General features: G+C 38.7%; 2 protein-coding genes and 1 pseudogene across 5 annotated transcripts in view; 1 reads left to right on the top strand and 2 right to left on the bottom strand.

Annotated features, from left to right (window-relative positions):
- Positions 1-784: 784 nt before the first annotated feature.
- On the bottom strand, positions 785-13,837 carry LOC127437699 (protein unc-45 homolog A-like; annotated as a pseudogene).
- Positions 13,838-15,176: 1,339 nt separating this feature from the next.
- LOC127437632 (alpha-mannosidase 2x-like) lies at positions 15,177-52,063 on the top strand. Of its 3 annotated transcripts, XM_051692668.1 has the most exons (25): positions 15,177-15,230; positions 16,166-16,982; positions 21,015-21,191; positions 23,324-23,581; positions 24,334-24,478; positions 26,055-26,226; positions 26,492-26,619; positions 26,966-27,139; positions 28,694-28,880; positions 29,294-29,471; positions 31,413-31,615; positions 34,789-34,971; positions 35,192-35,306; positions 35,666-35,733; positions 38,328-38,493; positions 38,566-38,802; positions 40,167-40,289; positions 40,419-40,533; positions 41,663-41,796; positions 41,938-42,079; positions 42,572-42,705; positions 44,521-44,598; positions 45,241-45,435; positions 45,652-45,765; positions 48,345-52,063. In XM_051692668.1, the coding sequence occupies exons 3-25, from the start codon at positions 21,060-21,062 to the stop codon at positions 48,495-48,497; spliced, it is 3,534 nt and encodes a 1,177-aa protein (XP_051548628.1). In that variant the 5' UTR covers positions 15,177-15,230; positions 16,166-16,982; positions 21,015-21,059; the 3' UTR covers positions 48,498-52,063. The 3 variants fall into 3 exon arrangements, with proteins under 3 accessions (XP_051548628.1, XP_051548630.1, XP_051548629.1); XM_051692670.1 differs by lacking the exon at positions 44,521-44,598 and having other exon boundaries at positions 45,655-45,765; XM_051692669.1 differs by lacking the exon at positions 44,521-44,598.
- Positions 52,064-59,570: 7,507 nt separating this feature from the next.
- LOC127437293 (furin-1-like) overlaps positions 59,571-60,948 on the bottom strand; it is a 116,366-nt gene continuing 114,988 nt past the window's right edge. For both annotated transcript variants that reach the window (XM_051692138.1, XM_051692139.1), the window contains exon 16: positions 59,571-60,948. This exon is cut by the window's right edge and continues 379 nt beyond it. In XM_051692138.1, coding sequence (XP_051548098.1) covers positions 60,657-60,948 — 292 coding nt within the window. In that variant the 3' untranslated portion in view covers positions 59,571-60,656.

The following is a 60,948-nucleotide window of genomic DNA, read 5'->3' as shown; positions in this document are numbered from 1 at the left end:
CAGACATGAGTCACTTACGTCAGCAACACTGTGTATAATTTCAGCTTTTCATAGACAACATGTTGGATAAATTAAGTAATTGAGTCTGATCAGATCATGAGTAACAAAACAAAGCGGGCTGTGGTACATGACACACACACCGACCCATAACGTTCATTCATGGCTTAGTGGTGTATGTTTCCTCATTACAAAAGGAACCTGAAACAGATGCTAGTTTGGTGGTAAATAAAGGACATGATTCCTCCCTTGCGGCTTATTATAGTTATTCGACGTCAAGGAATTTCACCTCAAAAGACTGCTATGGGAAAAGGGAGATGTAAAGGTTTTTGTATAGTGATAAACACACTGGAACAAAAGTCACTCACATTGTTGTTGGTTTTTTTACACTGATGTTACATAGGCCTATGCTACACTACCTCTGTGGCTTGACGATGAAGCGGGAAGTTCAGCACTTTTTGTGCAAACTAGGGATGTGCAAAACTAACAATTTTCATAATCGACTAGTCGATTAGTTGTTTGAACGACTAGTCGGTGTTAGGATAATAATGTTTAATTAGGCTCTGTTTTGTTCGCGTAACCCCGATCAGAATTGTACCCTCATGTCATCCCAGATGTGTATGACTTTCTTTCTTCAGCAGAACACAAACGAAGATTTTTAGAAGAATATATCAGCTCTGTAGGTCCATACAATGCAAGTGAATGGTGACCAGAACTCAGAAGGTCCAAAAAGGACATAAAGGCAGCATAAAAGTAATCTATAAGACTCCAGTTGTTAAATCCATTTTTTTTTTATTTTTTAAATATTATCAATTGTTTTTTGTTTCACTTTTAATTAACCTGGCAAGTCAAATAAGAACAAAATTATTATTTACAATAAGAACCTGGCAGGAGGAAAAACAACCACCTGAACACCGAAAGCATACATACAATACATAAAAACATACTATGACACAAAATGAGATAATAAAAAAAAAATACTTATAAGCAAAACTATCTCAAACATTTACAGGAATGATCTAAAACGCTTGAACAGCTGAAACAGATATAGGTATCGACTTTCAGTCATTTCTGCAACTTATTCCAATCATTGGGAGCAGCAAAATTAAAAGCAAAATGACCATAAACAGTTTTTCTTCTCTAGACAATCAGAAGGATTCAATTAGGTTTAGATTTAGGTTTAGAACTTTATTAATCCCCACAGGGCAATTAAAAATAGGGCTACAGCTGTGCTTCAGAGAAAACAGAATATTAATAGTACATAAAAAATTCAATGAAGAATAAGAGTAATAAATAAGTGATATTTACATTGTAAAAGTTATATATATATATATATATATGGTTTGTAGAGCACTTAATTCTATGTAGACGCCACCCTAGGGGTAAGAGCTCAAACTGAGAATGTAGGGGAGGTGTATCATCTCCCATTTTTATCACCTGCTGCTCATAGGACAGTTGGAAGATCTGGTTGAAAATATTGCAACGTGAGCTGTAATGTAACTTGAAGATAATCTGGTGTCAAACCTAACAAGGTTCTGTAATAAATATATACCAGTGGAGTTCTCGGCTAGTGTGTAGTGAAGGGCTAGTTAAAATAGAATATAAATCACGAGTTCTATAAGGGACATTGATAATAAATCTAATAGCAGCAGAACATAAAACGTCTAGATGTTGTGTGCACATCTATACGTCTCCAAATCCAATAAGGGGGGAATAGTTGTCTGAACAAGATGTTTTTTTTTTAGCAGACATAGTAAAAGTAGATCTATTACGTATATAAAACCAAGCCTTCAACTTCGCCTGTAAATTTGTAAGATTAGTAGAAAAAGACAGTGAGCTGTCAAGCCAGATCCCAAGATAGGAGGTAACAGTCTCAGGTTTTATATCAGTAGTAATACTGGACATGAACTATTCCTTCCAAACCACATTGCTTTTGTTTTTGAGCTATTCAAAACAAGATTCAAATCAAAGAAAGCAGGCTGAATGCTTTGAAAACTATCTTAGAGAGAACATAAATCTATATCGTATGAGGATCTCGCTACGCTCTGCAGGATTGTTCGGCTGCCACCTGAACATTTTCACACTCAAATTTAAATGCTCCCTGTTCACACATACAGTGGACTCTTTTAATAAAAATGGTCTCATTTTACAGAGAACCCCTTAAATTTTAAGAAACTATTGCAATAATGTATAACTAACATTGTATAAGTTCACAATTTTATGATAAATATAATTAAACAATATATATATTTCTTAAGTTTAAAAGCATGCCATTTCAGGTCTGTGTCCTCTATTTTCGAGCAAAAAGTCAATTTTTTTTTCCACTGGATGGCAGCAAGTACTAGAAAATATCATTTTTCCTCTATCATCTTCTGTTACATAATACTGATCTGAAATGTAGGTGGTGCTCTAACACATTTTAGCACTCACCCATAGACAAGTCTTTTTTATGTTTTTTTGTTGATGATTTGTTTCTCATACTTTTTCTACCAACCTTCATATTTTGTTCAAAATGGTTTTTGACAAAAAATTTGATTATTCACCCTGGCAAGCTCACAAACAAGTAAACAAGTAATTTCTTTAACTCATTTTAAAATGAACAACCCAAGGTAAGATTTGATATAAAGTTTGAGGCTATTTGGGGCTTACAGATCAGTGGTCAGCACAGAAAAGAGACATTTGCATTTTATGCCTTACTGAAATACAATTTAATTTTGTGATATTTCTTAAAATAATTCAAACTGTGGTATAATGGCAACAAAATAAACTGTACAGTCAACTTCCTGAGAGCTTTCATTTGATATATGACTTTCTATTTAAGTGCTATGCGAAGGACTTTTATATTCATTTTAACATTTCTACAACGTAACCTCTAGGTTGGGCTAATTTGTGACACAAATGTTTTCAGGCCTTATTTTGTGTAACTAAATGCAAAAGTAATGGGGTTCTCTAAAAATGTCAGATTCTAAGCTTTCAAATAATACCACATATGCCCACCTAATGCATCCAGGGACTTCAGTGTTTTAAGTGATAAAATGGCTTGCCATATAGCGCCTCCCCACATGCCCGCTGTTTTAAGAGTTTAAGAGGTTAAGATAGTATCGTCCGTCTAAAGGTGCATATAAGTATTCTCATTATCAACAGCATGAGAACATTATTAATATAGATTGTAAAAAGAGTAGAAGCTAAATCAGAGCCTTGTTAATAGGCAAGGGTTCGGAAAGCCTATGTTATACGTTCATACATTGTACCCTATTAGAGGGATAATTTGTAAACCAGGGCAGAGAGATTGTAGATCAATAAGGTAATAATTGCTAGAACACGCAGTTAAAAGATTTTTCTATTGGCTAAATCATTTAATAAAATATTTGATGCATGTAAATGAACAATTACCAATTATTTAATTCAATCTAAAATTAGGGATTTTTACTGATTATTAAACAGGAAATTATGTTTGGTAAACATTCAAAATATTACTGAAAATGGCCTTTGAAACATGCTAAAGGTAATATAAAATAAAAAAATTACATGTTTTATTAATCCCAATTATGTTCTTCTAAAGTTTAAATTTGCAAAATATAGCGGAAAGTCAAATCTGGTAAATTCTACCATAATCAGTTATGCCTGTAGTACCTGCCCTTAATCTATGAGGATGAAGAGGAGTCACATGAATGATGCATCATTAAAACAAGGCCACCACACTTCATACAAGAGTAGTGTTTATATAAAACCAGAATATATCATTTCACAATCAGTAATTAAAGATTTTGAATGTTGAGGTGATATCAAACAATGTGTGTCAATGCATAAATAACATAAAATCAATACTTTTCATGTGTGCCCTTCACAAACACATGGGGCACTACATTTATTAAGAGGAATAATTGTATAATATATTGGAATGCATGCATAAAATAAATTGGTTGAGTGCATGTAACGGAATGGAACTGTATAAATGCAATATTTGGTCTCTTTGGACAGTGTGAAATGTATGCTGTTTAAATCCATAGTGTATTTGGAGGGGGGGGGGGATCCTTAGATTGCATCACATTGATATATTGCTATAAATCCACAGCTGAGCCCTGCAAGAGAAACTGACTTCCAAATCCAATTATTCTTCAGAATTCCCGTTAGTTCCTCCCTCGTTGCTCCGGATTAAGTCGTACTCAATAGCCAGATCAAATAGCGCTGGGCAGCTGCGCAGACAGAGGCCTGTTTGGGGTCATCTCCTTTAGCCAATATTGCCTCGCTCTCCATCAACTTCTCTGCAAGACTCTTGTCAGCCTGCATTAGGTTCATTACAATCACCACGCATCGATGCCGCAGGTCCTGACTCTCACTGAGCAACAGAGCCTGGAGGATCTGCAGCCAGTGACTCGTCGGCAGAGGAGAAAGAGTAAACGGACACACTAAAAGAGGTGTGGATAAAGAAAATCTAAGGATTTTCTAACTCATTTTGACCAAATAATGTCCATGACTTTTCAAGCAGTTTGGCAGTACTCACTGTTCTGGGAATACACATACAGAGCTCGGGCATCTCTCCAGTCAACACAGCCAGTGTGCCCGATGCTGCCTTCCTCAATCGCTCATCATCTTCTCTGCTGTAGAGCACCAGCAACTTGAGCCGGTCACTGTCTGTAGCTTGATATAGCTTCTGCACCTGATAAATGAAAGAAAGACAAAATTACTTAACTCATGTAATACCACAGAATATGTTTTTGGTTCAACACTTAAAAAAACCTTCACAATGAAGTGTGCTGTAACATACCTCAGTGCTACACATACATTCTGTGGCTGCAGCACGAACCATATCGTGCTCCTAAAACATGTAGCCCTCTATTTTAGACACTGCTTTCTCCTTGATGATCTTCTGCCTGTAAGATTGAAAGGGAGGTTGAATAAGTGGCTTTCCAGTTCTTCTTGTTCATAGTATCAGAGTTGTAATGTTACAATACGGCTAAACCAGTTCCAACATAGACCTAAATACATACAGTATAACAGAACCCTGGTATTGTTTGACAGCGTTGTTTATAAGCAGCACCACAAACAACATTCCAGGTTATGTGCCAGACCAATAATAACTAGATTTTTCTACTGACTCCCAGTTACATTAAAACAGTGTGAAAATTCAGAGTACGATAGTAAACAGAGGAATTAGTAGCTGACCTGAGTCTCTCACTGATGCCAGCCAGGTTGGTAAATGCCACCAGAGCCTCAAAGTTCTGCAGCATTGTACAGTCAAGTGCCAACAGACTAACCAGCAGTCTTACCACCTCATACACCTACACACGCAGATAATAATTTCATAAATAGCAAAAACTTTCCATTTTCCATTTAGAAATCTAGGTATACAAATGCATTAGGAAATAAAAAAAGTAATTTATTAATATTAATAAAAATTACCAATAACAATAATAATAAAACTAAAACAACAACAATCTAATTAATATAAATGTATATAAGTAATATAAAAATATATAATAAAAATAAAATATACAATATTTTAAATGTAATAAATATAACCAATAATAATAATAATTACAATAACAACCAAATTAATATTTGATAAAAAAATGATTATCTAATTAATATTAAAACCAATATATATAACCAATAATAACATTAATAACAACAGCAATATTAGTAATATTTGTTATTATCCAATAAAAAAATAAATGATAAAATATAAATCTATAATATTATAAATATAATAAAAATAACCATTATTATTACAATAACAACAGCAATATTAATAATATTTTTTATTATTTAATATAAAATATATATAAGTAATTAAATATATATATATATATATAAAAGTAAGTAATACTTATATTAACAATAACAACAATTAAAATTACTAATTCATATAAAAAAAAGTAATAACAACAACAATAATTATTATTATCTAATTAATATAATACAATTGTTTTTTGTTTGTTTTTTCAATTGAACTCTATAAAGTGTGAGAGAGGCTGAACACGGTGTTGTCTCATCCTCTCACCTGGGAAGGCGATCTCAGGATTGGAGGTGATGGTGATCTTGGCCAGAACTTGTGCTGCTTTTATTTTGCCCATATCTGTGCTTTCAGAAACTAGTGGTAACAAGACCTGCGTTGGACAGAAAAATTATCATTCATTCATCAAAAGAATAATGCTAAACATCCTCATTGTGGGGCCATATTACATAAACGTCCTATCTTAAACCGAGTGCACGCTGTACGATTTTTACGATCCTTTACGATTGTTGCTTTTCAGACTATACAATATGATCCCAGTTAGATTTCGGGTGAAAGCCATGGCACACTGTGTGACATAATGTCAGACGGAACCATGCACATTGTAGCCAAGACTTTGGTCCCCAACATCCAGATTGACAGCACTGACTGGGTGTTACATTATCTGGCCATTGTAGGAGCAGTCACACTATGGCAACAACAACGCAAAATTCCTGAAACTTCCAGAACTTCGGAGGGTAAGATTCATTGCAAATCTTCCGTCAGTGAACATGTCACACTAAGCCATCAACGACTGCTAATTTTTCCTTCAAACGAAAAATAATTTACAATTCCCCCAAAAAATGTCAGAAGGTAAAATCATGGCCAAAATCGTACAGTGTAAAAACTATGCAATAAAGTTTGTGATGGGGTGCAAGCAGGAAGCGGGAGATGGTGACATTCAACTCAAAAGGTCATTTATTTTTCAACTCAACAAAACTTGCTTTTCAGCAGAGTGTCAGTGGGTTGCTCTCTCCCCTCACTGCCTTCTGGCTTGCTCTTAAAACCCATCTCCACTATCACTGCAATGACAAACAGACGTTAAAGATAATTAATGCCGGGGCCTGGGTAGCTCAGTGGTAAAATACGCTGGCTACCACCCCTGGAGTTCGCTAGTTCGAATCCCAGGGCGTGCTGAGTGACTCCAGCCAGGTCTCGTAAGCAACCAAATTGGCCCGGTTGCTAGGGAGGGTAGAGTCACATGGGGTAACCTCCTCGTGGTCTCTATAATGTGGTTTGTTCTCGGTGGGGTGCGTGGTGAATTGAGTGTGAAGCCTCCACACGCGCTATGTCTCCGTGGCAACGCGCTCAACAAGCCACGTGATAAGATGCGTGGGTTGACTGTCTCAGACGCGGAGGCAACTGGGATTCGTCCTCCGCCACCCGGACTGAGGCGAATCACTATGCGATCACTAGAGCGCAGTGGGAATTGGGCATTCCAAATTGGGAGAAAAAGGGGAAAACCCCCCCACAAAAAAAGACAATTAATGCCAGGTGATGATCCTTACCTTTCTCATCTCCTGATCTCGCTCTCCCTCTGATCATGCCCCCACCACCACAAACGACTTTAAGTTTTAAGTTAAGATCTTACAAGTTCAATGTTCTATATGAGATCTTTACTGAAGTCGCAAAGTTCACTAATAAACAGGATTGGATTTAAAAAAAGAAACCATTCAGGCTGAACGTGTTCTTGTTCTAAACAAAGCAAGATGCAGCACAACGAATGAAACGGAACGCTGGTGTCTCGAGACACTTTTATAAAAGTTGACGTTCTTTTTAACTTGACATGTCGTCTAAAAAAGTGATGCTCCTTTTCAAGATGCTGAAAAAAAACGAGACACGCCGCAACGGCCAAAAACTTCCGTCAAACACGTTTACATAGAAAAAAAAACTGAAAAACAGTGCACATGCAAGCAAAAACACATTTGGTGTAAACTTCCCCATCTGATGTTTCTGTAATACAGCCCCTGGTCCTCGAAGGTTCTACACTGGAGATATATGACTTACCTTTCCTCCTCCATGTGCTTCAACTAAACCCCTGTCCTCCTGTCTCACCACCTGCACTAACATCACCCTGTCAGTAAGAGTAAGAAAGATGTAACTTTTTTTATCTGAAAAAGTAGCACCACTCTCTTGGACAAAGAATGATCCATTTCGTACACTAAAATCAAAGGAGCTCCCTTAACAAAGAAAATTAATTCAATGCTTCAGCCATGCCAGCAGTGTGAAACAACTAAAACTGGAGCACAAATTCATTACTTTCACAGTAGCAGCCTTTGAAATTGCCAAAACTTTCCAAATCTGACCCTCTGAAATCTTCATATGGTGTACAGTTTTAGTGATTGAGGTCCACTGAGAACTGAATTTCCCTAGTATTGATCAAACATGACTGAACCAATAAGACCACACAGTCTGGTAGAGGTAATTTAAGCAGACCTGGCAATGCACTCTCTGCAGGCTTCCGTGAGGGCAGGACTCTCCTGTTTGACCAGTGTTGATCTGATGGCAAATAACACGGATTTATCCTCAGACTGCAAAGATTCAGTAAGAACAATAACGTTCATTTGTATCTCAAAGCATTGCTCAATAGTTTGGAAAAGTACACCAATTAAAAGTTGTAAATGGTACCTTTGCCAACTCAAACATGGCCTGAAGGGCTTTTCTGTCCTCCACCAGGTCCTCATTCATATCTGCATCTAGCGTGAGGTAGGCCAGACCCTCTATGGCCCAGCGGCGTGATGTTGGTGGCAGAGCTTCATTGCAAAGCCACCTGGGAGAAAAAGACACAGTATACCGGAGCTGATGGCCACCTGCAAATGCACCTTGGCATTTAAATATCATTCTATGCCTCTAATGAGGTCTGGTTTAGATATGCACACATGCAAAAATTGCTTTTGCTGCAGCTGCAACATGAAATGGGTCACCATAAGAGTAGATATTGTTACCGATACTGCATGTGAATAGCATTCGGTGTGGAAAGGACTAGAATGTTTGGAGTGGATTTTAATGCATTTCTAGCTACTATGCTTCTGCATTGTCCAAATGTGTGTGTCTATTTGATAGTACATCTGTTACACCTGTTTGAAATTTATGTGCAAAACTCAAAACATACTTCCTGCACTGCTTGGCGAGTTTGAGCGTTGAACCTTCGGCAAACTGCTTCATGCTGTAATCGGTGCCTCCAGCAGAGCCAAGTTTGCACAACCCCTACAAAACACAAATGAGATTTGAATAATACTACACTTGATGAACAAAATACAGAAATCGGCACACAAAAACTGCACAGTTCCTGGCGTTTTAAAGGGATAGCGCTATCACCCAAAAAAATGTATTCATTATTTACTCACCCTGATTTCCTCATTGTTCCAAACCTGTATGACTTTGTTTCCTCCGTGGAACACAAAATGAGATTACAGGCAGAATATTAACCTTAGTCCCCATTCACATTCACTGCATCTTTTTTTCATAAATGAAAGTGAACGGTCACTGAGACTGTAAGTCCCTAACATCTCCTTTTGTGTTCCACCGAAGAAAGTAATATGGTTTTGGAACAGCATGAGGGTGATTAAATGATGACAGAATTTTCATTGTTGGGTGAACTGTTTCTTTAAAATGTAGCAGTTTAAAATACTCACCACCAGTGCTCGCACACGTATTCGGTCGTTTTCGCTTTTCTTTTATAGGTCTTTGAGCAAAGCCACACCACTGGCTGTGATGAACGAAGCTCTCTTTGCTTTACCGGCAGCGTGAATGAGTGCTTCTACTGCCACCTGCTGGTGAGTGATGTTTTCAGAGGCGCAAAGTGAGATGACCGCTTCCATGATACCGCTCAGCTCCAGGGTTCGATTCCGCACATAACTGGGACCCTGCAGAAGGACTGACACGGTCTGTATGGCACGCAGTTTACTCTCCATGCCAGAGCTGCCAAAGTGATGCCTGCATACAGAGTGTAAATGGAGGGTGAAAAGAAGCACAAAACAAGAACATTTTAACTTTTTGCCACCATGCAAAAAAAAAAAAAAGATTTATGGGGTGAATCTCACAAATAAATGTCCAGGTCATAATACACCCCAAAATCTAAATGAAGAAAAATAGGAAATGTTATTTAGCATTAAGAAAATAATAACTATTTAGATTTTTTTGGATCGTGACATTATTTTCATGACAATTAAATATAATTTCCCTCTCTCATTCTCTCTCATTACGGTAATGTGAAAAAATAATACAGTGATGAAAATAATTATCCTTGGACACTATTGTTTTCATTTATTTCTTCTACTTTTTAATTCGATTCATTTGGAATGCCCAATTCCCACTACTTAGTATGTCCTCATGGTGGTGCGGTTATTCACCTCAATCCAGGTGGCGGAGGACAAGTCTCAGTTGCCTCCGCTTCTGAGACAGTCAAATCCGCAGTCAATCACTGTGCATGACACCACAGAGACTCACAGCATTTGGAGGCTCATGCTACTCTCCACGATCCACACACAACTTACCACGCGCCCCATTGAGAGCGAGAACCACTAATCGTGACCACGAGGAGGTTACCCCATGTAACTCTACCCTCCCTAGCAACCGGGCCAATTTGGTTGCTTAGGAGACCTGGCTGGAGTCACTCAGCACACCCTGGATTCGAACTCGCGACTCCAGGGGTGGTAGTCAGCGTCAATACTCGCTGAGCTACCCAGGCCCCCAATTAGGTTTTTTCTTGATTTCTTGAATATAATATTACAAATAAATCTTAATGTTCCTAAACTTTTGGGGTGAAATATGACTCAAATATTTCATGACAGTTTTAGTGATTCACCCTCATAATGCCTACATACATGCCTATGTGAGACATCACTTACTGGACATATTCCTCACAGAGCTTGCTGAAGTTCTCTCTCTCTTTTTCACTCTTCAGGTCTCCGTAAAGTTTATTGAGAAGAATGGAGCAGCTCATAGGAGGGTTGTCTGTGAGCGGCGGCCCATCTCTGAACTCAGGAACAGTTCCTGCCACTTCTAGAATCTTTTTCAGCCCTACAAAGAAAGAAAAACGTAAATTGTCACTCAAGATGTGGCGTTATCAGAAATACACCTAGTAGTGCCGAAGCACAACTGACGTAATAAAAAACACACCAATGTTCCTCTGCAAGTAACTTGCAATTAGGGATGCACAATATATCGGCGGCCATATCGGTATTGCCCTAAATGTGAATTTTAAAGTTATCGGTCCGATAGATGTTTCTTGCAGGTTCCTTGTTTTCTGCAACTGAAGTTGCTTTAAATTAAAAGTAATAATCCACTTTACATGATTTCATTAGAAGTGCTCTGGATGTGGCTTTATAAGGTGAGCCTTTTGTTTTTGTAATCAGACACACAAAATGTAGATTTATATGCAAATATATTGGTTATCAGCCTCCAAATACACTGAATTATCGGTTATCGTATTGGCCAGAATTTCCATATTGGTGCATCCCTACTTGCAATTTTATGTTTCAACCACAGATGTCAATAGAGAGCCCAGAATTCCGTGGTGTTCCTCTATGTGAATTAACTACTGGTCAGTCAGAACAGGTCAAAATTACCTTGGTCAATAACCCACAGGGTGAGCGAGTTGTCAGGGTTTTTCAAAGATTTTCGTGGCACCTGTTTGACCAGCAGTAATAGCACTGTCACGTCCGGATCCAGACACACTTGTTGCAGGTAGCATGTCAATGAGATGTCGTAGCATGGAACACAGCTCACGGGAGGGTTCTGCAACCCATAAAAACAAACAAATGTTTCTCAAAATTGCAAGCATGTCTTTTGTTTTATATGTATGACTCCTTGAGACAGTCAAAGGAGAAATTCTAACAATATTAATATAATATCTGCTGGTCTTTTGCATATATTATTACAGTTTTTTAAAGACTCTTTATGAAGGTTTGGAGATTGGAAAAAATATTAGGCTAGCTAGAACATAGTAAAAAATATTTCACAGATCACCGGAATACTCAGTTCTGATTGGCCTGCATGTGACAAAGAAAACCTAAACTCCTATATAGTTGTGCTACTACTCCGCAGTCTCTTTCTTCTCATACAATAAAATCATTTAAACATTTATTTATTATTTGGTAAGTTCTCATGTGATAAGCGGGATAATCTTAATTTAATGACTTTTGGCTAGATTACAAAATGCTCACTGAAAATATGTTTAATATGCATAAGCCGACCCACGTGGAATCAGAAACTCAGCAGAAAGCTCTGCAGAATTTCAATCTCCCATGCATTATATGTTCATTTAGCTACCAATAAGAGTTCAGTAACCTCAGCTCCATTTAACACACTTTATTTATCCTATTTAACACATTAGATTCCATAATCATAGGTGATCAAAATAATAAGTGCTCTAAACTACTCAGCTAAACTTGTCAATGTATGAGAGGTCTTGAGCTAGAATCTGAAGATTCATTGACAGCTTGATGTTGATGAGAAGTTCATCACCCTTGATTGGTGTCCGGTACACAGGCCAACCAGAGTTCTGAGAGCCGAGAGAACCAGTTCCTCCTCCTGAGACTCCAGGAGCTTCTGAAGGAGTTTGATTCCATCATTCCTAAAGATCTGCTCGGCACCAGCATCCTCCCGTGAGAGCACCACCAGATTCTGAGCAGTCTGAGTGAAGCACAACAAAGAAAGAGTCTCAAAGACTTCATCTAAAAACACACCGTTCTAGAAAGTTTAAAGGGATAGTTCACCCAAAAGTGAAAATTCTCTCACCATTTCCTCACACTCATGCCATCTGAGATGTGTATGACTTTCTTTATTCTGCAGAAAACAAATGAAGATTTGAGAAGAATATCTCAGCTATGTTGGTCCATACAATGCATGTAAACAGTGACCAAAACTAAAACGCTATAAAGCACATAAAGACAACATAAAAGTAATCCATAAAACTCCAGTTTAATCCATGTCCTCTGATGCTATCCAATCGAATTTGGGTGAGAACAGACCTAAATACAACTCGATTACTCTTCCTAGTGCATGATGCAAGCGCAAAGCGCTAGATAGCTCTAGGAAGAGTAACCGAGCTTGAAATCATAATCGCCAAAGAGACTGATGATGTCAAGATTTATAGTGAAAAAGGAGTTATATTTTGGTCTGTTTCCACTCAAAACTGATTGGATCATTTAAAAAGATATGGATTAAAAAACTGGGTTTTATGGATTACTTTTTTGCTGCCTTTATGTGCTTTTCAGAGCATTCAAGTTTTGGTCACCATTCACTTGCATTAAATGAACCTACAGAGCTGAGAAATTCTTCTAAAAAATCTTCATTTGTGTTCTGCTGAAGAAAGAAAGTCAAACGCATCTGGGATGGCATGAGGATGTGTAAATGATGAGAGAATTTTCATTTTTAGCCGAACTATTCCTTTAAAGTCTTTAAGGGCTGTCTTACCCACCTTCTGTCTGTCTGAAGTCTGCGCTATCAAATTTGTTGAATTTTTTAAAGCTTTTTGCACATCACCAGCTTTAAAATTACTGTTCCCTTGCTCTCTTAACGCAGAGGAGTCCTGGGTCATCTAAACGTCCGTATAAACACAGTTAGCTATTGCTCATTAGGGTCCATGCATACAATGCACAACAAACTGTACTTCTGACAGCCTGAGTGACTTAACTTGAAAATATAATAGAATATTGACACTTGACTGGGACTGGTGGAAATTGTGGGTACTGTTATGCAACATAAAAGTTTCTAAATACAATAAGAGACAGCGCATCATATAGAAAATAGTGTTGGAACTGATTGATATAAAAAATATGTGAAATGCATTTGCTAAAGAAACACATTGTATTGTTTACAATGTTTGCAATATAATATACAGGCACTGTAACAGCAGATGTTTCCATTGCTATAACAGAATGCTGATCAGACCTCACCTTTCTCTGCGTCTTTGTTGTCGCTTTTCAGATCAACTCTTCAGCAAAGCGACCCAGTTTTTCGATAAAGACTGAACTCTGGTTTTACTTCTCTATAAAACGCTTTAAATGTATCCAGGGCTTCGTATGTGTGTTCTGCCCTTTGCGCTTCCTGTTGTGGTGAGCGATGATGACGCAGAGGAATCTTACTGGGCGAACGTAGCGTAATTAATATTCATGAACAAAGCCTTCGCCACTTTTGGATTCGAAGCTCCGCCTCTTTTGTTCACGGGCGTCTTTGACAACTCAAGTCCAGCAAGAGCCAGCTTTTCGCTTCTCTTGGCAGGGACCAGTTATTTAGGATTCAGCTGAAAAGATATGGGAAATTAACATGAACATATGAATATTTCTATTCTTACTTATCTAAGAGAATATTTAAAAAAAAAATGTTTTACATTTTTTTATTGTGGTCTTGGCTTTTGTAGGGACTATTTACTATTTGGAAATGTAGTATTTTAAAAAGTATCTTAAGTATCTTATTATATATATAACTCTTAAATTACACAGTTCAAGATAAAAAAGATATATATATATATATATATATATATATATATATATATATATATATATATATATATATATATATATATATTATATGAAATTTATATATTATTTATAAATTGATATGAAATTTTTAAATTATATATTATTTATATATTTTTTATATCATATATATATATATATTAAGTTGCTTTGGATAAAAGCGTCTGCATCTGCTAAATGAATAAATGTAAATACCAATGCCAATTTCTCTTCAAAAACAAAAATTTAAAGTGTTTATGTATAAATAAATTATTAAATTAACAAGCAAGCAAACAAATAATCAAACAAACAAATAAATACATACATAAATAAATAACAGCTTTTAAAATTATCATTCATACCCAAATTTACCATTTGCTGACATAACATTTTTTGCAATAGGTTACCATTTGGCCCAAAGGCCTTCTTCAGGACAATTGATATCTTATATTTACAGCTTGATGAGGGATTACCGTGCCTCTTATTTTACTTCTGTTGCCCAAGAATAAATAATTTACTCCGTTTCAACAGTTTTAGTTTTCTGTAACACTTTACAAGAAGATTCTATAACATGAACAAACAATGAGCAATATTTGTTTTTACAGCATTTATTAACCTTTGTTAATTAATTAATGCTGTATAAATATTATCTATTGTTAGTTCATGTTAACTAATGTTGTTAACTACTGTTAACAAATGGAACCTTCTCGTAAAGCGTTACGAAGTTTTCATTTGACTAAAATTGGGCTAAATTGAGAAAATTGACTCTAAGTTATTTGCTAATTGTCTAGAGTGATTTTATTGAGTAAATCTCACACGTCTGTCATGTTTATTTATTTGTCTCCTTGTTACGTTTTTTTACAACGTAAAATCGAAACCAATCAGAGGCCAGTGCGCCTCAGCCCTCAAAAAACTCAATTCCCCACAATGCTGTGCTCCATTCTCAAGCAAGCTCGCGCACAAGATAACAGACGTTTCTCGGGAGGGAATAACAGGTACATTTTTGACTGTTTTCGCCTTTAAAACCCCGTGTCACAAGCAGGTCACACGTTGCAAAATGATAGAAAGTGCAGTATAATGTTTTTAAACCCAAGAAATGTGTTTCTCGGAGCTTGATCGCGTCGGAGGGGTCGGGGTTGGGGTTGTACTGAAGAACAGACCAGACCCGACCCAATGTATTTAGATGCTGCACGCATACACTATGCTATTTTACATGCAGATCTAGCAGATAAACTCTTATTTATGTCTGTTTTTGACTGGGAATCTCAGTAACACTTGAATATAGCAGATCTAAACTGGTAACCTGAATGCATGTGCGGAAATTGGCTATGCCTTGCAATGGACATCAATGCACTTGCCTATTGCAATAAGCTGGTTGGAGATCGCACGCTGGTTTTAATGATTAGCTATGTGCAGAAAGGATCATCTGGTCTGATCAGTGTTGATAACCTTCCTGCAGAAAAACAAAGGCAATTATTTTCATCCATATTGCTGGAAAGCATACGAAGAGTGCTGCAGTAATGTTGAGATGTTGGACTGAAGGACTTTGGGACTTTTTGCAAAGATCAGACTGCTGTAGTTTTTACATATTGATCATTTCCCTTGAGATCCAAGTACTAATTTTGCATATCTATGCTGTTTAAAGATGTTTTCTCAAAAGTGATTGTTGTGATCCAATCAATAGCTGCATCTAAGAGGTGCCGTGAAATAAAATCTGTGAACTGCATATATGTCCATCTTAATTGTTTTAATTACATTTTATTAGCCACTTTTTGCTGTGTAAATGTAATGTGTGTTGTCTTAATTCATTGTTGTTGATTGCTGCCATTGTTTTGATTGTACACTTAAACTGCATGTGATTGGTGCATTCTACCTTTGTTTGGGAAAAGAGTCAAAGTCCTCTGAACATGAAGTGCATTTGTTTTCACAGGTGCTCGACTCTTCGTTTCTGATGTTTGATGTGGAAGGCGGAGCTTGAGACTATGAAACACAGAAGAACGACCTTCAAACCAAGCCTATTCATGTAAAATCCTCTAAGATGAGGTTCATTCGAGAGCTGTTTTAGATGTATCTCTTTCTTTGTAGCCTTCTCAGTTTATGTAGCCTTGCTGATCGTGTAACCTTTCCATTTTGGGTGTGAGATCAGTTGAGCTATTTACCACTGCTAGAGTAAAGGCCTAATCCCAAATCATTCTGGAGTACGCTAAGACACTGCCTGACTCGGATCTGACGGGATTAACATCATATTAGATTTGTGAGACAAGAGAGGACGAACACCTGCTCGATTTTGCACGCAAATCCAGGCCACTCTGCTCTGGGGTTTGCTTTTTGGATTTCGTGTGCGAGACTTTCCACTGTCGAATTTGGCACAATTTGTGCACTTCCCAGAATTGCCTCTTGTTTATAAACCAAACTCATTTAGAATCGAGATTCGTTGTCCTTGAGTGCAAAAAGGGACAGTGCTCCTGTTTGGCCCCCAAATATTAACACTTAAGACTTCATTTTTGATGTTTGATACATTATTACATAAAAAGTATAGTGGAGGAGCAAGTGAAAAAGCTAATCTTTATCGCCAGTGTCCAAGAGCTGGATAAAAAATAAAAACATTTAAGAAAGAGGACACATACTGTGCCAAGTTGTTTTTTCCCCCACTCTGGTTCTTTTTTTGCTCGGTGAAAACTGCGATGGCTCCTTGGCTAACTCAGACTGGAGCAACCACTGCTGTGTGAAGGACTATGCTCAACCCTGTGAGTAAGAAACAGCCATACACACACACACACACACACACACACATAGACAGACTATGCCAGGGGGACAGTGGATTCCCTGTCAGGGCTCCCTCTGTTTAGAACCTGTGTTCTTCTTTTTTTCTTGTCTCGGCATCCCCTCACGTTTGAATAGTTGAGGACAAGGGCCACTTTGTAGGAGGCTGGAATTGGTTGCGGTTTGGTTGCAGTTGACAGACTGCTGGTCAGTTCCTGTTGATCGGCGTCCCCTGTGTATACACCCTTCTATCCCAAAAGCCTCTGCTCTAAAATTTGAAGCTCTATGGGAGAGCAGGGGTGGACTTTTAGTTTCAGACATGGCTGAAAAACCTTTGCATTTTTTTCTTTTGTAGGGCTCGACAATAGGGATGACCCACTGGCCTCAGGCCAGTTCTACGTTGTCACTAAACCTTACGTTTGTTATACTTGTACATGAGTATTTATGCTTTGCAAACTTAAACATTTGGTTTTCTGTGATGTATTAAACATTATTGCGAATTCTGAATTAAAGTTGTCAACTTGTCAGCAAGGTAATGTTAGCTGGATAACATATGGTTTTGTCAAAATTGTGAGAAGAGTTGATTTGTTCTAGACTTGGAAGCATCAGTAAGGATTAGCCCAATGTGTCAGCCATACATCGGTATCGGCCAATGAACGCAATTATCGGACATTATCTGGGATGATTATTTCCTGTCAAAATGGGGCGGAAATACATGTCGGACAATTAACCTACAACTCGGGCTGTGTGTGAGAAAATATCTCTTATGTGGAATTACTGTACTTTAAATTGGGTGAGAATGACAGCAGAGCTGCAATTTTTAAGCTTTGCACTAAATTTTACAAGGTGGAACTCCTGTTAAAACTTTTAACATGACTAATTTCATTATACTTAAAGTCTGACATGGCAAGGAATATGATGAGTTTCTTAAAGCTAAAGTGGAGGCTGTTTCAGGGATAACGGGATAAGCTTCATCATTCAGAATTCAGTTAATGTATGAATGTTAAATGGGATCAACTTTTCTATTACATGCAATGATGTCTGTCTATGTACTGCATTAAATAAATATTCTGGGTTCAAGTTAAGCTCAATCGACAGCATTTGTGGAATAATTTTGATTACCACTAAAAATAACTTCGACTTGTCCCTACTTTTCTTTAAAAATGCAAAAATTGAGGTTACAGTGAGGCACTTGCAATGGAAGTGAATGGGGCCAATCTGTAAACGTAACGCTGTAAATGCTAAAATGACTGTAAAAACAATGATTTATACTTTATAGCTCAAATAATACACTGGTTTTAACTAAATAATTAATGTGCAGTTGAAGTCAGAAGTTTACATACACTTAGGTTGAAGTCATTTAAACTCATTTTTGAACAACACCATAGATTTAATTTTAGCAAACTATAGTTTTGGCAAGTTGTTTAGGACACATGCTTTGTGCATGACACTTGTCATTTTTCCAACAATTGTTTACAGAAAGATTGTTTCACTTTTAATTGACTATATCACATTCCAGTGGGTCAGAAGTTTACATACACTAAGTTAACTGTGCCTTTAAGCAGCTTGGAAAATTCCAGAAAATGATGTCAAGCCTTTAGGCAATTAGCTAATTAGCTTCTGATAAATTAGCTAATGTTTGGTGCGAAAAGTGCAAATCAATCCCAGAACAACAGCAAAGGACCTTGTGAAGATGCTGGAGGGAATAGGTAGACAAGTATCTATATCCACAGTAAAACATGTCCTATATCAACATAACCTGAAAGGTTGCTCAGCAAGGAAAAAACACTGCTCCAAAACTGCCATAAAAAAGCCAGACTACAGTTTACAAGTGCACATTGGGGCAAAGATCTTACTTTTAGGAGAAATGTCCTCTGGTCTAATGAAACAAAAATTGAACTGTTTGGCCACATTGACCATTGTTATGTTTGGAAGAAAAAGTGTGAGGCTTGCAAGCCGAAGAACACCATCCCAACTGTGAAGCATGGGGGTGGCAGCATCATGTTGTGGGGGTGCTTTACTGCAGGAGGGACTGGTGCATTTCACAAAATAGATGGCATCATGAGGATGGGATATTATGTGGATATATTGAAGCAACATCTCAAGACATCAACCAGGAAGTTAAAGCTCGGTCACAAATGGGTTTTCCAAATGGACAATGACCCCAAGCATACCTCCAAAGTTGTGGCTAAATGGCTTAAGGACAACAAAGTCAAGGTATTGGAGTGGCCATCACAAAGCCCTGACCTCAATCCGATTTGTGAAAAATGTGAAAAATTTGTTTAGAAAATTTGTGGGCAGAACTGAAAAAGCGTGTGCAAGCAAGGAGGCTTACAAACCTGACTCAGTTATACCAGTTCTGTCTGGAGGAATGGGCCGAGAAGCTTGTGGAAGGCTACCCAAAATGTTTGACCCAAGTTAAACAATTTAAAGGCAATGCCCCCAAATACTAACCAAGTGTATGTAAACTTCTGACCCACTGGGAATGTGATGAAAGAAATAAAAGCTGAAATAAATAATTTTCTCTACTATTATTCTGACATTTCACATTCTTAAAATAAAGTAGTGATTCTAACTGACCTAAGACAGGGAATATTTTCTATGATTAAATGTCAGGAATTGTGAAAAACTGAGTTTAAATGTATTTGGCTAAGGTGTATGTAAACTTCTGACTTCAACAGTAAGTGCTTTTATAAAATTATAAGCTTCACATTTCTGCCTTTGAAACCCTCCAAAAATTGCCCCCCTTCCATTGTAAGTGCCTCACTGTAACCTCGATTTTTACTTTTGTTTAAAGAAAAGGAGGGATGAGTCAATAATTTTTTGTGGTAATCAAAATTATGCCACAAATGCTGTTGATTGAACTAAATTTGTATTGAACCCGGTATGTTTTTTTAATGTGAGTTAATAATAATGTGGTTTTCAAGTTTTGTTTATAACTGATACCAGTTGCTCTGAAACTTTGAAGACATGTAGAAAGTAGAGACATAGACAAAGTTGTGCAATTAATTATCAGTGGTTTGAAACAAAATCATAACCAGATGTTGTTGTTGGCACTCAAATTTTGTATCAGTGCCTCCCTATTAAAAACCTAGTCTTTCTTGTAAGCAAACTTGACATTATATTGAAAATATCAACTGGAAAATATAATATATAATTTTTTTGTGGTGGGGCTAGTGGAAATGTTGGCAGGGCAAGTAAAAATCTGAGAAGAAAAGATCCTTATTGTTGAGTGCTGCTTTTGGTTCGCAGATTGTTCAGGATTCTCCTTTTTCTTGTTGATGAAGAACAGACTGCAAGTGGTTCACCCTAAAATAAAAGCTCTCTCATCATCTACTCACCCTCATGCCATCCCAGATATTTATGACTTTCTTTCTTCTGCAGAACACACATGAAGATTTTTATAAGAATATCTCAGCTCTTTTGGTCCTCACAATGCAAGTGAATTGTGGCCAGATCTTTGAAGCTCCAAAAAGCACATGAAGGCAGCATAAAAGTAATCTATAAGACTCCAGTGGTTTAATCCATGTCCTCTGAAGCGATATGATGGGTGTGGTTGAGAAACAGATTTATATTTAAGTTATTTTTATAAATTCTCCTCCCTGCCCAGTAGGTGGTGATATGCACAAAGAATGCAAATCAGCAACAAAAAAAAAAAAAGAGAGAGAGAATGAAATTGGAGATTTATAGTAAAAAAAAAAGAAAAAAAAAAGAAAAGGTGTGTCACCTAGCTTCTGAAGATATGGATTAAGCCTCTGGAGTCTTATGGATTACTTTAATGCTGACTTTGTGCTTTTTTTAGACCTTCAATTTCTGGTCACCATTCACTTCCATTGTAAGGACCAACAGAGCAGAGATATTCTTCTAAAAAATAAGAATATAAAGATATTCTTCTGTTCTGCAGAGGAAAGAAAGTCATACACATCTGGGATATCATGAGGGTGAGTACATGATGAGAGAATTTTCATTTCTGGGTGGACTATCCCTTTAAAGGTTCCTTTCTTTTTTGCCTCCAGCCTCCCTGCCCTCAACATTAGCATCTGTCAGATAAGTACAGAAGGATGAAACTGAAGAAGCAGGTGACCGTTTGCGGTGGGGCCATCTTCTGTGTGGCCGTCTTCTCCCTGTACCTGATGTTGGATCGAGTCCAGCACGATCCCGCCAGAAGACAGAGTGTTGGGAACTTTCCGAGGGTAAGCCGACGAGAGTGTTTCTCCAGTACTTTTTCTTGTTATGAATTCCCTTTTTTCTGGATTCCATTTTATGCTGTGGTGGTGTTGCTGTGTGGGGTCTGTTTGAATGCCTTCATTTATCAAAGCCTTTGGTTGTGTTTTTTTTTCTGCTTGGACTGCAAGTGCAAAGATAGTGATGTCACCAATTCATTTCTGACTGACTCTAGCTATTTAACTACTAAATTCGCTAGTGAATAAGTCGCTGTGAGAGCTGGCCCTTTTTCTACCATGAACCAAAGGCTTTTTTAAGTTTAAAAAAGTAATTCTGAGGATTTTGTGGTGTAGTTCTAGAAACGGCATACATGATGGCATACAGCTGACAGTGTTTGATGTAGCACAGTTTTATGTGCTTAATGTAAGCCTGGGGAAAAATAACGCACATTATGCAGATGCAGATACTCTTTGTATTCAAAGCATGAACTAAATCATTCATCACTTTGATTGTCAGTCAGCTCTGCACCAATGTTCCCAGAATTCAACACTTACAGCCCTACAATAAACAAAGTGGAAATTGAAATGAATGTTGAATATTCCGAGTTCAATACAAGTTAAGCTTAATCGACAGCATTTGTGGCAATATGGTGATATTGACCACAAAAATGTATTTCCACTCATCCCACCTTTAAAAAAATAAAAAATAAAAATCAAGGTGACAGCGAGACACTTACAATGGAAGTGAATGGGGCCAATCCGTAAATGTTAAAAAAAAATCACTGTTTCAAAAGTATAGCCACAAAACGTAAACAATATGCATGTTAACTTGATGTAAGTGGGATAAAATCACTTACTAGCTTTATTTGTTCTGTGTGAAGTTACATTTAATTACAACTTTGTTGCTATGTCGATGTAATAGCGTGAACCCTAAAAATCCCCAAAACGACCTTAAAAAGCACTTTACAATTTTTATTTTTTTGGGGTAATAAACATTGTGCCACAAATGTTGTCAATTGAGCTTAATTTTTACAGTGCTGAATTTGGTAAATTCCTTTAAGGTTTATGAACAGCATCTGTAGCATAAAAAATTATCTTGTCCTTTAGTTTGTAAAACCAAAAATCTAATTTACAGCACTTACACTGCAACTTACGATGGAAGTCTGTGGGGCAAGGCATTCCGGAGGACTTAAAAGCACAAATGTGCAGCTTGCATTTTTGTTATTGCACTTACATTCATTCTTTCCATACCAAAATTTGTACTTCGAGCTGTAAGTCTTAATTGTGTTTATATATTGAGTTTAATGTAAATGGTCCTCTTCTGATATCCTTGCATATCATGACAAAATTACAGGGCTTACTGGCCTTACATGGTCATGACATGAGGTGAAAGATTGCATATAACTTTGCATAGGCAAGGTTGTCTTACTAGCTTTTTGGCTACACTTTTGAAACAGTGTGCATTTTAACAAATCTTATTGTTCCGTGCCTTGCCCCATAGATTTCCATTGTGTGCATTACTGTGTACACTGAATTTGTGCTTGTTTTTACAAACTTATGGACAGGTTGCTTTTGTTTTATTTGTTTTTATTTTTTTTATTTTGGCATGCCCAATTCCCAATGTGCTCTAAGTCCTCGTGGTGGCTCGCCTCAATCCGGGTGGCGGAGGACGAATCTCAGTTGCCTCCGCGTCTGAGACAGTCAATCCACGCATCTTATCACGTGGCTTGTTGAGCACATTACCGCAGAGACCTAGTGCGTGTGGAGGTCACGCTGTTCTCCGCGGCATCCATGCACAACTCGCCACGCGCCCTACCGAGAGCGAGAGCCACATTATAGCGACCACGAGGAGGTTAACCCAACGCGACTACCCACCCTAGAAACCGGGCTAATTGATTGCTTAGGAAGCCTGACTGGAGTCACTCAGCACGCCCTGGATTCGAACTTGCGACTCCAGGTATGGTAGTCAGCGTCTTTACTTGCTGAGCTACCCATGCCCCCTTTTATCTTGTTTATAATACTGTACATGTGTTACAGATCAGACACGCCAGTACTGTACACCTTGGTGTGCTGTCCCCTCTAGAATGCTCAGGTCAGTCATGTGATTTTGTAGATCTGTGGTGGTAGATAGATTACACCTCCATCCCCCATTTCGGTTTCAGAGCCAGATTTCGGTGTTGCAGAACCGCATCGAACAGCTCGAGCAGCTCCTGGAGGAGAACCATCAGATCATCAGTCACATCAAAGACTCTGTGCTGGAGCTCACCGACACGGGGGCCATCTCTCCCAGCGGACACCTCCCCTTCCGCAGCGCCAACGGCTCCTGGGTGCTGCCGTTTGATGGTAGGCCCACCTTCCTTTCTGTCAAGCCACAAGACTGCCAGTTCGCACTGGGCCGCAGGAGCCAGACTGACCTGCAGGTGAGAGTCCAAGTAGAGTATTAGTGGTACAGAGTGTGTAGTGTTTGCTGGAAAAGGTTTGTAGTGATGATTCAGTGAGCGCGTTTACATGCACATTCTTACATGATTACGCTTAATAAGCAGACAAAAGGTGTAAGATCATGTAAACGCCTTAAACGGTTTTAGGTCATAAACGGTGTAAGCATAAACCAATCGGCACATAGATTTTTGCCCATTAGAGCACTTTGATTTTGAACACCTGTTATTCAAAGTAAATACAATAGTTTGGTAAAAGGGGATTGTTGGAAAAACTGTGGAGAAAATAAGGCTCATTACAGTCATATTCTATATGGGTGCTCTAAAACATATTGGAATGAAGTAATTAGACAGATTAATTTAACATTTAATTGCACAATAGAAATCCATCCATTTTGGGTAAAATGCTATCGTCTTTAAGAAATAAAACAGAATAAACATTTAGGGTAATCAGAATAGCAGCTTTAAAACCAATTACAAAAAACTGGCTTAAACCAACAAAAAACAAAAAAACCCCACCCTTTTAAGCTATTTCAGAACATGTACTGTATATAAAGATCGAGATATATATTAAAGATCATCAAAAGTCTGAAATAAAAAATGTTTTTAGCTACATCGCCCAGTCCTACTTTGCTGAGTGTGTACTCTACTGATCCACATGAGACCAGTGAATCAAAATGTTCATCACATAATTCGGAATTGATTGGTTGATGGTACTTCTATCACTTTTGGAGTAGATGCTGGACGTATACTCCCTGCTCAGCTTTGATAATGTGGACGGCGGTGTTTGGAAACAAGGCTTTGAGATCACATATGACCTCAATGAATGGGATGAAGAACCCCTGCAGGTGTTTGTGGTCCCTCATTCACACAATGATCCAGGTAAGGATTTAAACTTCATCCATTCATTCACATTGTTTAATATGACACATGTTTTGGTGGATCAGCCTATAATGCTGTAGAATTTATGAAGTTCTGGTCTGAGCTTTCTTCTTCATGGTGGTGGATTATTTACTTTAAGAAGGGAAAATTCAATCTAGAATATTTCGACAGAGTGAAACCTTATATGCCAGTTGTTGTCTAGCTGTTTGATCTAACGCTACACTTACTGTGTTGGTTGATTCTACTGTAAATGGATTATGCAAGATATCTGCAGTTGAGTCTTAAGCTGTGAGGAATATTCCATTTGTGGCATAAAATTGATTACCACAAAAATGAATTTTGACTTGCCCCTCCTTTTCTTAAAAAATAAAAGCTAAAATCTTGGTTCCACTGAGGCACTGAACCCGGAATATCCCTTTAACTACAGTATTGAATTTGACAGTTTTGTGGTTTTGTAGGATCATATATTGTAACAGTTGCATGAAATGTTTACTCAACCAAACAGTGCTGTATATTGTCGCAAACAAAAATGAAAATTCTGTCATCATTTACTCATCCTCAAGTAAATTATAACTATAATTTCATGTTTGGGTGAGCTATCCCTTTGAGTGGACACTTCATTTGAGTTGATGATGCAGCAGCCTCAGTCTAATAGAAATAGCAGAAGCTTTATCTGAAAGAGCCATGCAGGTAAAGTGGGTCAGTTGCTTGGCTTGGCATTATGAAGCATTGGCACATTTTACGAAAGCACCTTAGGAAAAACCTCAGTGAAAACACAATGAGCTTCAAAATCACCCACAGGTCAGATACGTTTCCAAGTCTTCTTGCAAACCCCTGGAGTTGGCATTTTTTCCATGTACTGAAAGAAGCAATAACCTAATGCTTGATGTCAGTGACCCAATTCCCTGATATTTTATTGGGGTCAGAACTGTGTCACTGGGCTTTGTAGTGGTGCATGTTTAATGCAGATTGTGTAATACTGAACGTGTCGTCTTCTCGCTGCTCATAATGTTTTAATCAGTTACACCACAAATCGAAATGTCTTTCTGACATGCTCGGGGTCAGCACGGATCTGTTGTTTCCTTCGCTGACACGCAGAATTAAACAGTTTTGCACGCCCCAGCAAAGCTTGTGAATAATGAACAGACGGTGTTATGAACAGGTTGTTCTTTGGGGAACAAAATTCTGCCAAACGGCTGTGCTCCTTGGAGAACTTTTCAGTGTATTATCAAAAGAGCATTTGTGGAAGAGTGGAAATATACCCTGCTGAAAAGACCAGCTTGGGCCAGCCTGTGTTTTGCTGGTCTGGTGCCGGTCTAATTGGTGGACCAGAATGCAAAGAGCTACTTACCCAAGAAGGAAAATGACAGATATTAAGTCTTGTTTCCAAAGAAATGAACACAATTTTGTGAGGTTTATGTGTAAACAAGACAAAATTGGCATATCGTTTTTTCTTCTTTTGTGCATAAACCTCAATAAATTTGGTAGATTTCTCTGAACATCAGACTTAATACCTTCTGACATTTTGCTTCTTATGTAAATGTACTTGAGACTTTATACAGCACTTTTATGACAGGATGGATCAAGACATTTGAGAAGTACTACAATGACCAGACCCAGCATATCTTCAACAACATGGTAGTGAAGTTGGCCGAAGACCCTCGCAGAAAGTTCATCTGGTCTGAAATATCGTTTTTCGCCAGATGGTGGGAAAGCGTCGATATCTATAAACAAGAGACAATGCGCAAGTGAGTAGCATTTTATGTATTTTTTTACATTAATTAATGTTAAATTCACCATGAATTGGTATAATGAATATAATACACCATGAATATAATCTTCTGAAAGTTAATTACACCATCTCCTCTTGGTACATGTCACTCTGTTTAGTCAGAGACTCCTAATATAGCTTGATCTAATGTTGTGACAGAAGCTAGTGGACAAAGGTGAATTTTCAACAACACCTCATGTGATCTGTGCTTTGAACACTACAGTCCAATTGTTTTCTTTTAGACTTATCCTGAGTGGACAGCTGGAGATGGTGACGGGAGGCTGGGTCATGACGGACGAAGCCAACGCTCACTATTTCGCCATGATTGATCAGCTCATCGAAGGCCATCAGTGGCTGGAGAGAAATCTCGGTATGCTTGTTTTGAGGTGGTGTGGTTTAATGTTTAAAAATCTGTTTAGAGCCATGATCTAGCTTTGGGGTGCTCATTCGGGAGACACCGGTTCAAATCCAGCGTGTTTTGTGTCCAGATTTCATTCACTCTCTTTCTTCCACAATAATTTCTTGTGTGTCTGTAAATAAAAAGTGGTGCCTGCCCTTTAAGATTGCGGTATCAGTTTTGCCATATTCAAATTTCTGCCCTATTGGTAGGACTTAGTATGTAAGTATTGCGATTAGTATCGAATTTGCATATTTATCTTTTTTTTTCTTCTTTTTTTTCTGTTGATTGAACTTTATTAATCTGTGTGTTATTTCAGGTGTGACCCCTCGCTCGGGATGGGCTGTGGACCCGTTCGGTCACAGCGCTACAATGCCTTACCTGCTGAAACGGGCCAACATGAGCAGCATGCTGATCCAGAGGGTCCATTACTCCATTAAGAAGCACTTTGCTGCCACACAGAGTCTTGAGTTCATGTGGAGGCAGACCTGGGGTGAGAGATGTTTATTTTGTTACAAAATCGAAATCACCAACATTGACATTGAAATATATTTTTATTAGGGCTGTCAATTGAAAACATCAACATTGACATGGTTGTCGATTTTACGTGTTAATTTAGTGCAATTAATTATATAAAAAATAATGTTTTATAAAATGTACTCAATTAATCATGCCCCCGATCCGTACCTAAATTCTGTAATAAGGAGCGGTCCCACCATCGGAGCAATTCAAGCTTGATGTACCACCTTGATGTGGCAGTAGGGGGCAGTCAGCGCAACTGCAGCTACACAGGCAACACGCCTAGTCAAATCAACAACAGAGCAAAAGGCAGCACAACCTTCCACAGATGCACTTTTGCAGTCAAACACGGCTGGACAGAGCACAAAAGAATACAGGGATCACGAGACGTGCTTTTTGAATGTTTCAGACAACATATAACTTGACACTGAGTTCTATAAACACAGCACTTATGACTAGAGACGCTGAAAACTAGTGAAACATGACGCAACCAAAGTGAGATGCTCCAAAAGCGTCTGTCAAATTAAAAACAGCTCAGACAGAAATAGGCCAATAACAGGGTTATATTCAATGATATGGAAATAAAACAACATTTTCTCTCCAATTTGGCATGCCCAATTCCCAATGCGCTCTAAGTCCTCGTGGTGGCGTAGTGACTCGCCTCAATCCAGGTGGTGGAGGATGAATCTCAGTTGCCGCGTCTGAGACCGTCAATCTGCGCATCTTATCGCGTGGCTTGTTGAGCACGTTACCGCAGAGACCTAGTGCATGTGGAGGCTTCACGCTATTCTCCGCGGGATCCACGCACAACTCACCATGCACCCCACCGAGAGCGAGAACCACATTATAGACCACGAGGAGGTCACCTCATGTGACTTTACCCTCCCTAGCAACCGGGCCAATTTGGTTGCTTAGGAGACCTGGCTGAAGTCACTCAGCACGCCCTGGATTCGAACTCGCGACTCCAGGTGTGGTAGTCAGCGTTTTTGCTCGCTGAGCTACCCAGGCCCCAATAAAACAATATTTTGACTTTTCTGCTGCCACTATATACAGTATGTATATGATGTAATGTAATTGAATTATAATATTTTGTAAATATTATATTTAGAATTATTTTAATTATACTAAATTATCTTTATTTGGGGCCTTTCTCAGTAAATATTGATACATATGATTAATTGGGATTAATTTGCAAATCATGTAATTAATTTGATTCGAAATTTTTATCAATTGACAGCCCTAATTTTTATTTAAAAATCTTATTATTACACTTTTAGGTCATGAGAAAATGAATGTCCTTGTATCTTTCCAGTGGCTTGAAAACACCACTATCATTTTCTTTGGAAAATGTAAAAATCTAGTTAATTATAATAGAAAAGAATATTGCAATTTTTAAACATTAAATTCATTACTAGTTGAAAAGGCTTTAACTGTCTAATTAAGGTTTTAGAAAATGCAATCCCCTGGCAACTGCTTTTGAAATCTCTGGCTTAACCTACACATCAGTGTTTATTTTCTTTATTTTCAGATCCTGAATCAGGCACAGACATGTTCTGTCACATGATGCCATTTTACAGCTATGACGTGCCTCACACCTGCGGGCCTGACCCAAAAATCTGCTGCCAGTTTGATTTTAAGAGGCTTCCAGGAAGCAGAGTCAACTGCCCGTGGAAGGTGCCACCCCGAGCCATCACTGATGCCAATGTGGCAGAGAGGTGAGACTCTGGAGCTGATTACTACAAAACAAGGGAATTAATTTGATCCGGAGTAGTTAAGCCAGTGAATGAATGTAGGTTAATTTCCTGTGTTGGCCAATAAAAATTTGTCCATCACCCAACTGGCACCAGCTGTATTTTGTAGGTTGTGCTTGAACTGGGCTCTATCCCAAATCCACCCCTCCTTTTCTGCAGCAGACTTGGAAAACAAGGATATTAATAAGCTTGTAGCAATTAGTAAGCATGTGTCATTACATTTCAGAGGTCTTTGAGGGTTACTGGAATTGGCACAGTGTTTTTCAGGAGTCATTTCATTCCAAATCTTTCTAAATAAAATTGTTTTTAGGATAAAGTAATTCTGTAAGTATAAGAATTCTGTGGAAAACACAAGTTTACACTATTTTTTGTTTCAGAGCTGGTGTTCTACTTGATCAGTACCGCAAAAAGTCCAAGCTTTTCCGTAGCAAAGTGTTGCTGGTACCTCTGGGGGATGACTTTCGCTATGATAAAGCACTGGAGTGGGACCAGCAGTACTTCAACTACCAGAAGCTATTCAATTACATGAATTCACACCCAGAAATGCATGTAAAGGTACGTTTGCAGTACTTTTGACTTAAAACTGACTTTCATGGGAATGTTGAGCTGTTTGAAGTGTGTAATTTCTGCACCACTATCTTACACTTTTGGGGGAAATCTACCTACAAATGGCTTACTTACAGTTGAATCTGCACATCAAGCTGGGATATGAAAAATAAATTTAACATTGAGAAAAGTATACTAAAAAACAGGGTACTCCAGGTTCTTAAAATCTTAAATTTACTTTTTAAAATTTAAGGCCATAAAAAGTCTTTAATATCTTAAATAAATTACAAGAAGTCTTATATTTAATTTGCTGAGGTCTTAAATTTTGGGGCGTGAATAGAGGAGACCCTTAAAACAGCAGAATCTGTGTGAGTCAAAATCATCTCTTTCTCTCTCTCGTGCATCCATCATTTAGCAGTTGACTTGAGTTTAGTGTGAGCGTGCGCAAAGAAGCATTTTTACTGAACTTACGATGTCACACATGTATAAACAAGGGTGTAGATTCCAGGGGGGATGGCGGGGAGCAAACACAGTTGTGCTCAAAAGTTTGCATACCTTTGGAGAATTGGTAATATATGTACCATTTTTAAAGAAAACATGAGTGAGCAGGCAAAACACATTTCTTTTATTTCTTATGGGATTCATCTTCAACTATAGGTTGAAGATCCCATCTTGCCATCAATTTTCATAAGATTCCCCATGCTTTTAGAGCTCACACCCCCCCCAAAACATCAGTGAGCCACCACCATGCTTCACAGTGGGGATGGTGCTCTTTTCACTATAGGCCTTGTTGACCCCTCTCCAAACATAGCGCTTATGGTTGTGACCATAAAGCTCTATTTTGGTCTCGTCACTCCAAATTACAGTGTGCCAGAAGCTGTAAGACATGTCAAGGTGTTGTTGGGCATATTGTAACCGGGCTTTTTTGTGGCATTGGTGCAGTAAAGGCTTCTTTCTGGCAACTCGACCATGCAGCTCATTTTTGTTCAAGTATCGTCATATTGTGCTCCTTGAAACAACCACACCGTTTTTTTCCAGAGCAACCTGTATTTCTGCTGAGGTTACCTGTGGGTTTTTCTTTGTATCCCGAACAATTCTTCTGGCAGTTGTGGCTGAAATCTTTCTTGGTCTACCTGACCTTGGCTTGGTATCAAGAGATCCCTGAATTTTCCACTTCTTAATAAGTGATTGAACAGTACTGACTGGCATTTTCAAGGCTTTGGGTATCTTTTTATATCCTTTTCCAGCTTTATAAAGTTCCATCACCTTGTTACGCTGGTCTTTTGACAGTTCTTTTCTGCTCCCCATGGCTCAGTATCTAGCCTGCTCAGTGCATCCACGTGAGAGCTAACAAACTCATTGACTATTTATACACAGACGCCAGTTGCAATTTAAAAAGCCACAGGTGTGGGAAATTAACCTTTAATTGCCATTTAAACCTGTGTGTTACCTTGTGTGTCTGTAACAAGGCCAAACATTCAAGGGTATGTAAACTTTTGATCAGGGCCATTTGGGTGATTTCTGTTATCATTATGATTTAAAAAGGAGCCAAACAACTATGTGATAATAAATGGCTACATATGATCACTATCCTTAAATAAAAGACAGTTTTTTTTTTGCATGATCAGTCATATTTTCAAAATCAATGCCAAAATTTCACAATTTCTGCCAGGGTATGCAAACTTTTGAGCACAACTGTATATTGAACTTGTTTTGCCAGGAAGACTGGCAACATGGTGAGAAAAATTATTGTCAGTCCTGAAATATTGGTCAAAGTCAAAATATTGTATTTTTTTAACAAGCACAGCTCTTGTTTGACTCCGCATTGTGGTACAACAAGGATGAATAATTTAAAAGAATGTTTGCAGGGCAAAAAAAAGTGAAGACATTTTAATTTTGGAAAACGCTGAATTAATTGAATTGCACTGAAAGTAAATTCTATCTTCTCAGGCCCAGTTTGCAACGCTGACAGACTACTTTAACGCGGTGTACAAGGCTAATGGGGTTGGCCAGGGGACGAGACCACCTGATTATCCCGTACTGAGCGGAGACTTCTTCGCCTACGCGGACCGAGAGGATCATTACTGGAGTGGATACTACACCTCACGCCCCTTCTACAAAAACCTGGACCGTGTGTTAGAGTCTCACCTCCGGTTAGTCAGTGAAACGTCCGCCTTGAGTCTGAAATAGAATTACCAACTTAAAGAAATACCCACCCAATTATCTTTTTGTATAATTTTATACTGCCAAACTTCAAAAAGGACAAAAAGAAATCACCATAAAAGTAGTCAATAGGACTCATCCCCTGTATTCTAAATATTCTGAAGCCATACGATAGTTTTGTGTGAGGAACAGATCAAAATTTAAGCCGTTATTCACAGATAATCTTCCCCTCTGCTGGAGCTCTTCCAATCTCATTCAAGCTTGTGTTCATTTAAAAAATGGTAATCACAGCAGGTTTGATGTCATTGAGGCCAAACAGAATTGGTTCTCGCATGTCGCTAATGAGATTTGAGAGCTTGGGCGGAGAAGCACCAGTCATATGGACTACTTTTATGGTGCTTTTTTGTTCTTTTTGGAGCTTGACAGTATAAATCTCCATCCACTTGCACTTTATGGGAAACAGAATGCTCAAATATTCTGCCCAAGGTCTCATTTTGTGTTTCACGGTAGAAAAAAATAATATGGGGTTGGAATGACATGATGACAGTTTTCATTTTTGGGTGAATTATTTCTTAATGTGTAGTTAAAGTATCAACGAGTGTTCTTTTTTTATTAGATTTCCGAGCACATTTATAATGGTACTGATAAACGGGCATCAAACTGTCTGAATTGAATCCTTAATTGGCAACTTTGGCAAGTGTCTGCCTTAATTTACCAGGATTCAATTATGTTTTGAATAAAGGCCTGCTCTCTGTGCTATTACCAGAGAAAAATGAAAATAGTCTCTATTGCCAGGTGCTGATAAGCGTTTCTCATTAATACCCCTTCCATTTGTCTGGTGTAAGGAATTGCTTAATTGCTCTCATTACTACCTCATTAAACTCATTATCATTGCTTTCTCACCTTAGGCTTTGTCATTTTGAATAGCATGTTTCTGTGCCCAGTGCTTTGATTTGTAATATCATTGTCTGCACGTTATGTAGTGCCATGCCACAACAATAAACTTCTTTTGGTTTATAACTGCTATAAGGGGCTGTTCACGCAGGACTTTCTTGCATTCTGTCTGCGCTATTTTTTGTTTTGTTTTGTTTGTCTATATACACTGGCGTCAGACAGATGACTTTGGCCGTTGTGTCATGTCTCACTGTTTTTCAGTGTTTTAAGATAGAATGTCAAGTTAAAAATAGTCCAACTTTGAAAAATGTGTCTCGAACCATTTTTAACGCGAGAATGCATATGTGTTAAATATCATTTTTACGAAATATATACATTTTTAGTCAGGTTTCCATCCAAGTTTCAGATTGAATTTATGTAAAAAAAAAAAAGAAAAAATGTATGTGTTCAGGAGAACAAGATAGTCACTTTCGGGTCAATTGGCAAAAAAATTGAAATGGAAGTAGAAGCTGAAGCCACTGTGGCTCTTTAATCGACTGTAAGAAATTACTTGCAGTTTAGAGCGTGCAGCCAAAACGCTCTTGACGAACTTTTCTAGCGATCAGCGTAAATGCTAGCCAATTATTTTGAGTTCCATCATTTCAGAATGAACAGAGCAACATTTGAGATAAGTAATAGTGCTGGGTAGTAACAGATTGCATAATCAGATTATAAAAATCAAGTACTTGTAATTGGATTAAATTACATTTTTAAATGCATGTAATCAGACTACAGTTACTTTTTTATAGATTACATATTAATAAGGTAAAAATTATCTTTTTTCAGTCTTTTACATATTTCGTTCTAAATCAGCATACCGCTGATATACGTTCGGTAAGTCTTCGAGTGTTTTTGGAAGTGAGGGGGGGAGGGGAGTGTGCGTCGCACTCAGAACTAATACTCCCTACTAGCTAGTCAGGTGGTGATGGAGTGGTCTACCTCAGCATTTAACCACTTGATCTATAGAGATAATTTCATTTTTAAGAAGACACATGCAAAAACATCACTGTGCAATGTAAAGTATGCCTTTCAAAAGTTCATATCCTGTCAACTGCGAAGGATTCTACGTCAAATCTAAAGAAGCATTTGGAAACTTTACATTTCAAATCAAACCAACTCAAACTCAGTTTTTCAATAATTATTTGAATTATCACTGTGTGTAATATAACCATGTTGCAATGTCTTTGGAATGGTTTTGTCCATCAAACGCAGCAAAATGCACAAATATACGTCATTTCATATTCGATTGGATTAGCACCATAAAATTACTTATAGTTTCTTAAATTGCTTTTGTAGTCAGCTTCAAAAATGTATATGAATGCACTTTTGGTGTAGTTATCTTTGAGACGTTTTTGTGACGCAGATTCTTAAATATAACTGGTTTGATGTCTAACCACACATGGATGGCGTTTGTAAAATGGTGAAATTGCATGACCACATTTGTGTTAACGTGCCCAGGAACCTGTCCGTAACTTTAGAAACGCCAATAAGAAAATGCCTGTTAAACGGTAACGTATTTAAGTCTGTCATTGATGGAGGGCCTAGACCACTATCATCATCATGGGGGAAAACATGAAAATATGAAAACTTCCTTCATATTTTTACATTTGCAATAATTGATCTGAATTTGTGGGCATTAGCACAACTCAAACGATTAAACCATGCAGAATTCGGTTAAAGTAATCCAAAAGTAATCCAGAAGTAACTGTATTAGATTACCCCAAAATATTAATCTACAAGATTACATTACTGATTGCATTTTTGTCATGTAATTTGTAATCAGTAACTGATTACAATTCACAAGTAATCCGCCCAGCACTGGCAATAATATTGGTCCACTGGCTATGAACAATTTATTCATTCACACAATGTTTTTGATGCACGTCTATAGGAATTTAGTCTGTAAGTGTGTTTCAATGGTAGTTTATGCGCATGTCTTCTTACCGAATTCAAAAATGTATCCATCTAAAGCAAGCATTAGGTTTTTTTATGCAGATTTGAAATATTATTGGCATCTTGTTGTTTCTGTCCAGCATTTTTTTTATGCATTAAAATACATGGATGAATTCCTAGCTACTTATTCTTGAAGTTTGATTAATAAATGTTTCCACTTTGTATACAGAAAGGAAAATAAAAAATATTCTTATCATCATGCATGGACAAATGGTGTTTGTTAGCGGATGTTTCGTTTGTTTCTGAGCATGTTGTTGTCAATTCTTGTTACCTGTAGTGGGGCAGAGGTTCTCTACAGCTTGGCGGTGGCTCACGCGCGGCATGCTGGCATGGAAGGGCGGTATCCTACATCAGACTACTCTCTCCTCACTGATGCTAGGCGAAATATAGGGCTCTTCCAGCACCATGATGCCATCACGGGCACTGCCAAGGAGGCTGTGGTCATCGACTATGGAAACAGGTGAAAAGTTTCTCTAAAATATATGCTGTCACTGAGTCATAAACTGATGGGAGAATGTTTGGAGAGTGAAGGAAATCTCTTTCAAGGCCTATCAGGTCATTATTTGTGAAATGGCATCTTTCATAGGTGGCCATTATCTGTCCCTTTTAAGTTTCTTTAGGGTTTGGATTTACAACTTTCTGTCTATAAATGGCTTTGGATTACTTTCTTTTTTTCCCAGGTTATTGCGTTCCCTGGTCGGTCTGGAACGAGTGATCATTAACGCTGCACACTTCCTCGTAATGAAGAACAAAGACATTTATCACTTCTACCAGACAGAGCCTTTCTTAGAGACGGTGAGGAACAGTGGCGGTTTCAATTTATTGCTAATTTTTTAAAACCAGTTTAAAGGCATAGATCACCCAAAAGCGAAAATTCATTCATATACATTACACTCACGTTGATTCAAACCCAAATGACTTTCACTCTTCTGTGAAAAACAAAGAGATTGTTATGCTGAACGTTAGCCATTGCATCTTTTTTCCATACAATGAAAGTGAATGGTGACTGAGGCTGTCATTTTTCATTTCCTAAGTCTTACGGGTTTGGAACAACATGAGGGTGAGTAAATGATGACAGAATTTTTATTTTTGGGCAAAATAACCCTTTAAAAGTCTGACCTTTGACCTCTTCTGTTTTATCCACGTCACTGTAGGACAACAGACGTACCACACAGGATTCTCTCCCACAGCGCACACTGATTGAGTTGGAATCATCTCCAAGGTAAGAGCCTTTATCTACAAATTTGAAGAAATAATTGCAGATACTCAATGCTCATGAAAAAAACTCTATATTTTGTCATAACTGTCTCAGGATTCTGTTTCAGTAAATACTTTTGATATGTTTTGATGGAAAGCTGTCCCCTTTGAGTGTGGCTTTCTGCCACAACACAAGAAACATAAAGATTGAGATGACGGATTCAGGAGATTATTATTTATTTTGAGAGATATTCTAAAGACAAGACCCTCTTTGTGTTTTCGACCAATATTTGACGTGAAATCCAAGGATCTGAAATATCCTTTCAGACTAATTTGATCTGTGTTCTGTCTGAATTTAATCAACCCCAAAGTCCCTATGCTGTTGGCTGCTAGTATGTGCTCCCACTTTATTGCTGTATACAACTATCAGAAGATAGATCATGTGAACTATAGGTTGACTGATAGTGGATTTTGCCGATACTGATAACTAAGGTGGTGGAAAAGGCTGATAACTGAGTAGTCGGGCGCTAGTTTTTTGCATTTATAGAATGTTAATTCTTTTAATTTCGTTTATTGTTCAACCAAACTCCCAATATGAACCAGAACAAAATAAAGATTTGGAGCATAACGTGGGACTTTGAACTAAAAACACTCCTTTAAAGGGATAGTTCACCCAAAAATGAAAATTCTCTCATCGTTTACTCATCCTCACGCTATCCCAGATGTGTATGACTTTCTTTCTTCACCAGAACACAAACAAAGGTTTTTAGAATAAAATCTCAGCTCTATAGGTCCATACAATGCAAATGGTGACCAGAACTTTGTAGCTCAAAAAATCACATAAAGGAAACATAAAAGTAATCCGTAAGACTCCAGTGGTTAAATCCATATCTTCAGAAGCAATATAATAGGTGTTGGTGAGAAACAGAACAATATTTAAGTCCTTTTTTCTCTAAATCTCCACTTTAACTTTCACATGTTAAAGTGAAACTAATCAGGCACCACATGTGACTTTCAGATGTAAAATTGAAAGTGAAAGTGGAGATTTAGAAGGAAGAAGGACTTTAAATTTTGATCTGCTTCTATCAAAGTTGATAGATCAGCTTTGCAGGATGGAGCCTTGTCATGGACCAATTTTCTAAATTTCCACCATAAATTGACATACATTTTGATTGAGATCCAAACTGTTTGCTGGCCATGTCATTGAGTTTATATGACTTTCCTGAAGAAAAGCTTTAACACTCTTTGCTCTGTGGCAAGATGCATTATCATTCTGAAAAATGACTTCATCATCACCAAACCTATTTTCTATCGATGGAATGAGAAAAGTGTCCAAAATTTTAATGTACACCTGTGCATTGACTGTTGAGGTAAGGATTGCCATCTCCCCTGGTCCTTTACCTGACATGCAACCCCATATCATAAATGACTGGGGAAATTTTATTGTTTTCTTCAGGCAGTCATCTTTATATGTTTCATTAGAACGGCACCAGACAAAAGCTCCAGCATCATCGCTTTGGCCAATGCAGATTCATGATTCATCACTGAATATCACTTCCATCCAATCCACCACACTCCATGATTGCTGCTCTTTAGCCCATTGTAGCCTTGTTTTCTTCTGTTTAGGTGTTAGTGCTGGTTTTCATTTGGATTTTCTATATGTAAATCCCATTTCATTCAGCTGATTTCTTACAGTTCTGTCACAAACGTTGACTCCAGTTTCCGCCCATTCGTTTTTCATTTGTTTTGTTGTGCATTTTCTATTTTCAAGGCATATTGCTTTGAGTTTTCTATCCTGACACTTTGACGTCTTCCTTGGTCTACCCGAATGTTTTCCTTTTTATAACATTCCCATTTTGTTTATACTTGCACCAAATTTCAGACACAGCAGACTGGGAACAACCAATGTCTTTTGCCACACTCCATATTGGATTTCCTTCTTGAAGGAGTTTTATAATCATTTCCATTGTTTCAATTGACAACTCTCTTGTTGGGGCCATGTTTCCTTTCAATTAACCAAGTCCAGCAGCTCGTTAAGGTCTGTAAGCACTCTTTTTTAACTGCAGACTAATTTGCATTTTTAGACATAGCCTGGTATTTGTTTTAGAAATGCAAATTACAAGGTGATTCCATAATTGTTTCCTCTACTTGATCTGGAAAAAAATATGCCATTAATTAAAATAATGTAATTTAATTTGTTTGAGGGATTTTTCACAAATGCAAGAATGTTCAGCTATTAAACACACATTTTTTTTGTGTCATATCTGTGATTTGTTTATTTGCTACGAAGTAAAAAAGCTGGGTGAACCTCCTCTAAGTGTGGTGATTCCATAATTTTTGCCAGAGGTTGTAGCCGTCACATCTTATCGCTGCTCATTTGCATAAAGTTTAACTCTGCTCAACTTTGTCACATCACCAACCATAGCTGTCGGCCATGTCATCTCAAATTGCCAACTCTCATTGAAACCGAATGACTTCCGTTGACTTTGCTAATAATGTGAACGCCCCTCGAAGAAGCATCTCAGTCAAGCACAATATCTCGATCTTGATTTGCACTTGATTACACTTCTGCATGTGCAAGAATGCACTTCTGATCTTCCTCATCTTCCTTTTCCATAGGTATCTGGTGCTGTTTAACCCACTTGAGCAGGAGCGTCTGTGTGTGGTGACCTTGCTGGTGAACTCAGCCAGAGTGAGGGTGCTCACAGAAGATGGGCAGATGTTACCAGTTCAGCTAAGTGCGCAGTGGGCATCTGCCGTCGAAATGAGTGGAGAGGTCTACCAGGTTTGTAGGCGCTTTCTTTAACTGATACTGTAACCTGTATTTGCACTTTCGTAATGCTGTCTCTTCATCCAGGCTTCCTTCATGGCACGCCTCCCTGCTCTGGGATTGGCCATTTTCCATCTGTACGATTCAGCCGACTCCCCCATGACTCTGCGCTCTGATACGTTGCTGAGGATTCCTGGGCGAGGTTCGAGCATAAGGGGGTCGGACCCTCTTCCTGTGCGATCGCAGACGGCAGATGCTCAATTGTTCTACATCCAGAGCCAGTTTCTCATGCTGGGCTTCTCTGGAACCACTGGCCTGCTGGAGGTGAGGTTACATGTATGTGGTGCTGCTGTAGTTGTTTTGGGACATAAAGTAAAAAATGTGGTATAACTGTTGCGTGATGGTAACGAAGAAAAAAAAGCTGAAATTATTTAAAACAAACCATAAAACTGGAACTGCTTTCACAGAGAAGACCTTTGTAGACCATTAAAACTGTCCAGGACAGTACGTCTCAAAAATTAGTGGTTGACCCATATGAGTTTTTCAATGGCCAATGTCGATACCGATACCTAGCGGGCAGGATGGCCGATAGCCAACATAAATGCTGATATCGATAATGCAATTTAACAATGGCAAACCAAATGTGCACAACATTTCTAAAGTGAAACAAATACTTGTTTTATAGAATATTTACTCTGTAAATCGGCCAATTGAACACTTGTCCGCTGATGCTGGTAATTGCAAAATGACCAAATATCGGCAGATATATCGGTCTAACACTATTAAAAATATCAGATAATGATATAACCCCAAGAAAATGTCATGATTGGGTAATGTGTTAAAACGTTTTGGAAAATAATGATTAATATGTAAAGACTCACAGGTGTTCAAGAAAATGTAACTTTTTGTTGATGGTTACACTGCTTCGCATTTCTTTTTTTTTCTTTTTTTTTTTTATTTTCTCCCCTTTTCCTCCCCAATTTGGAATGCCCAATTCCCAATGCGCTCTAAGTCCTCGTAGTGGCGTAGTGACTCACCTCAATCCGGGTGGCGGAGGACGAATCTCAGTTGCCTCCGCATCTGAGACCGTTAATCCGTGCATTTTATCACGTGGCTTGTTGAGTGCGTTACCGTGGAGACATTGCGCGTGTGGAGGCTTCACGCTATTCTCCACTGCATCCATGCACAACTCACCATGCAAGAACTACATTATAGCAACCACGAGGAGTTGTGACTCTATCCTCCCTTGCAACCGGGCCAATTTTGTTGCTTAGGAGACCTGGCTGGAGACACTCAGAATGCCCTGGATTGGAACTCGCGACTCCAGGGGTGGTAGTCAGCATCTTTACTTGCTGAGCTACCCAGGCCCCCACTACTTCGCATTTCTAAAAACAAAATTACATAAAATGTTTGAAATTTTTAAAAACATAAAACCAGTGGAACCCACATGAATACAAAGATTACATTTGTAATGTTCATCACACTGTTGAAAGTCACCGTGTTGTTTTTTTTTAATGTTCCACTGCAGAAGTGTTTCTTTGTTTGCCAAATGGACTTGTGAAATGCAACCCTGTCCTAATTTTGTTATGTACATATGCTGTTGTATCCACTTTTAAAGTCAGAATCAGCAAATAAGTCTAAAATGATTAATTTTCTATTCTCTCTTGTTTTTTTTTTTTCTCCATCAGAGTATTCGACGTAAAGACGATCCTCTAGAGGTCAGAGTACAGATTCAGTTCCTCACTTATGGAACTCGACCTTCCAAGGACAAGAGCGGGGCGTATCTCTTCCTACCGGATGGAAATGCCAAGGTATTATCCCCGGACCACACAGTTACCCTCTTGAGTCTTGACTGGGGTGAAAAGCAATTTATCACACAACGTGGGGGGAATTAACAATTTACACTTATGGTTTCTTCTCTCTTCGCTCCTTGTTCTCAGCCCTATTCACAGCGAGAAGCTCCAGTAGTGCGTGTGGTGGAGGGTCCTATATTTGCTGAGGTGGTGACACATTACCAGCACTTTCAGCAGACGGTCCGCATTCATAATGTTCCAGGTACTCACTCGATCATTAAAGGAATATTCCTGGTTCAATACAAGTTAAGCTCAATTGACAGCATTTGTGGCATTATGTTGATTACCACAAAAAATGATTCTGACTCGTCCCTCCTTTTCTTAAAAAAAATGCAAAAATCAGGGTTACAGTGAGGAACTTACAATGGAAGTGAATGGGGCCAATCTGTAAATGTTAAAATACTCACTATTTTGAATGTATTGCCACAAGATGTAAAGAATATGCCTTTTAGCATGATTTCAGTGTGATAAAATCACTTACTAAACTTTTCTGTGTAAAGTTATATCCAATTTTACAACTTTGAACTCTAAAACCCTAAAACGTCTGTAAAAGCGACCAATTAAACAGCTTACAGCTCACGATACACTAGTTTTAAAAGAATAATTAATGTAAGTGCTTTATAAAATTGTCACATTTTTGCCTTTTAAACCTTCCAGTAATTGGCCCCATTCACTTCCATTGTAAGTGCCTCACTGTAACCTCGATTTGTGCTTTTTTTTTTTTTTTTTTTTATCCTCAGTTTGGAATGCCCAGTTCCCACTACTTAGTAGGTCCTCGTGGTGACGCGGTTACTCACCTCAATCCGGGTGGCGGAGGACAAGCCTCAGTTGCCTCTGCTTCTGAGACTGTCAATCCGCGCATCTTATCACGTGGCTCGCTGTGCACGACACCGCGGAGACTCGCAGTATGTGGAGGCTCGTGCTACTCTCTGTGATCCACGCGCAACTTACCACGCGCCCCATTGAGAGCGAGAACCACTAATCGTGACCACGAGGAAGTTAACCCCATGTGACTTTACCCTCCCTAGCAACCAGCCAATTTGGTTGCTTAGGAGACCTGGCTGGAGTCACTCAGCACGCTCTGGATTCGAACTCGCGACTCCCAGGGGTGGTAGTCAGCGTCAATACTCGCTGAGCTACCCAGGCCCCCGATTTGTTGTTCTTTTTTTTGAACAAGTTGAAATTTATTTTTTTTTATTTTTTGTGGTAATCAACATTATGCCGCAAACGCTCGAACCCAGATTATTCCTTTAAGTCCACCATCGGATTCACAATCAAACACGTTTTTGTGTTTTCTTTCCTAAAACATCACTCTTCATCTCTTTTTGCAGGAGTAGATGGTCTGTCTTTGGACATCACCACCATGGTGGACATCAGAGACCAGAATAACAAGGAGCTGGCCATGCGACTGGTCACCGACATCCAGAGTGAAGACACTTTTTACACAGATCTCAATGGCTTCCAGGTAAAGCCCTTGTAGCTTACCTACAAAGAACCATTAACTTTAAGGGATAGTTCACCCAAAACATTCACTCTCATGTTGTTCTAAACACGGATTGTTCTGTGGAACACAAAAGCAGATGTTAGGCAGTATCTATCTTCTCAGATCCAGCCTCGACGGTTCTTCCAGAAGCTTCCATTGCAGGCTAATTTCTACCCCATGCCCACAATGGCCTACATTCAGGACAGCCAGTACCGGCTCACACTCCATACGGCCCAGGCATTGGGAGTCAGCAGCCTGGCAAGTGGTAAGTAGAGATGGCACAACACCAAAATTGCAGTAGTCAATACCAAAAAAATCGGGCTGATGCTCAATAATCAGCTTGAATCATTAATATTAATTAGGTTAGAGAAATTGTTGCCCTAGGAAGGTTATGATGCAATATCAGCCTTCTCATATTTATAGCTAAGCCTTGGGCTTAGGATTCATTATTTTGCCACATTCTGTCCTGGATTACTGTTAAAAAAAAACTGTATTGTATCATTTTTAATTTGGTATCGACTTGGTATCAAAGTACTAGTATTTTGACATCATTGCCAGTGGGTACCCAGCCGTAGGCAGCATAAATCGGAGAGAGCGAAGGCATAAAAACACACACAGTGGGACACGGCGCTCTGGTTCTCTATTGATTTGATACAATGTATAAAATAATGAAGATGAAGTGAGCGTAATACTACCCTCTTATGCTTTGCCTCTCCCTTTCTTTACCACTATCTCTTTCACACTCTATCTCCTACAGGTCAGCTTGAGGTGATTCTTGACCGTCGGTTGATGCAGGATGATAACAGGGGTTTGGGGCAGGGCCTGAAAGACAACAAACGAACTGCGAACCGTTTCCGCCTTCTGCTAGAGAGGAGGAGCAATGGTGGAAAGGTGAGTTCTGATTGGATGAGGGTACGTAGGAATAGAACAAGAATCCACCCTACCCTAGTCAGACTTGGGTGTAACAGTAACAGTCTGGTTCGGGAAGTAAAACCCAATTCTTTTTCTCCATAGTTGAATTGATTTTTAATGATAACTTCCAAAGTTGTTAATCAGTGGTAGATGCTTCTTTTTGAAACCATTAGTCTGCATTATTTCAAGTAAAAAAGATCATGTTTAATAGCGGAATTTGTGCTGAAGGACTACACTACCCTTGAACCCTGAAGAGAAAAATCAACCAATCAGAAAATCGTGGCAAAGCGCGCCAAAAGAGCTATGCACCGACCGTGCAATGCAAATGACGCAATCGAGTTGATCTTCCTACACTCTCAAACTACTTGTATATTTGTATATATCAGAATTTCTTGCAATACAATTAAATCATATTGTTTTTATGCTTATCAACTATTTTTAATCAATAGTTTTACATTTTTCCATCATTTTTAATTCGATGACATCATTCGCAATGTTTCATGGGATTGTAGTTCATTCCCTTATTAAAGACGATAAGTACACAGTCTTGTACCTTTTGTCTTTTTGTCTGATTTTCAAATACTTTTTTGCTTCAAATCAATGTTTTTAATGTTTTGTCACCTTAGAGCTGGTTGGTTTGGTTCATGGCATAGAACGGTTTTATGAAGTATTTTATGAAACACTATGTAAGAAATAAATGAATGGGGAAAAACACTTCCAGAACCAAGATGGCTGAAAAAGTAAACGGGCACTGTTACACTCTATTGGTATAAAGTCTGGTGTATTGTAGTTTATTCTAACCAAGAACCTCCCACTTAAAAAAGAAATGTCACTTAAAGCGTCGGAACTCTTAAGGGCAGGTACATTTGAAATCACTGATACAACAAGAACAAATATGTGAGCAATAAAGTGTCAAACTCATTCAAAAAAATGGCGCCACAGCCTCTTTGAACAGTTAAGTGGAATATATACCAGCGTGTAGACTTTGTGATCAGAACTTGTACTAAGTACAAGTAATAAGTACTGCTTATTTCACAGACGTAACATAAAGCAGAATGTACACCATTCTTAGTTTGCTACGAAGTGCCTCAAGCAAAACTCTGAATATCCTTCAAAGATTCAGTGCATCAAACCTCGCACTTTGGCAAATCCAGTAAAATCCAAGTTCTTAGAAACGTTTCTTGTTGCAGCCCGGTACCTTTTAATACAAACCTGTTTCTTGACAGACTGATAAAAACCAGTGCAAACTCCTTGCACAGCTGTCAAAGGTAATCTGATTGGAGTATGCAATTATGGCTGCACAAGAATAGGGTGTTCTGTACCAGCTTCAATAGTACTGTACAGGAACACTAATGTCTCACTGGCACCTGTAGGGGGCACTCTGTTGTTGTTAATGAGAGCTGAAAGGCTCTGGGGAGATTATCATCCTGAAACTAGTGTGTCTAAAAGCTTTCAAGTGTGTAATAATAGTTAATGGGTTTTGGAGTTTTTACACGCCTCTCCGCAGACTCGAATTGATTCGAATAATATATATATATATATATATATATATATATATATATATATATATATATTGTTTAAATCAATCTAAGCCGTCTGTCGAAAGATTATGAATAATAGAGGGTTTTGTATGAGATCTGTTGTAATGGAAAGAGGGTGGGGTCCATCAGAGCGCCCCCTGCTGTTTCTCTTCTGTCATTACAGCTTCACTATCATCATGCCATCCTTGTGCATTTCACTTTGTTTTTTTTGGTCTGTCCACCATCCTTTCTTTCTCTCCTCGCATGCATGCAGCCTGATGGCTCCTATGCCAAAGTCAGCCACATGATAAACAAATTCATTGCTGGTATTTTAGGAGACCGCAAAGAAGAGGTAACATCACTACCGCAGTGGTGGAGAATAGCGCTGTAGCAGTAGCACAGTGTTTGATGACCCCTTGTACACCCCCTGCTCATGATACCATAGCAACAAGCGCCAGATTTCTACCTGCACTGTTAGGTCAAAGGTCGTTCCCTGTCCTCGTTGCCTATCTCTGTGGCGATATCCCTGCAGAATACAAGAGGAAAACAGGCTGTAGATTTTTGTTGGTCATTGTGTCCCTTTGTTGAAGGCTGTTAAGGGGATAGTTTACCCAGAAATGAAAATATTGTCATGATTTATTCACCCTCACGTTGTTCTAAACTTCTTTGCAACACTAAAGGAGATGTTAGGCAGAAGAGAATGGTGACTGAGGGCCTAAAATTCTGCCTAACATCTTTTTTTTAAGACAAAAAAAATAATAAGTCATATGGGTTTGGCATGAAGTTGAGTAAATGATGACAGAATTTTCCTTTTTGGATGAACTATCCCATTATGTCTTGTTAGGTAGAATCCTCAGTGAGCTAATAATACTATTGGCAGACCATTTAGCAGATTGTGCTAAGGATCAAATGTCACATAACGGTTTGTCCACTTATATAAAGTCGTTTTACTTGTATGTAATGATATTTCTTTATCCATCTCTGAATCTTATAGCCGGTGGACAGCAGACCGGTAAGTTTCCCGTCGCTGCTCAGTCACATGACCTCCGCCATCCTAAACCATGAGGTGCTGGCACTGCCCGTGTTGCCCAGGAAACATGGTGTGCCCCCCCTGCGCACCTTCGCCCCATTGGCTGGCACCCTGCCCTGTGACTTCCATTTGCTCAACCTAAGGAGCATCCAGAGTCCGGTAAATGAACGCAGACTAAAGATGTGAGTGAGTGAGCGAGCGAGCGAGTGGGAAGTAAATGTGTGTGTCAGTATTGATTTCACTCACTGTGAGAACTGATGAGTTCATAATGAGAAGAAAAGTCTTTCACATTAGAAGTGGGTGTGTGTTTGTAGCTTTGTCCTGACAGAGGGTTATATTTTGTTGACATTTATTTGATATCGTTTAATTTCTCAGCAGGATGCTCACTCTCCATCACCCTTTACGGCTCTGCTCCTTCATCGACTGGGTCTGGATTGTGGTCTGGAGGCCCAGAATCCCGGTTTTAACTGCACCACCACACAGGGACAGGTCAGTGGCATCAGAAAGAAAAATTAGGACCGCATCTAACAATTATTTAGAAAATCGTTTTCTTCGATTAATCTTATAAAAAAGACCTGTATTCTATTAAAATGTATTTATAAAAAACATCAAAGGATTGAATGCTATACATGTGTAAAAAAAGGTTTAACATATAAACGTTTTAATAAATATTGCGCACAGTTTAAAAAAAAAACAAAAAAAAACTGTTTGTCCTCAGTTTGGAAGCAACAGGACAATTAAGTTAAACCTCTCAATTATAAATGATAATAAAGAAAATGTTAACTGGTAAGAGGTAGAACGTTAAAATGTCTTTATATATGTAAGGGTCTCTGTACAGTTATGAAATATTATTTCTTGCATTGTAGGAGATAGATTTACAATTATACCTAAATTTGATGTCCAAAACCATGTTTATCAAACAGCACATTTCATGGGTTTATTTACCAGGGAACACACATATTAATTAATACCTTGGATGCACTGTAAAATGCATATATGTTAAATGTTTAAAATTTAGATTTTTGGACATCTGATTTTTTTAAATAATTTTTGAAATGAAAAACAAGCAAGACGGTATTTTAAAATGAAACCATGCATCTCTATGAACTCCCACATACAGAGCTTGAAATATTATACTATTAACTTAACTAAAAATGATTATGTTAACTAATAATACTTGTAAGTCGACTACGGTAATTTTTCATCTTTCCATTTTCAGAAAATGACAAAAATTCAGAATCAAATCCGATTTGTGAATATTGCATACTTACTACTTTTTTAATATTCATATTAGTTTGCGAATAAAATGCAATTGTATACTTTCTTGTTTAGATGCAATGGACTTGGAATGAACAGGCCTTAAAGGGATAGTTCACCCAAAAATGAAAATTCTCATCATTTACTCACCCTCATGCCATCCCAGATGTGTATGACTTTCTTTCTTGTGCAGAACTCAAAAGAAGATTTTTAGAATAATATATGTCTTTTTTTTTTCTCCCCTAAATCTCCACTTTCACTTTCACTTTTACATCTGAAAGTCACATGTGGTGCCTGTTTAGTTTCACTCTCACATCTAAACGTGAAAGTTAAAGTGGAGATTTAGAGTAAAAAAATGACTTAAATATTGTTCTGTTTCTCTCTCACTCTAATCATATCGCTTCTGATGACATGAATTTAACCACTGGAGTCTTATGGATTACTTTTATGTTTCCTTTGTGATTTTTGGAGCTACAAAGTTCTGATCACCATTCACTTGCATTGTATGGACCTACAAACATATATTATTCTAAAAATCTTCTTTTGTGTTCTGCACAAGAAAGAAAGTCATACACATCTGGGATGGCATGAGAGTGAGTAAATGATGAGAGAATTTTCATTTTTGGGTGAACTATCCCTTTAAAGTTGTGATGAACTCTATTGAAGTAATGTTCAGGGTTCAAAACAGTTTAAGCTCAGTTAATAGCATTTGCGGCATAATGTTGATTACCACAAAAATAATTTGGACTTGTCCCTGGTATTTTTAAATTTAAAAAAAAAAAAAAAATATTTTCTCCCCTTTTTCTCCCAATTTGGAATGGCCAATTCCCAATGTGCTTTTAAGTCCTCGTGGTCGTGTAGTGATTCACCTCGGTCCGGATGGCGGAGGACGAGTCTCAGTTGCCTCCATGTCTGAGACCGTCAACCCGCGCATCTTATCACATGGCTTGTTGAGCGCGTTGCCACGGAGACATAGCGCGTGTGGAGGCTTCATGCCATCCACCGCGGCAACCATGCTCGACTCACCACGTGCCCCACCGAGAACGAACCACATTATAGCGACCACTAGGAGGTTAACCCATGTGACTCTACCCTCCCTAGCAACTGGGCCAATTTGGTTGCTTAGGAGACCTGGCTGGAGTCACTCAGCACAGCCTGGAATTCGAACTAGCGAACTCCAGGGGTGGTAGCCAGTGTCTTTTACCACTGAGCTACCCAGGCCCCTTGTCCCTGGTATATTAAAAAAATAGCATTTTACAGTAAGGCACTTATAATGGAAGTGAATGGGACAAGTACATAAACGTTAAAATGTAAAAGTTTAACATTAAAAATGTTTCAAAAGTGTAGCCACAAGACAAATATTAAACATGTTAACATGATTGTAGAGTGATAAAATTAGGGATTTATTGGCATTACAGCATTTTACCAGATTACATGGTTTAGTTGCGTTGTCATGACAATAAAGTTGTAATATTGGATATAGCTTTATACAGATGAAGTTAAGCGATTTTATCACAATAAAATCTTCTTAATAGGTCTAATGTTTACGTGTGGTTAAACTTTTGAAACAGTTTGTATTTTTAATGTTTAAAGATTGGCCCTATTCACTTCCATTGTAGCTGCCTTTAACCACGATTTATTTTAAAAAATTTTTTTTTATAAACGAGGCATGTCAAAAACAAAATGTTTTGTGGTTATCAACATTTCAGTTAAGCTTAACTTGTATTGAACCTGGGAAATTCCTTTACAGGCTAAATTTTGGTTATTCATGTTTATTCAAATTCCAATAAGTCTATGATCTCTCTTTCCAGCTCCCCATTTCTGGTCTTTTTCGTGGGCTGGATCTACAGCTGCTACAACCCATGTCTTTATCTCTGATGCACTCTCAGCCTCCGCTCTCCAACGACTCCTCCATAAGTCTGGAGCCAATGGAGATCTCTGCCTACAAGCTCAAGCTGTGCTAAGATAGGATCTCTCCAGAACCGGGCTCTCCATGTGGACCCTTGGAGCCTATGTCAGCTAAAGCAGAGAGCCACAGCTAGTTGAGCAGACAACTCTGTCGGAGATTGTTTATCCAGACCAAACCAGACTAAGGCGCTAAACACTCTCAAAATTAGGAAAAGGAAACAAAGACTCGAGGATGCGAGTGTTCCATCCAAAGTCAGAGACTTGGTAGCCGCACTCTATGCTAAGAGATATAAGAATGTCTGTGTGTGTGTGTTTTTTTATTTATTTAGTGAGATTTTATAAAACAGAGCATTAATCGGTCAGCATCATTTTATTTCAGCACTGCTGACCGTTGTTTTTAGCTCTGCCTTTCTGTTTTTCTTGTCTTTGGCTGGAACCACTGACCTCTATGTTGCTCATTGCAGCCTCCCCTCAATTAACTAATTCTTTGAACGTTCTGTCAACCTGGACGTCGTACTGTGTGTAAATACGGCAAGACTATACACCTGGATCTATACAAAGTTGTGGGACTTAGTGCAATATGTGAAGCTTCTCATCTTAAGGTCTTGTAAGCAATGCTTGAATCGGTGTCATTAGTTAGAGCACATGCTTTTCTTTTTCTATGTCTCTTCTACTGTGGACGGTTCTGCTTACAGCAGCCGCAGGTTTTCTATGAATGTCAGTCAACACAGTTGGCCTGTGAATGCTGTAACAGACTCTACATTTAAAGTTTTGTTTTCCTTCAGAAAGAATGGCCCATTGACAATTCACTCACAGCAGAAGACTTGTGGTCAGGGCTAGTTTTATTTCATCAGTCGGTTCTTTCGTAGGTCACAATGAGATGAGCTAACATTTACAGTCTTTTTCCCTCCCTCTCCATTTTTCCAAATGAACAGAGCTTCTTTTTATTTTTTTATATTTTTTTTGGGATTTTTCCCCTTTTTCACCCAATTTGGAATGCCCAATTCCCAATGCGCTTTTAAGTCCATGTGGTCGCATAGTGATTTGCCTCAATCCAGGTGGCGGAGGATGAATCCCCGCGTCCGAGACCGCCAACCCACGCATCTTATCACGTAGCTTGTTGAGCGCGTTGCCACGGAGACATAGCGCGTGTGGAGGCTTCACGCCATCCACTGCGGCATCCACGCTCAACTAACCACGTGCCCCACCGAGAACGAACCACATTATAGCGACCAGGAGTTGGTTACCCCATGTGACTCTACCCTCCCTAGCAACTGGGCCAATTTGGTTGCTTAGGAGACCTGGCTGGAGTCACTCAGCATGCCCTGGTATTCAAACTAGCAAACTAGAGAACTCCAGGGGTGGTAGCCAGCATCTTTACCACTGAGCTACCCAGGCCCCCAGAGCTGCTTCTTAAAAGAAAACTTCTTTGTTATTAGGTTATTTTTTGTTTCCTATTTTCACAATGTGTTGTGTGGTTGTATTGGACATACTAAGAATTTACAAGTTGCAGAATGTGTTTATACTGTGTATCATTTTATATGCAGGTTTGAGCCGTATATATAAACTCCATAAGACCTTATCTGTATCAGACCGAAGTATACTGTGGCCTTAAAAGAATATTCCAGGTTCAATACAAGTTAAGCTCATTCAACAGCATTTGTGGCATAATGTTGATTGCCACAAAGATGTATTTAAATAATAATAATAATAAAAAGCAAAAATCTGGGTTACAGTGAGGCACTTACAATGGAAGTGAATGTAGCCAATCTGTTAACGTGAAAATACTCACAGTTTCAAAAGTATAGCCACAAGACAAAAAAAACAATATGCCTGTTATCATGATTTTAGTGTGATAAAATCGCTTACTACCTTTTCTGTGAAAAGTTATATCATATTGTACAACTTTGTTGCGATGATGACGTAACGCTGTAAACGCTAAAACCTTTAAACATCTTTACAGCTCAAATAATACACAAGTTTTAACAGAACAATTAACGTAAGTGCTTTTATAAAATGATAAGCTTCACATTTCTGCCTTTTAAACCCTCTAATAATTGTCCACATTCACTTCCATTTTAAGTTCCTCACTTTTAACAAAGATTATTTTATTTTTTATTTTTTTTAAAGAAAAAATTAGGGACAAATGATTTTTTGTGGTAATCACCAAAATGCTGTCGATTGAGCTTAACTTGTATTGAACCCGGAGTATTCCTTTAAGAGCTTATCGAGATCACTACATATAAGAAGGCTTCTATATTTGCTTATATACTTTCTCGCAGTATTTTCAGGTAAACTGAGCATTATTTGTGTCTAATTGCAAAGGCACAGCCCAGGGCAGGCTATTTTTCTCAAAGTGATAGGTTTCTGCACTCCGGTTTAGTCAATTTGTGCGCTAAATTGGCTTTTCAGTTGTGGTTTACCATCGCAAATGCTTTGAATTCAAGAGCGAGGCCTTATCTGGGTATAGGAAACCTGTCTGTAATGTGTAGCAGACCCATCTTGGTCCCTTCTAGTTTTTGTCTGTCACCTCAGTAGCTTGAATCAGACAATTCTGAACACGAATGCTGTCTGTCTGTCAAACTGTCATGTTGTTTGTGTCTTACCCTACCAGCCTGTCTGTCTCTCCCAGGAAACCTGTTTAAAATACTAACTTTCCTCACTTACAACTCTACGTCTGATTATGTCTCTGTGGTGCATTCATTGCGCTGTACATCAGTCAGAGTATGAACTGACTTTCCCAGCTAATCAAGCTTGAATGTAGAATCCTATCAATGATGATAATTCCCCGCAGGTGGAATGCTGCTCACTCGATGAATACGACTGCCGTTTAAGAGCCAAACGTCTGTCGAAATGGGGTGGGGGGGGGGGGGGTCATTCCTATGTTCCCAGGGTGTTATGTTCCTCAGATTTATAGGATCCTATGTTCCCCAGATTTATATGGCACATCATGAACACATGACAAAGGGTCCTATGTTCCCAGGGTCCTATGTTCCCCAGATTTATAGGGTCCTATGTTCCCCAGATTTATAGGGTCCTATGTTCCCCAGATTTATAGAGTTAGGGGTTAGGGTTAATATTTATGAAATATAAATTATATGGATAATATTTATGAAATATTTTAACTTGAAACGGGTCAAATTTGACCCGAAGACAATAGGAGGGTAAATGTGTCTTAACAGAATATTGAAATGGGGAACTTAGGACCCTGGGAACAGATACGCTCCCATTTGCGGTTTGGCTCCCGGCGCAGGCTTTGCTTGTTATTCCAGAATGTCCTCTCCGTTAATTTTGCTTCTACTAATTCATATTCTCTGTCTCAATGCATATCTCTGCCATGCTTGTTTTGTTGTTCATACACTTTTCGTTCAGCTGTGCTGACAGATTTCCTTGTAGATGTTCTTATTTATGTAGTCTGTTCTGAGGTGAAAATGACTTTTGGTTGTTTTTAGGTTTTGGTTTGAGGAAATGCAATGCCAGTGAATTTGAGAGATTAATTTATTATTTTTTCCCAATTATTTTCATGTTTGGGTTTCATAATGGGATTGTTTTAAAATGACTCGTAAAAGCAAAATGCAAAGAAATGAAGGTGGACGTTCAATAAATATCAGAAATGAAAATCGTTTCATTCTAATCACACATGTTGCACTGGACGGTACTTATACAACCAATTAGTGTAATTATGAAGCAAAATCCATTATTGCCAGACGTGCAGACAATTGTTGTTTTCTGGATAGTAGACAGGGGGCAGTAGGGAGCTGTGTAATGTGTTGGGATGAGGCGTGAAATGTTGAGTTCAGTTAACAAGAGCTCACAAAGGATGCTTCTTTTTATATCCAACCACCCTCAATTATAACCAGAACATAGTGTACTGATTTCACCAGACACCCATGGTCCAGGCTTGAAAGAAAAAAAGGAAATACTGCTGACCCCACATAGAGGTGATGGAAGTCAGACTGGCCCCCTTTTTTATGTGTTTTATTTTTTGTACATGCCCTTTAACGCTCCGTTGAGAGCGGATTCGGTTTCACCTACAGCAAATGCTATAGGTAAGAGAGGCTTATTCCAGATCAACACAAAAGGGCACCTTTCTGAGCTCAGGGATTTGAGAATGAGGCCATTCTTCTTAAGTCTGCCAGTGATGTGTGCTGAAAGGGCAATAAAACTCAATCTCACAACAGAGGACTTTAATTAAGATGAGAGAGGCACTAATAAAGATTGAGAGAGTTTTAAAGAAGTTCACCCAAAAATGAAGATTCTGTCATCATTTGTCATTTTAAACCCGCATGACTTTCTTCTGTAAAACACAAAAGAAAACTGGAAGAATGTCAAAGCAGATTTTTCACCTCGTAATTTATTAAAAATATTGCCCTCCGTTGTAGGTGTCAAATCTCAATCATGCTTGCACATATTCAAACTTGGTAAGTCATGAGACACGTTGTACCTGGTATGATGTCACTGAGCGCATTTACAGTGCATCTGGAAATTATTCACAGCGCTCCACTTTTTCCACATTTTGTTATGTTACAGCCTTATTCCAAAATGGATTAAATTAATTATTTTCCTCAAAATTCTACAAACAATACCCCATAATGACAACTTGAAAGTAGTTTGTTTGAAATCTTTGCAAATTACAAATAAAAAAAATTAAAAAAAATCACATGTACACAAGTATTCACAGCCTTTGCTCAATACTTTGTTGAAGCACCTTTGGCACCAATTACAGCCTCAAGTCTTTTTGAGTATGATGCTACAAGCTTGGCACACCTATTTTTGGGCAGTTTCTCCCATTCTTCTTTGCAGGACCTCTCAAGCTCCATCAGGTTTGATGGGGAGCGTCGGTGCACAACCATTTTCAGATCTCTCCAGAGATGTTCAATCGGGTTCAAGTCTGGGCTCTGACTGGGCTACTCAAGGACATTCACAGAGTTGTCCCGGAGCCACTCCTTTGTTATCTTGGCTGTGTGCTTATGGTCGTTATCCTGTTGGAAGATGAAACTTCGCCCCAGTCTGAGGTCCAGAGCGCTCTGGAGCAGGTTTTCATCAAGGATGTCTCTGTACATTGCTGCATTCATCTTTCCCTCGATCCTGACTAGTCTCCCAGTTCCTGCCGCTGAAAAACATCCCCACAGCATGATGCTGCCACCACCATGCTTCACTGTAGGGATGGCATTGGCCAGGTGATGAGCGGTGCCTGGTTTCCTCCAGACATGACGCTTGCCATTCAGGCCAAAGAGTTCAATCTTTGTTTCTCAAGGTCTGAGAGTCCTTCAGGTGCCTTTTGGCAAACTCCAGGCGGGGTGTCATGTGCCTTTTACTGAGGAGTGGCTTCCGTCTGGCCACTCTACCATACAGGCCTGATTGGTGGAGTGCTGCAGAGATGGTTGTTCGTCTGGAAGGTTCTCCTCTCTCCACAGAGAAATGCTGGAGCTCTGTCAGAGTGACCATCAGGTTCTTGGTCACCTCCCTGACTAAGGCCCTTCTCCCTCGATCGCTCAGTTTGCCCAGGCGGCCAGCTCTAGGAAGAGTCCTGGTGGTTCCAAACTTCTTCCATTTATGGATGATGGAGGCCACTGTGCTCATTGGGACCTTCAATGCTGCAGACATTTTTCTGTACCCTTCCCCAGATCTGTGCCTCGAATCAATCCTGTCTCGAAGGTCCACAGACAATTCCTTGGACTTCATAGCTTGGTTTGTGCTCTGACATGCACTGTTAACTGTGGGACCTTATATAGACAGGTGTGTGCCTTTCCAAATCATGTCCAATCAACTGAATTTACCACAGGTGGACTCCAATCAAGTTGTAGAAACATCTCAAGGATGATCAGTGGAAACAGGATGCACCTGAGCTCAATTTTGAGTGTCATGGCAAAGGCTGTGAATACTTATGTACATGTGATTTTTTTTTTTTTTCCCGTTTTTTATTTTTAATAAATTTGCAAAGATTTCAAACAAACTTCTTTCACGTTGTCATTATGGGGTATTGTTTGTAGAATTGAGGAAAATAATGAATTTAATCCATTTTGGAATAAGGCTGTAACATAACAAAATGTGGAAAAAGTGAAGCAGTGTGAATACTTTCCGGATGCACTGTACATGTACATCAATACACTGACAGGCTTGGGGAGTACTTGGAATGGCATTACGTAATCAGGACACAAACATTGTGTAACTAATCTATTATAGTTACATAAAATTGTCAATAAAATTAAATCACAATATTAAATCAAAGATCAAATTACAGTTACATATTGTAAAAAGTGTGATTTACTAGCAGGATATCAATTTTTAGTTCATAACGGAGAGATTTTCTACATTTGAACATATTCAGGGCAGTGTCCCTGTTTTTTCTTATAAATAATAATAACTACATTAAAGAAGGCATAATTAAAGTCTTCAAGCTCATATTGCTTTTCTCTTGACTATTCACAAATGTGACATTGAGGTAATACAAAAGTAGTTAAAAGTAACCTGATTACAGTACTTTCTTGTAGTAATTTGATTAAGTTACTGATTAAAGTAATCATTATTTGTAACGGATTACATTTTAAAGTAACCCTGCCAAACCTGTATGCTGATAACAACCTAAAATCATCTTATTCCAAAAATCTGAAAATGCAAGAAACCGTGTTTACGTGAGATTTGAAATTATGGTATTATTCTCTGCTTTTGACATCACATCTTAAAACAGACATGCGCACACATTGGATAAGCTGGTAAGAACACGTGCAACTCGAAATCTCTGTGTGCCGTTCGGTTTTGACTTGACTTTTGACTTTATGATCTTAAACCCATTTAATGCGTGTACATGACCACACATGATGTTGGCTTATTAAGCTTAATTAGTGTAAGGTTGTGCTTTGATTGTGATGCTCCAATTTTGAATATGTGCAAATGATTTTTGATAGCTGTGGATGGGAAGTCATATTGACTATTTTTATAGTGCTTTTTGTAATTTTTGGAGCTTGACTGCTCTCCTGGTTGCTATATGCTTTCATATTATGGAAAAGAGCTGCTTGGATTTTCTTCACAACTTCTATTGTGTTCCACGGAAGACAGAAAATCCTATAGGTTTGGAATGATATGAGGGGGTGTAAATGATTAGTAAATCACAGAATTTTAATTTCTAGGTGAAATTTCAATGGCAGTGAGATCAAAGCTGTAAGCAAATTCTTTTTGGAGAGAACTCGGTAAATAAAGGCTATTTCTGACAGAATTAAGATGAGCTCAATAGCAACTAATTTGATATGCTCATTGAAGTGGTGAGTAAACACGCTCAATCTAACTCTGCTGAAGTCTTCAATTCCATTTTCTTTCAGATGCAAGCCGAGTTGTAGTTCAAACAACCTGGTGCCACCTACTCGTTCTGAAAGTCAGCAGAACAAAGGGCATGTTGAGCCTTTCCTCAAAGAACATGATGACACATTACACCACTTTGCACTGAATTCAGTCTAATAAAATAATTTCAGAGAACAGATATAGTGCCTAGTATGTCAGAAACTGAAGCTCTGCACCTTTTGTTCGGCCCATTAATATCAATTAAGTGATAGCAAAACATCTGAGCAAAACATCTGAGAAGGATAATAAGGTGCGCTCTCAAGATTTCTGCGATGCTCAGAAAAAAGGGTACAACAAAGTAAGCTGATGACAGTGCCCGTTCTTGTACTATTAGTCAAAGACACGCTCAATACATTAGTAGTCAAATGGCAAATCAATGCAAGAGAGCTGTACGCCTGTCTGAAAAAAAACTGACTGCGGTGGAAATGTATTTTCAATATTCCCTCTGAAGTGTGCACTGAAGATGAAAAATCAACATGACACCTCTTTCACAACTAGCTGGACCATCCGTCTTTCCATCTTATTGCTCAATTAGTATGTATGTAGCAGCCCCAGTCTCACTTATAATACCAAGTAGGCAGAAGCTTCAGCATTGAATATGAGATCCCATTCCTCCCAGCTGAACTAATTATGGAAAGCAGTTTAATGTGCCATTTCCATAAACTAGATATCCATCTTCTGGGAGCTGCAAGGAAAAGAGTCCATGAAAGTTTTTCTCAGCCACCATGGAAACATGAAAAGTTTAGGCCGTCATATCAAGTACACATGAAATATTTATGATCACCCACTGCACACTTCACGTAGCGAAGTGCATAATGCCTGGGTTATTCATTTGGACTGTTCGTATGCAACTCTGCATTAATTACTCGACGGAACCCACACCATGCATGATGCTGCAAATTGGCTTCAATAACAAGCATAAAACACACCGAGATGCAAAACAGTTCAACGGTGTCACCTGGCTCATTTCATCACAGATATTTAAATACTTCCAAATGCTAATAAATAAACACAGACTCAAGAGATGTTTGCAATTAATTTAATGACTGCAGTATTGACAGCTGTTTAATAAAACTGTTAAATGCCTCCACACAATGTTGAATGCTGTCTTAAAATAAATCACTTTTCATGTCTTTCCAAATATTGGTATAGCAGAGAATGGCATACATGAGCTCTGTTACAAAATCTTGTGCACTGCCTACCTAGACAGCATTTAAAGGCATCATGGACGTGCTCCTGGCAATAAGGTTGCTCCAAAAGATAGGTAACAACGTGTACTGTATGCTGCTTTCTAAAAACTAGGGTATACTTTGTTTCTTTGTGTGCTGTTCCGTCATGCACGGTTGAGCGCTCAGCCTTTCAAAGTATACTCTTTTGACTGCAAGTCCATATGGACATGTTCGACGCATGCACACTACAACTGTTTTGTGAAACTCTCTTAGCAAAGTCAATGTTAAGTGTATGCACCAACAACGCACAAAAATGCAGACTGTCCGCACGTATTGTGCGTCATTTTGGCCAGATTTTAAGGCAGCATTACTTGTATACTTGCGTACAGTGCCTCTGGAAAGTATTCACAGCGCTTCACTTTTTCCACATGTTGTTATGTTACAGCCTTATTCCAAAATGGATTCAATTCATTATTTTCCTCAAAATTCTACAAACAAACAATACCCCATAATGACAACGTGAAAGAAGTTTGTTTGAAATCTTTGCAAATGTATTTAAAAAAAAAAAAAACGAAAAAAATCACATGTACATAAGTATTCACAGCCTTTGCCATGACACTCAAAATTGAGCTCAGGTGCATCCTGTTTCCACTGATCATCCTTGAGATGTTTCTACAACTTGATTGGAGTCCACCTGTGATAAATTCAGTTGATTGGACATGATTTGGAAAGGCACACACCTGTCTATATAAGGTCCCACAGTTAACAGTGCATGGCAGAGCACAAACCAAGCCATGAAGTCCAAGGAATTGTCTGTAGACCTCTGAGGCACAAATCTGGGGAAGGGTACAGAAAACTTTCTGCAGCATTGAAGTTCCCAATGAGCACAGTGGCCTCCATCATCCGTAAATGGAAGAAGTTTGGAACCACCAGGACTCTTCCTAGAGCTGGCCGCCTGGCCAAACTGAGCGATCGGGGGAGAAGGGCCTAAGTCAGGGAGGTGACCAAGAACCCGATGGTCACTCTGACAGAGCTCCAGCATTTCTCTGTGGAGAGAGGAGAACCTCCAGAAGAACAACCATCTCTGCAGCACTCCACCAATCAGGCCTGTATGGTAGAGTGGCCAGACAGAAGCCATTCCTCAGTTAAAGGCACATGACAGCCCGCCTGGAGGACTCTCAGACCATGAGAAACAAAATTCTCTGGTCTGATGCAACAAAGATTGAACTCTTTGGCCTGAATGATAAGCATCATGTCTGGAGGAAACCAGGCACCGCTCATCACCTGGCCAATACCATCCCTACAGTGAAGCATGGTAGCGGCGGCATCATGCTGTGGGGATGTTTTTCAGCGGCAGGAACTGGGAGACTAGTCAGGATCGAGGGAAAGATGACTGCAGCAATGTACAGAGACATCCTTGATGAAAACCTGCTCCAGAGCGCTCTGGACCTCAGACTGGGGCGACGTTTCATCTTCCAACAGGACAACGACCCTAAGCACACAGCCAAGATAACAAAGGAGTGGCTACGGGACAACTCTATGAATGTCCTTGAGTGGCCCAGTCAGAGCCCAGACTTGAACCCGATTGAACATCTCTGGAGAGATCTGAAAATGGCTGTGCACCGACGCTCCCCATTCAACCTGATGGAGCTTGAGAGGTCCTGCAAAGAAGAATGGGAGAAACTGCCCAAAAATATGTGTGCCAAGCTTGTAGCATCATACTCCAAAAGACTTGAGGCTGTAACTGGTGCCAAAGGTGCTTCAACAAAATATTGAGCAAAGGCTGTGAATACTTATGTACATAGGTTTTCTTTTCTTTTTTTTTTTTTTTTTTTTTTATAAATTTGCAAAGATTTCAAACAAACTTTCATGTTGTCATTATGGGGTATTGTTTGTAGAATTGAGGAAAATAATGAATTTAATCCATTTTGGAATAAGGCTGTAACATAAAATGTGGAAAAAGTGAAGCGCTGTGAATACTTTCCGGATGCACTGTATACTTAATGTAAACTTGCAAAAATAATGGCAGTGAGATCAAAGCTGTAAGCAAATTATTTTTTGGAGAGAACTCTGTAAATAAAGGCTATTTCTGACAGAATTAAGATGAGCTCAATAGCAACTAATTTGATATGCTCATTGAAGTGGTGAGTAAACACGCTCAATCTAACTCTGCTGAAGTCTTCAATTCCATTTTCCTTCAGATGCAAGCCGAGCGTATGTAAACTTGCATGTATCTTTCATATTTAAACACCCCCAAAAAAAGTGTTGCTAATTAACAGTTCTAGTAGATCTAATTAACACAGAAAAATACTTGGCGCACACACAAATCCAGTCTGTTTATTAGAGTTCTGTGTCATTAGCTTAGTAATATGCTTGAGCTGCTACCTATAAAGAGTGTTTCCAATCAGTCACTTATGAGGTGCCATTTCAGTTAGGATGCTGCCTTTAGAAGGTAGCTGGCAGGAGACAAGGTTTTTGGAACAGAGCTATGGAGTTTGGTTGAATCGTGGGAGTTGTAGTGCACAATTTTACTTCCGTAGAGCTTAAATGTAATACCATTATGACAGCACCCAAGTTCTCAGGTCTGATATTTACCTTTTATGAAAACAAATGACCAAGTCCTTTTGAGGCCCCATTTTTTTCAAGCAAAGGCAAGTTTTAGTGTTAAAATCAGACCTGAAAATCAATAAAACATCCTCTGAGACAGACATTTTTTCTGTCAGTAATATTGAAAACCTATTCTGAAAAACAGCAGCTCTGTGACATTTGTGAGGGAACATGTTAATAATTCGGAGCTAGAACAAACAAACCTTAAAAGTCAACAGTTAAAATAAAAATGCATCATGGCTGTGGTCTGTGATACATTTAGCTACTGCCATTCTCTCTGCACGTCTGACGATATTACGAGCTGTTTCAGTTCAATATTTAGATTGTTTGTCTGTGATCCCTGCCATTCAGAATCCATGCCGGAGGCTCTTAGCAAACTGAGGTTTGCGCGTGTTATCTAATTTTGTTCTGTTATATATCTCTTTGCTGCTGTTGTTGCAATAGTATGAAATTATGCACAGTTAAATAATCTCTGATCAAATCACTGGAAATGTCCCGGAGCTGCCTTTGACTAGCAGAAAGAACTGAATGTTGACTTTATTGTCAGGGATTAAAGATTTATCGCACGAATGATGAGCAATCAAATGGCAATGCAGTAATAGTTATAGAAGTTATAGAAGTGCATTGACTTGCTGCAAAAAGCATTGTGCATAAAACAGTCCAAAACTTTTAATAAAAAGTTGACTGGAACAAATTTCAGCCCTTTTAAACTTGTTACAAACTAAATGTTTGGGTTTACACAAACCCTGCACACGCACAAGCACATCTACGCACACAAACAAACACACACCCACATCTGATTGTGTTGATCCTGTTTAGTGGTTTAAATCTCAGGACATTAGACCCAGACCACGAGGACAAATAAAAGTGAAAATAAAGGGACTTAATCAGCGCAGCAGAGACTGTCTTGTGTTTAATCAGATTTGAGTTAAACTTTGGAATTGCAGTTGCGCCATATTAACTCATTTCTTCATAGTTGAACTTTTCACTCTCTCTCTCTCACACACACACACACAGACACACCTCAAAATCTCAGTCGATCCACAAGTCTCTCTTATTTGTTCTGTATCCTATTACAAGGAAGACAGATGTATAAAAGTGCTAAAGAGCACTCTGAGTCCGTATAAAAGCAGTCTTTTCGCTGTGATACTCCAGCTCCTCACTGTCTGAGTCCGAGTTCATTCCCCCCACCGTGTCTTCGTCCCCCCACACAGTGGGGATCCCGCGATACGACACCTTCCCGTGTCCCAGTCCAAACCCAAACCCCACTCGAATCCCCCCTTTGCTTGTGTCCGTCACCGGCAGTTTGGTCCTCCTACAGAAGGGGGCACTGGCCGCTCCAGAGTGCAGCTGTAGCAGCACAAAAACGGCTGCGAAAGTCGCCAAGATGAAG

The sequence above is a fragment of the Myxocyprinus asiaticus genome, chromosome 48 (assembly GCF_019703515.2).
Source record: "Myxocyprinus asiaticus isolate MX2 ecotype Aquarium Trade chromosome 48, UBuf_Myxa_2, whole genome shotgun sequence".
In the NCBI taxonomy this organism is placed as follows: domain Eukaryota; kingdom Metazoa; phylum Chordata; class Actinopteri; order Cypriniformes; family Catostomidae; genus Myxocyprinus; species Myxocyprinus asiaticus.
This window is presented reverse-complemented; position numbering and strand designations above follow the sequence as displayed.

What these genes read in the sequence shown, in the direction of transcription:
- LOC127437632 (XM_051692668.1), top strand. Translation starts at nt 21,060, where the DNA reads ATGAAACTGAAGAAGCAGGTGACCGTTTGCGGTGGGGCCATCTTCTGT. An exon ending in GTGTTAGAGTCTCACCTCCG is followed by an intron (nt 31,616 to 34,788) that starts GTTAGTCAGTGA and finishes TGTTACCTGTAG; the next exon opens with TGGGGCAGAGGTTCTCTACA. An exon ending in GTCATCGACTATGGAAACAG is followed by an intron (nt 34,972 to 35,191) that starts GTGAAAAGTTTC and finishes TTTTTTTCCCAG; the next exon opens with GTTATTGCGTTCCCTGGTCG.